Here is a 72,089-nt window from a genome sequence, read left to right as displayed (position 1 = left end):
ACTTACTAAGATTAGTAACAATATACGACATAATTCGTGAAGTACTAATTTAGGAAATCGACTTTTGTTTTACTTAAAACTTTGTTTAAGTTACGATAGTGACATCTTTCACAAATATCAAGCAAGATCGAGTAACTTTAACTTATCTTCGCGTTAAATTTTTTAGCATTTATAGTTGACGCCGTTAGATGTCGCGCTTTCATATTCATCATTTTCCAGCCTTTTTCTTTACGAATGATAGGCATAGTGTGTTCCGTAAAATGCGATGAATAGAAATCACGGGATTAATACACACAAAAGTAGAAATAGCTTAATCAGTCAATAAATCGACTATTTAGAACTGTAAGTTTACTATACATATAAAATCAGTGATTTTTAACGAAAATATTTACATATTACAGTATTAACACTTTTATAGTTTATCTTTTACTTAGACTATTTGACTATCACATGAAATCCAGATGTCCGTCTAAGCTATCACTATTCTAAGTCAATATATTGCAACGTATATTGTGCATGTTTGCAATGCTTATGACCGCGACAGTTTCCGCGTGGAAATAAAAAAGCATAGTAAGTAACTTTCGTGATCTTCCAGATAGTGTTCTATATACATCAAATTTCATCCAGATCCGTGCAGGAAAACTTTCACATTTATAATATTAGTGAGATTACAACTATACTTCTATGTATATGTTGTGTAAAGTTAAAGCATACTAATCTAAAACATATAAAAATCGCATATTTCGACATAGGAATGCGATCAATACATAAGCGATTTATTTATCTGAAAATAAATTAAAAGTCTGTGCAAATACCGATGTCAATTTCAGAACGTGATGAATGGCGGCGGCGATCGTTTGTATTGAAATAGACCGATCAAATCAACGGATTGCCGATGCCAGTCGGCTTCATTTTTACTAATATTATATGCTATAACAGATTAAAATTCTATCTAAATATTTGTTCATCTTTAAAATGAAATCTTACTTATATTACTTATATTTGGATGGATGGATGGATGTTTGTTAAAAGGTATTTCCAGAACGACTCAACGGATCTCAATAAAATTTTACATAGATGTAGAATATAGGCTACTATTTAAGTTATTTTTAATGCCTCGCGAACGGAGTCGCGGGGGTTAGCTAGTATATTATAATTTAACCTAAATGTAAATTATAATTCTAATGTTTAAAGTTTTTTCAGTCTTTTTTCTTTGAAACTGTGAGTACTGATAAGTTTTATTTCGTTTAAGCCAGCACCTACAGATAGCGTCCTATTTTAAGTAGTTTTCTTTTTACCCCCGAAAGCATCTATTTGGCACTTGCTGCTTAAGTCCAGGAAGCTTTTTAAACTTAATTTTTATTAAATGATCCTATATAAAGTAGTTAGGTGTAGGTATAGTTAAAACTTAGCTATAATCTATTTCGCAAACTTGTGTAAAGATGTCAAGGGTGACGTATCATCCACTTCATCTTCATTTAGAGAGACTTGAGCGTGACCTTCTAAAGTACCGATTCAAATAAAGTTCTAAAGTCGCAGTGTACAATGATAAATGTAAATTGCTGGATTTGTTTTACTCTGTGGTTTTGCTTTCTGAATTCAAATTCATAGCATCCGGTAGCGCGAGGTGTGACATAATCTACGTCTGAATTATTTAACCGTAACTCGTCCTTCACTAGACATTTAAATTATTCTACTCCTCTCCGACACCGCCGCGTATCTCCCACCTAATTTACTCTAACCATATTTATATTTTCAATTTAATATCTCGAAGGGTTCTATGTCACATTGTAACCAAATTGATGATTATTATTTTTTTTATTTTAAAAGCTTCTTAATCTTAGCAAGTTAACAACATGCACTAAACACAAAAATACATTTACCCCTAAAACGTGTTTCTTTACTTAAGTAAAATGGCCTTTGCGGCCTATTTTCCTATATGGTTGAAACTTTAAAAGCCTCTACAGAAAAGTTGTCAATTTGCACATTGGCCCTTATTCGTAAGAGCCATCGATCTAAACTGTTTATAAGCATAGCGATTTTTCAAGTTATATTACGTAAGAGTTTATGTAGGCATGTATTTTACAATCGAAGGTGGTAAACGAGCGGCCACCTGATATCGCTAAAAGAGCGAATTGACCGGTAATCATGGAAATCTGTTCTAAGTTAAATTCTTGCATCTGCAACAGTTTAATAGTATCTAACTTTAATGGACAGAGTATGGGAGGTGCAGAAGAATGATCCAAACATCGAATTTAACAGGCATTTGTTGTTTAATGTTCAATGTAATGAAAATCTAAAATTAAATATTAAAACAAAATTCGCAATACTGGTCGCATTGAAGACTTTTGTTCAATTTAATATGTAATTTGCCGCGCAGATTGCTCGCTGTGAAATATAAAGCACTCGCTTCTGTGGTTCACTGTTAATAGCATTGCGAAGTACTTTTGAAAAATGTTTTTATATTTGATGCTTGTTGTCAGGTCAGTGGTTTTGCGTATCGAAAGTTGTTTCAAAAAATCATTCTAGATTATTTTCCAACTAAAAATAGCAAAAAAGAATAATAAATAATGGCTACAAAATTCATAAAGTTTAAAGTCTAAGGTGAAAGCTTTTTAGAACCCGACACCGGAAGAGACAATATTAGATATACTATTTCTTTTTATTAATTTTAAAAAGAATACTTAACGTTCCTTAGTAATTGTATTTTATGGCATGTCTTCTACTATATTAGAATTGCCTTATAGTTAGAATATTCAAGTAACATTAGTGTGATTAACATTTGCCTCTTGAGACAATTCCAAAGTTTACATCGTCTTAGTTGCGACCGAACAAAGTACTATAGTTGCATAAAGTTAATTAAACATACCTAAAGTAATAAGAGGATCCAGTATACAAACACTATTTTTTTTTATATCACAAGGTGGCAAATGAACAAGCGGTCACCTGAGACCCCCTAAATAGCGAAGCGACCGCTGCCCATATATATATATTTAATCGAGAGAGGAGGGGACGCACAGAAAGAGGATATATCCGTTAAATCCACTTTTCTTTTCATTCCCACCCTTTCCTTATAAGAAAAGGGAGGGTTAGGTTAGGTGGGTGGGAATGGAATGTGGACTAAAATTAAGCCTCCGGCACCACACTCATCGTTTCCACTTCACGCCTGTCTTCTGTATGGTCGTGGTATTGCAACGGGCGAGTCCATTCGTACAACCGATGTTGTTGTTTCTGGCGTCTACCACTGTAAAATCTGTTAATAATAGTAAGGATATTTAGAAAACTAAATGAAAACAAAATGTTTTCAGTTGAATAAATCATTTAAAGCTTTTGTTTTACACTTCAATTCATTTTTGTATTTGATGGATGAATTGGACCGGCGAATGTCGGCGGTTATTTCTCTTTTGTTCCCTTTGTGATCTATCTTTTTTTATAAAATGTGCGTTAAATACTTTCCGTTGATTTATACATGCGATTTTATTACACGGAAAAGTTCAGAAAGGACGTGAAAATGCTTTTTCCTCGCTAAATTGAAATTTTCAATATTCCAGCGAAGGATATTCTTTTCTCTTTGTCAATGGTAATCTATTTAAGTTCCAGACCTATGATTTATAAAATATGGGAAATATATTTTACATTGGTTTAATATAAATTTGTAGTCAGTACTATTTTTAGTGAACATATTCTATTTAAACATTAATGTTTTCTCTCATTCTCCATGTATGAAATAAAGAAAGCAAAACGATTTGACTATATTAAAAGGTCAGTTTTTATCGGTCAAGTAACAAATAAGACAGTAGGCCTGTTGCTAAGCCATACATAATCACAAACTCAATGTATCGTTATAATGTACTCTGAGCACATTAAAGTTAAATAGTATTAACAAGAGACTAGTCATAAATAACACGGGTAGGTCTAGTTTCGTAACTTAACACTGCGGTACATCACTACAGAACGTGTTTAAACTCACAACTCTTCAGTTACAAAGTACGATATTAAATTGAGACTACTAAATAGTACAACAAAATTTGTCTGTGAGTTTCCACTGTTGCCAAGCATGTATAAAAACTCGATTGTTATTCCTGTGATTTTCTATGACAAAAAAGATAAATATATGTTTTTTGTAGGTTTTTCGACGATAGAAACTGATGGCATAGGTAAAAATAATCTTTGGTTGACAGTTTCATGTGACACAGAAATTCGATGTAACATTTCAATTTACGTAGCAAGTTTTGTTAATAAAATCGATGGAGGGTCTGGAACGGCTCAAGATGCGGGTTCTTAGACTCGTATATTTGCTACCCTTCAATCGACAGTAGAATTGGATCCCGAATTGTAACCTTTGAAGTAGAATTTCTGATCAAGATCGTCCGGAATATGTCAAATGAATATACTCAATAATACGTTAATTTGATCGGAACATTTTATAGCATTTAGTTCGTTAAATATAACGTTATTATCTTTGATCTTGTGGAAGATTCTATTTTATTCGTATTACGTTACTATTTTAAGTAGTAAAAATATTTAAAAACAATATTGCAACACGGACTGACAGAAAGAGTACCCGAGCCATTTGATTGTGGATTACAAATAGTCTTCTATTAGTGTGAAGTGCTTCTATTATTTATACCTCATAGTGAATTTCGTATTTCTTAAAGGAACGATAAATTCAAAAAGTTTTAAGAATAACTCCCCAGTGGATAATGTTAGCTTGGTGAATGTAAACGCTCGCATACGTTCTCGCAAAGTAAAATGCTACAGGGAGTGTTTCTTTTTGTAACATAAAGCTGTGACCTTAAAATATATCTAGGACAGGAACACTTTACATAAATGTAGAATATTTAAATTTATGATATTATTTTGTAAATGTATTTCATATCTTACTTATTTTAAAACATAATTAATTTTATTTTTAATGCCATGTAAATTTTCATTCATTGCGTAATTTTAATTACGAATGTTTGGATTGATGGATGGATGAATGGATGGATAGAAGGATGGGTGGGATGTGTTTGTTAAAAGGTATCTCCATAACGGCTGCATGGATCACGCTGAATTTTTGCATAGATGTACTCGTAGATCATAGTATAAAAGAACTTAACTTACTAATTAAGTTTTTTCTTTTCAATTCCGCGCGGGCGGAATCGCAGGTGACAGCTTTAAGCAAATAAATGGTAAAGGAAATATTTTCAAATAGATGTGACCATAAAACTATATTATTAGTGAATTCATTGTGAAGTATGGATAAATTCAATTTTTGACAGGAAATTTACGTTATCAAATCGAACGCCGGCTTCGCGTACAAATGTTTATTGAATTTATGTCAATTTGAATTACTTGTCATTTCGTTCGGCAAATATATGTCGGTGTGGAAAACATGCTTTCAGTGATGTGACATAGCTCTTAATTTTTATTTTAAATTTCGGCGCTTTACTATGTTTATATGTTCTAAACAGCCTCAGAAGTTCAAAGATTACGCCGATTTATTCGCTTTACTGTTTTAATAAAGTAATTAATTTAAATTTAAAGCTTTGTTTAGGCATTTCAGATTTCAGTTCAGTCGAGTAAGTTAATTTTCTATCCAAGATTAGTTGTATTTCAATGTTTTAATTTATATTCGCACAACTAGAAATACGTTTTTCCTTAACAACAAACAGAGAAAAGACTTGCACTAGATATTTGTACTTTTGTAATTAAACTTTATCTTAAAACTTAAAAATGTTACACAATAAATTAAACAAGTACGTCTTATTTCTTTAAACTAACCTGTACTCATCATACGTACACAATGTATGAATGTAGAGGAAGCGAGAAAAGTGTGTCAGGACCGCGCCAAATAGAAATGGTCTTTACTTACCCCTCTGAGTCACAGGCGTGAGTAATGTTGATTGTAATAATACTCAACGATCTAATCAAAGTTAAGAAAACAAACAAAAATTAAATAAGTATGGGAAATGAAAAAAATTAAGCAAAAAAAATGAAGGTTAGCATTTCACACAAATTTGATTGGATTTGTGAGGATTTGGGTTCGTCAACGTCAAATTCGTGCCACAAATGAGAGCAGAAAAGCCTCGGACCAAAAAAAAATAATATCACGTCTACGGGAAAATCATATTACTTTTTGGAATAAAACAAAGAATATATTTCTGTTAAATTCAACATTCTCTTGTGATAAGACACTTGCGTTATTATTACGAGTATTTATGAATGCTTGGAGGTGTAATAAAAAATGTGTACATTTAAAAGTTATTTTAATTAATAACTAAATATCGAAAGTAATTAAGTAATCGTTGAAACTGAAATGTATTTGAAAGTCATAATTACAATAATTAATTTAACAAAGACCAATTTACAAAAATCCATCTTTCTCCACCAGGATCGATGTCTCCACTAACTTTTCATTTGTAGCCAATAATGTCATTAACTTGTACCTACACATTGACATTGATAGATTGATGTTTGAAGAATCAATTGTAGTTAAAATTACTCATTTTAATTCTGTTTGTTACAGGAATTGTCATGTTCATTTTTGAACTTTTTGGTAGACGCCGGCATAACAACATCTGTTGCATGAATTGGTCAGTTGGCCGTTGCAATACCACGACCACACAGATGATAGGATAGGCTTGAAGTGGAAGCAATTCTGCGTTCCGTCTGATGAGTTTAGTGTCCGAGGCTTAATTTTAGTCTTCTTTCCCTTCCCTCCATTTTCTTATAAGGAAAGTATTGGAAGAGAAGTAGACGCATAGGAAGGGGAAACTTCTTTCTGTGCGTCTCCTCCTCCGTCAATTAAAGATAGGTCTGCAATTACGGATGTCTATGGGCGGCGGTCGCTTCGCTATTTCGGTGAACTCAGGTGGTCGCTTGGTCGTTTGCCATCTGATAATATAAAAAAAACTACGTCTCTGAAAATACGACTGAAATCACGTTTCGCTGCGTTGCAAAAAAATGACAGACGATTGAAATGAGAAAAAGACGTAGAGAAATATGTATGTGACAGGTGTGCGGTAGCCCCGTGTTCTATTGCGGACGCGTCATGCGAGTAATCGATTTGTCTGGACGTTGCTGAGCCGTGGCTTTCGTGACTCGGCGAACTTCAGCTCTACCACAATGTACGATAGTTAAACTTCTGCCCTCTACATCAGAACTGCAAATATTTGCCACGGATTAAAAGCAATTTTTTTACTACGATGTTTTAAAAAAATCTATATTTCAGCACTAGAAAGGAAACACATTATCCGGTGAAGAGTTGTTTACTAGAGCAAAAAAAGTTTCAATTTTTCTTGAGAATTATTCAAACACTTAAATTACCCGATGTTCGGGTTCTTCTTAACGAGTTGACATTCTCCTTCCAACAACAATTTAGTATTCAGCCCAATATTTCAAAAATACTTAAGAGTACGATTCGGAATAAAAAACTCCAGTTCTTTTCAAAAAAGTACGACCCGCAAAAGTTTCGTAGCCTGTCTGAATGTCAAGCAGTATTTGTGTCGTTAATAATGAAGACGTTTCAAGTAGCTCTTAAATAAGGTTTTTAGGTTTACTCGTAGCAAGCAATCTTAAGGACACAAACTTGACCTGGAAATTAAAAGTTCGACTGTTTGAACATCCATTTTCAATGATGTATGAATAAATTTATATATTTATCTTAAAACCATATTCCTTTCTTAATTAAGTTGCATTTTAATAGCAAGCTTTATTTCCTTGCTATTTCTACTAATTAACAGGGAATTTATTTATCTACGAGAGAACTTTTTCTCAAAGACGCAAAGTTCCTTTCAACGTACTTTCTTTAATTCCGATTTATCACGTTTAATTGACCGTAAACATTTTCTACCAGAGCTCGGAGGAAAGCAAAAAGTTTTCTTTTTTAACTTACTTTTGATATAACTTATTGCACGTTGCCAATAAATAATATATTTATTTTAGTTTATTCTCTATACAGAGTTTATTTTATTCCATTAACATAGACTTGTGAAAACATGTGCATAAAATTGTCAAAAAATGCTTCTTTACCTCATTATGAACTGGCAAGTTTTGGGGCACTTTGCTTAAAAAAGAAATGCTGAGTATCGTACCCAGTTTTAAACGGCTTTTTAGCGTAGGCAGGCAAACAAAATGCATCGAGGATTTGGTTAGCGTTAGAGAAATGAAGTAACTATTTAATGTTCTCAAGAGATTTTTGCAATAAAACAGTCAACTTAATCTTATACTAATGTTATAAATGATTATGTATGGAAGGATGGACGTTTGTTAGAAGGTATCTAAAGAACGGCTCAACAGATATCGATGAAATTTGGCATAGATATGAGACATATTGTGGAAGAACACATATGCTACTTTTTTTATTCCACATGGATGGAGTTTTAGGCGACTGCTAGTTAATATTTCAAACTTCTAATGGTCTTTATAATGAAGACCTAATCAGCTTAATGACGGTTTATTTTTAATGAATTGATAAGTACTTGAATAACAACATAAATCATTTGGCAGGAGACTATCGTGCTATTAGCATGTGCTATGCCATCTCCACTAGATTGCTTTTTGATTAATGGGCTACTTGATTAATCGCTTTCAACGTGAACTTCTAAAGTTTATTGAGTGTTTCGAAACCTATTGTTTATATGAAATGGAATATATAATAATCTTTACGTTATTTTGAAAATAGTTTTATTACATAACTAAATAAAGAGGGTAATTTACTTCGTCCGTTTGTATATATTTATCCTAGTGATTTAGAACTGAATATCTCAATTTCATTGTAATCTAGAGCCTCAAAGACAGAACCATTTTGACAAGTGCGCTGTCATTTGATTTTATTATTCCCCTGAGTGTAATACAGCCAGTCAGGGGTTTTATTAATTAACAAATATGACTATTATTTCTACAATATATATTAAATAATAAATATTCTATTTTTCAAATGTATTCTGACAAAGTTTTTGTGCATAGAAATATCATTTTACTGTACATTTATATGTTTAAGAGAAATGTAGCAAACTTTAGACGATACTTAAAGAGAATATGCAAGAAACTCTGTACACGGTTGAAGTAAAATTAAAATGCTCGCTTCAACTTTACGAGTAAGTCCTTCGTCATAAAACTGAGAACTTATACGATGTAATGTATATAATATTTACTTATAAAACATTATTTATAATATTTACGTTGTATCATGTTAAATGTATACCATATCATATGGTCATATGAATCAATTGCCACATTCGAGATTCGTTTAGTAATTATTGAAACAGGCTCATAATGTACATTGTATATACATACATTGTATTACATTTCTCATGTATATAACGTTAGTGAATATTGATAATAGGGCATTTCTGAGACCAAAATCTCCGTTTAAAATATATTGTTATCTCTGTTTTGTTAAAGATAATGACAGGGACGACGATATGTTTTATTCAGAGATTTAGGTCTCTGAAATCCAAGGTCAATGTCATAAGTGTAGATTGGTCTCTCGCTTATTAATAAAAAGAACACGAATAGCAATTGTCGATAATCGGTAAAATCTGAAACAATGAACTGCTCTGTTCTGTTCTTTATTCTGTTCTCTGTTCTGTTCTTTGTTCTTTTCTGTTCTATTCTTTATTCTGTTCTTTGTTCTGTTCTTTATTCTGTTCTCTGTGCTGTTCTGTTCTTTGTTCTGTTAAGTTTTGTTCTCTGTTCTGTTCTTTATTCTATTCTTTATATTGTTCTTTTTTCTGTTTTCTTTTCTGTTCTCTGTTCTGTTCCCTGTTCTCTGTTTTGTTGTTTATTTGAAGATATCTCCGGAACAGCTCAACAGATGATGACATTTTGCACAGATGTAGCACATAGTATGTAAGAATATACATATAAGCTGCTATTAAGTTTTTTTTTAATTCCGCGTGGAGGGAGTCGCGGGCAACAGCTAGTACTTATTATTTTTTCAAAATTAAAAAAAGAAAGCAATATTATACAACATTTTCTGGACTAGCTAGTATGAAATATAAACGATACGAGTTGTGAAATGATTGTGCAGAAAAGTTGTGGAGTTAAATCAGCAAACAAAATGTTGGAAATGCTGTGTTGACTTTCTAAATAGCGCGCAGCGTACAAACAAATACATGGCCTATTTTACGCTTTTTCAACATATATTTTTAACATATTGAGATTATCGGGTGAGATCGTGGTCAAGCGCTAACTTTTCCAATATAAAAAAAAAAAAATATTTTTAACATATTAACAAATCCTCTAGTCAATGTAACAAAGGTAAATAGAAATAAATATAAGTAATCAAGGCTGTTCTTTGTTAGAATATTGTCCAGTGACGTACCTAAATGTTTTCGTAATCCTCGATTTGCAGTAAATGTTTCAGCTGTAAACAAGTTAAATTTGTTTTTGGAACACAGAGTTCGTGTCTGCGGCATGTTGGCTTTTATGCTTTTATTGGACATTGTAAATAAATAACAAACTTCAAAGGCTGTTTCTAAAACTACAATGTAGTTTTTAAATAAATAAATTCTCGCTTTGATTCACTTTTAATAGTAATCAAAATATAATTTAATATACTTGCTGTAGAATACAAAGATAATGAATTGAATAAAAATTATTAATTAAGTAAAAGATTTTAAAAGTTTCAATCTTCAATATAATTAGGTAACAGAAGATGATCTCTCAATTCGATTGCCAACTATTTTATTAAAGCGTCTATATTTTTATTAAACAGATTTCGTAGATGCATTCAGCCAGATAAATCCAACGAGGGCGCTATTCAAAAGGTTCTGAGCTAATTCTACGGAAGCGTTGAGTACCGGTCTGAAGAGGCCGCTATCTAATATCAATACAGATCTAGTTAATTTTAAAATAAACCTACAAGTATTTTATAAATTTATAAAATAATGAATAAGTTAGCCATCACAAACAATATATCACGGAGATAAGGAGTTTAGAACGAAATATAAGTAAAGCGAAATAATATTTTTTTTCGTTTAAAAATAATTTCACATACACTAAGCTCGATGTTGGTTTGAATATAAATTTTACAGTGTTAAGTTGGAATATAGTTTGAAAACAAACAGAACTCGTGTTTGTGGTGACTACGCTTTGGAAATTGTGAATTAAAATTTGGATGATCTACATTAATGTTGAATCTGTTACGTTGATGTTCGTTGGTGTGAAGTTAATGTTACGGCCGGTGTCCATTGCCAATACTTGTACAAAAATTTTTTGTTATACTTGTATTCAAAGAGTGAGAATTAGAGTAATAACAATATGTTTCTGTAGTTATATTTCAACAGTGGACACCGACGCTTACAGTCAAGTTCAATATCGTATTATTAGATATTTGATCCAAAAGTATTTTAAAAGAAATAAACTAACAGCGAAATAATTAATTTAACTCTACTTCTAAATACTCCTCGCAATAGTATAAACTCAAACCAAACGTTAATTAACAAAAATGTCAGACGTTCCGCAATGACGGATGGAAAGAGACTGGCTCGAGCAGCAGCGCATGCTTCCTTATAAAACCTTTTATGAGACTACCCTCAACAGTCCTAACAGTATAATTACTTTATCGTATTAGGAATTAATATTTTTATTTTTATTGCGGACAACTGCAATATGTATTTAATATAACTTTAAAGATGCTATATATAAAGTCTGTATGAACATTTAATATTCACTAAGTTACAGTTTGTTGCAACAGTTTAGTTTCCAGTTTGTTGTAATTTATTAACAATAAACTGGAAACTAAATTATCACGAACAGCAGGATGCTTTGAAGTAGCCGTATTCACTGAAACTTCTCACAAGATATATGTTTTTGCAAGTTTAATATTAAATTCTGTGATACTCCTACAATACTATTTTAATGTTACAGTTGTATGAAATGTTAGTGTAGGAATAAATCCTATGGTTTGGTGTGTACCGTATACTAACAGTAAATTTCCATTGCCGGAAAACATGTATAAAAACTTCATATTGCCTTTGTATTTTTAAAGATATATAATAACAGGGATTACAATATATTATTGTGTTGTGTTTAAACTGTGATGTGAATTTAATCATTCAAGATTCAATGAAGGTTAACATTTTCATTATAAATTAAATTGTTATTTAAATTAAATTTGACTACAAATTCACAATTAAAAACTTAAATGCTATATTTTCAATAATTTGATACTTTTACGTACAATAATTACTTCTGTGAAATTCTTTTAATCAAAACCGAAATACAGATGAACGTAAACATGTACATATAGGCATACAAGTGGTGTGGTATAAATCCACGTTAAAATGCAAATACAAAAAATTTTAACTCGCTATCAATGTTTATTTTATAAAAAAACATGTTTTTAAAATGCATGCACTTTAAACTTCGCAGTTTATTTACCAATGTCCGATAAAATTGAAAAGAACGAAGGACAGCTTGCCTGGGGCTATGATGTTGCTGTCAAACACTTAAATCCTGTTTTCTTCTATAAAAAAATAATTAAAAATATTCAATATTAAATCATATCCCGAAAACCGACCTACAAATGGTAAGTTTTGTATCCCTATCGAAGTGAGAGAAAAAATTCGAGAAAAAAGAAGACTACGACGTGTGTGGCACCAAAGTCGGTGTAGCAATGACAAAAGAGCACTTAACAAAGCTATAGTAGACTTAAAGGAAGCTCTCAAAACCGCAAATAATTCTGTTATGCAGACGTATCTGGAATCTCTTTCTCCAAGTAAGGCTACAAATTACTCTCTATGGAAGGCTCTTAGAGGAATGAACAAGCCACAAAATAGAAAGCCTCCAATAAGGAGTGGCCAAAACACTTGGGCGAGAACAAGTCTCGAGAAGGCTAAAGTCTTCGCAGATCACCTGGCAAAAGTATTTGTGCCGAATATGCCTGAAGTGGGGATGGATGAAACAGACATTGAAACTATATTAAATCAAGATTACCAACTAGACTTACCCATTAAACACATAACACCTAAAGAAATCCGGCGTGAAATACAAAACCTAAAGAATAAAAAAGCCCCAGGGTTCGACTTAATAACAAAAGAAGTTCTAATACAGCTACCGAAGAAAGCTATAATGTACATAACCGCACTCTTTAATTCCATTCTAAGAGTCAAATACTATCCTAAACTCTGGAAAATATCGCAGGTAGTGATGATTCATAAAGAAGGTAAACCTGAAAATGAGGTCTCTTCCTATAGGCCTATTAGTATGCTCACAGTGCTTTCAAAAGTATTTGAAAAACTTCTCCTCCGAAGATTAATGCCCATACTACACGAAAAACATGTAATACCAGACCATCAGTTTGGTTTCCGACAAGAACATGGAACCATTGAACAAGTACATAGAGTATGCAACAAGATAAGAAAGTCACTAGAAGATAAAGAATACTGCTCATGCGCATTCCTAGATATACAGCAGGCATTCGATAGGGTTTGGCACAGGGGACTGCTATGTAAAATAAAACAATTTTTACCCCATACTTTTTATGAAATCTTAAAATCATATCTTTCCGATAGAATATTTCAAGTCAGAGAAAATGACAGTACGTCCTCATTCCACGATATCCAAGCAGGTGTACCTCAAGGGTCGGTCTTGGGTCCAGTCTTATACACTTTGTACACTGCAGATTTCCCTGAAAGTAATAATTTAACCACAGCAACATATGCGGATGACACAGCTGTCTTGGCCAGTCACAAGGACCCAAAGACTGCTACTGTAATGCTCCAGAATGGACTCGATGAAGTAGACAAATGGTTAAAAAAATGGAGAATAAGAGCCAGTGCTTCAAAATCGGTCCAAGTGACATTTACGCTGCGCCATGAAAACTGCCCAGCAGTTAAACTAGGAGATCAAGAACTTCCACACAGTGACGTCGTCAAATACTTAGGTATTAGACTGGATAAAAAACTCACATGGAGAGCACACATTATAGCAAAAAGAGATCAACTTAACATACAATATCGAAACCTTCAGTGGCTCCTAGGAAGAAGGTCTGTTCTAAGCTTGGATAATAAGCTTCTACTTTATAATGCTGTTCTCAAACCAATATGGACATATGGGATACAAGTTTGGGGTTCTGCAAGTGCTTCAAATTTAAACATCATACAAAGGGTGCAAAACCGTATACTTAAGAACATCTCGAATGCCCCCTGGTTTATTAAAAACTCAGAGGTGCATGACGTACTAAAAGTGAACACCGTCCAGCAGGAGCTCAAAGTGATTGCTGAGCGCTATAAAGCAAGAATTGCAAACCACTATAATCCCCTGGTTGCAACCTTACCTAAATGTGACCACAGAAGGAGGCTTAAAAGGGCCACTATTATGTAACAAACAAGACCCACTAAGGTCTGTTTAAAAGAAGAAGTTTCTTGATGGAGAAATAATTCTGAAAAATAACTCGTTCCTCATATCTGCTTAAAGTTTTAAAGACTGATTGCAGATGCAGCTTAGAAAAAAAAAATCATATAATTGTAATCAGAATTACTTATTTGTATAAATATTCACCTTATCTAAAATTTTCATACTAAATATATGTATATAAATATATGGGGCTTCTTCAGACATCACAATGTTTCTGAGTACGGCAGTATGTCTTCAATTAAGTCGTAATGAGATCCTAACTCAAGCTTGTCATTGCATCGGATATTATAATTAGAGGATTAATGTCATTTGCACAAAGAGAATTGAATATATCCGTATATTGTTCAGCTGAGATAGCAGATTAATTAATATCGAAACGTATTTAATTAGGTACAAAATGTTCAATTAGCTATGGTATTATGATGAAATATCCTAATATAATTCTCTTCTCCTCTTTTTCTCTTTTTCGTCGATAGAGTCTAGACTCATCGTGTCACGTATCAGAGACCTGCTTCACAAATCACTGCTAATCCACCCTTATCGCTGCCTTTTTTGCAGATTGGTGTAAGAGAACGATCACAGCCGTTCTAATCTGGTCAGCCCATCTTATAGGCGACCTTTTCCATGGCACCATTATAATACTCACATAATATATCGTTAAAGTATACGAATTTAAAAGCTCCAAAACTTTTGGCTTTTGAACTGTTTTTATTACCTTTTGTTTTCACTTTTTACTACCAAAACATATTATGAGACGGAAGACTACCATCAGGCTCATTATCTATTAAAAAAGGACTGCATGTTTTATACAGGTGCATCGGTAGTGATAATTAACATTAAGTCGTAATGTTTATCAATAATTTTAACTTATAATATAAAACTTTACTTCTAGAATATTATTGGATAAGGATAATTTGCCTTATTACTTTGAATGCCATTTAGTAGTCATTTCTCTACCTTCGAAGTAAGCGATTATGCGATGCCCTTCCTTTATTAAAACAAAGAACGTTTCTGCAAGATTTTTTGGTTTCTCATCCGTAAAGCGATAAGAAAATTCATAACATTCACCAAATTTTCCAGACCATTCCATTTGTCGGTTTTATTATAATAAAAAATAAGTAAATTCAACATAGCATCACCGGGATGTTTCCGGGAATATTTTCGACGTGAAACCAGGAATTTTTTATATTAACATTTTGTTTTGAGATTAATGTAAAGTAAAAAATTCTCCGCCCCAACATGGAAAAGGGAGAATACCGAGCCGAAAATACAAGCTGTTTGTGTAAAATGACAAATAATATAAAATACTAGCTGTCGCCCGCGTCTCCGTCCGCGCGCAGTAAAAAAAACTTAATAGCGGTATAAAAATTGATGTTGCCCGATTCTCAGACCTACCCCCAATATGCACACAAAATTTCAAGAGAATCGGGAAAGCCGTTTCGGAGGAGTTTAACCACAAATACCGCGACACGAGAATTTTATATATTAGATAGGTTATACATGTGTAACGTTACAAGAAGTGATTTAAAGTGGTTGCGGGAAACTTTTATTGCGTAAACTTATACTTATAGCTTAAACTTATAGCTTTGCTGTAATACTCGTATATATAATTTTAAAAAAATATAAACAATACAATCGAATTCCAGCACACGTAGCTAAGGAAGGTTCTAAATAAAATCAAAGCCGTACAGTATAGTCGAACAAAAGAAAGCTCGCCGGAGCTTTCATCTGCGACGTATTGACGCAACAAATTCTTGAAAAGCTTCCACAAAGAAAATCGTTTATATTACTGCCGACTTCCTACGCTTTTATTTACAACGTGTAACAAATGAATGGAAACAAAATGTCTCAGAAAACTAAGAGTACTCTTAAAAAATATTAAGATTCCTATGTGTAAGATACATTTTAAATGCTAACAACTTATTCTTTGTTAATATTTTTAGAGATTTTCTTTTTAAAGAAAATATTTAATAAAATCGTATTTATTTTAGAATATTTATAAATGCACTTCGGCTCGGTTTTAACTTTATTCATAGCATTTTTGAAATGTATAAAAAAGTAAAGTTCAAAGTAGATTTAGTTAAAGATGTACAAAATATTTACTTAAAATTGATATTCAACCCGGCTACAGATAGCCGGGTTGAATTTTCAAAACTTCCGTCGGCCTTCGTATTTTTAAGTAGAACTGAAGTTTTCGCTATAGAACCTTCCACTTAAGTATTTTTTGAACATCACACTGAATACTAAATCGGGAAAAGCGATCTCTGTCACTAACATATAATAGACAAATGTCTGAAATAAGTAGAAATATTTACACAGATACTTCTCCTCAATTAAAGGGTAAAACTTTACTGAAAATATTTGTTTTTTGGTTTATTTGCTGGTTGTGGAACAAATAAAAAAAAATTATTTGTTCCACAACACACAACTCGAACTCCGAATTAAAAAAATATCAACCGAATGATTGCTATTTTTATCTTACTAATATTATAATAAATGAGAATGTTTGGATGTATGGATGTTTGTTAGAAGATATCTTAATTACGCGCAGACGGAGTCGCGGGCGACAGCTAGTTATTTATAATTTCCGACTATCATAATAAACGGCTATTAAAATGAGAACAAACAAGTTCACATCTGCTATTAGAAGTGCGACACTTTATCATTTCAACCATTAATCTAAACGTAAATTACTGAGGTGGCACAAAATGTTTCGCTGAACATTCATTTTGTTACAACAAAGTAAAGGCTTTAAAAGACTACAAATTACTAAATATAAATTTTATTTTTTACTCTTTATACAGTGGAAATCTACATAAATAAATACGTGCCTTCCAAAATTAACGTATAAAAATAATATGAAGTTTCGTCTGCCACCTTGTATTGAAGATGCCAATGATATGCTTGCAATTTGTCTCCTTAACGCAGAAAAATGAGCTGACGATAAACGGCTATAGATTGTTTGATAAGATTTTATTTATTCCAGGTAGATGTTAGGTATGATTAGGTATTGACAACGTGCTGTTACATGTTGTTACATTTAAATTTGGAAGAGGATTTTGATTCTTATGGTATTTGTACTAATACATACTGTAGCTTTTGTTTCCTCAAAGGGTTCTGAAACGATAATATTTAAAAATACAGTTGTCAAGGTTACAATTATAATAAAAGACATTATAATTATAACTATAGACTTGAATACACATTTACGTAACTATATAGTTACATATATATTCACAAGAACACGTTATGTTGAGGTTTGAGCTAATTGATTCCAATTCAAACACGCTTCCAAGATACGAGTTTCTCGCAATTTGGTTAGTACTAAGTCTATTAATGACTCTTAGTAATATGTACTTACTAAGTTTTAATAGGAAAGTTACCTGGTCTGCTATTTCCTTATTATAATCCTCATTTGTCAAATAATCTTTTGGTCAAAAACCTAACAACTTAAATATTTTTTCTTAAGAAATATGTTAACATTACCTTCTGTAGACATTCCTACAGAAAATTAAAATTAAATATTTTGCACTTATGTGTTTCTTGGCAAAAATCTTAGAGTGAATGTAACAAAGCAGAAAAGAAAACAATGTCCAAAAAAAAACAAGTGAAGTATTATTTCCGAAAGAAATAACTGTGAAATATTACGGCTGTCAAATGTTAGATTCGTAGGGATTTGCTCCTCGGTGTATACTGCTGTGACTTGAGTGACGGCCAAGTAATAAGATTAATGTTCATTTTTGAGTTTGCTTAACACAAACATAATTGTTACGACTTGTTTACTCTACTTAGCGATAAAATAATTGCAAAGCGACATTTAAAAAAAAATCTATTGTATACATAGCGATTCAATCAAAAGGAAAAAATATTTTTTGTTTATAGATATAGACTTTTTTTAGTCAATCATCACAGATATTCTCAAAACACGCTGTTAATTAAAGGTATATTATAAGATATAATTCATAATTTACGTAATGGTTAGATTAGATACGTGTAAAAGACATAATTTCGAACTTAGTTATTTATTATATAGACAAAGAAATAATTTACTATACTTATTTTTATTTTTTCACTGGAGTCCAAATGTTAATAAGTTTTTTTTCTGTTTTAATGTATCTATTTTTTCCTTTCTGAAGTTTTCTTTTCATATTAATAAAAAGCAACTTCTTATAACATATTTGGTCAATATTACAGCTGCTCATTAAAACCGAAATGTAATTTGTTAAGTTTACTACTTGACAATATAATATTGTCTACGCCATATTTAAAAAGTGGCAACATTGCCACAGAGCAGCGACAGTGCACTGTCATCGCTGCTCTCGCGCCGACGGCCGACCGGCCGGCGGCCGTCGGCGCCATCTTTTACTTCACTTCAATTTCAACATTCAACCTTACAACAAGCACGCGATCAAGTAAGATCTTTCAATGATTCTTCACGAACCTGCACCGACATAGTTTCGAGCCGGATTCGAATAATTTCTATTGGAACTCAACAATCAAAAGGGGCCAAGAAGAAAAATTTCGAAGCGGTGCGGTCGAAAAAAAGAAGATTGATCGACATGGACGCGTGCTGAATATCAAATCTTCAATTCATCAAGCCAATATATACCTAGAGAGGTTTGCGGAGATGAGTGAGTTCGTTCCAATTATTTTCCAACTATTTACGTAACTCTCACTATTGCAATTTTCAATCTATTTGTTCAATCATACCAACTATCTAAAGGTGTGTTATTCAATTTCTTTGTTATTAATCATTTCAAAAATCATTATTCCAAATTCAAAAAACTATAATTTATTTCGTTTCAACAAATTAAAAATTGTCGCGTCATCCCACTTACCTTCACTAACTTTAAAAAAAAAAAATTCAACTATTGTACATTTCTAAAGGGTCTAGAACGGTGTATTGCCTCTATTTGTACTAATGCAGCATAATTTTAACCATTTGCTAACTTAAGTTTCGAACATTACAGAAATCCATGTGGGGTCATTGTTCCCGCTTAAGCCGGTTGGTAGCCGAGTGAACCCTCATGAGCCTTCGGTTGTTCTGCCATCTGCTTGCTTGAATATAACCTAACGTTCTGCCTGCTTTTTTCAAGTTTTTTTTTTACAAAATTTAAGTATTTTTTTTTATTTTTTTACTTACCCTCAATTTAATTTTTTTATTTGCATATGTAACTTTGTTTAATTTTCTTTACAACAGCAGGTATTTATAATTTATTTCATTTTCATTAACATTTAATTAACTTTGCATCATTAATTTACTTTCAATTAACAATCAAAATGGACATCCAAACTTTGAAAAAATCTAGAGCAAGCTTCAAATCGAAATTAACAGTGTTTAAAAAATTTCTAGATACATTATTACCTAGCAAAACTATAAATAGTGTACAGGCCCATGAATTAACCATAAGAAATGGGAAAATGCAAGAAATGTACAATGATTTTGACTCGGTACAGAATGATATAGAAGGATTAACCGACATTCCAGATGATGAGTATGCAGAACGAGCTGCCTTCGAGAACAGCTACTTCAGCGCCATGGCTGTTGCGCAGGATTTGCTCAGCAGGCATGCCGCTGTTAATGCTGCTACTGCTGCGGGCAATGACAATGCATCGGTGTCGGGCTCAGGTGTTATTGGATATTCAGGTGGGCCGAGCATCAAATTACCAACAATACATTTACCCACCTTTTCTGGTCGCTATCAAGATTGGTTAGAATATCATGACACCTACAAATCATTAATACACGACAATCACACAATTCCAAAAATACATAAATTTCACTATTTAAGAAATTCATTAAAGGATACAGCGGCTTTAATTATCAAATCTATAGAATTTTCAACGGAGAACTATGATGTTGCCTGGGACTTACTTTGTGACAGATTCAATAACAATCGAATTTTAATTAACAACCATATTCACGCTCTATTTAACATACAGCCTGTCACGCAAGAGTCTTCCAAGGCTCTGCGGAACTTAATAGATTGGGTAAATAAAAACCTACGGGCTCTAAATACATTAAAACTTCCAACAGAACATTGGGATGTGTTAATTATTCACATGATGTCAAGCAAACTTGATTTAGTTTCAATACGCGATTGGGAAACTGAGCGTAATCGGATTCAGCATGTACCATCTTTGCAAGAGTTCATGCAATTTTTAAAAAACCGTGCAGATCTTTTAGAAACCATCGAAGAAGCTCAGGGACAACCTAAGTCACGACGTTATAGTGATGTAACTCACAACCGTCCCAAGACATTTATTGTTAATGAAACATCTAAACAAAAACAATTTAAGTGCCCTGTTTGCAAACATTTTCATTCCATCTATCAATGTCCTAAGTTCAAGGCAATGTCTATAGAATCTCGGCTAACAAAAATAAAAGACCTGAATCTTTGTACAAATTGCTTGCGGTCTGGGCACAATGAACAACATTGTAGACTCAGTTCCTGCCGCTTATGCTCAAAGCGACACAATACTATGTTGCATCCATCTAAACAATTTAATGAACCTCCGGTTAATCAATCTTCTAAAAGTGACTGTGTTGTTCTACCAAATATACAGGAACTATCTAAACCTGTTACACTATCATCAATACACAATAGCCAGGTTTTATTATCAACAGCAATGATCACCATAGAAGATCATGCTGGGCAATTACACAAAGTACGTGCTCTATTGGACAATGGTAGCACTAGCAGTTTCATAACACAATCTTTGCAAAAGCAATTAGGGATACCCAGTTATTCCACATGTGTATCAGTCCAAGGACTAAATCAACAATCGTCCAACATCTCACAAAGATGTGACGTCACAATTTCATCTCTATATCAAAATCATTATAAAACAGAAGTCAACTGTTTTATCGTTCCCAATATCACTCAGCTGATACCCACGGTTCCCATTAATACCAATTCATTTGAGATTCCTTCCCAAGTTCAACTTGCTGACCCAACATTTGCTGTGCCGTCAGAGGTGCACATGTTGCTTGGTGCTGATCTATTCTGGAATGTTCTTTCTTCAAATCAAATATCTCTGGGTAAACACAAACCAATCCTCGTTGAAACAAAACTTGGTTGGCTAGTTTCTGGGTCAATTCAATTACCATACAAAAGAAAATCAAAACAATTTTATTCACATACAGTCCATTGCCATTTCACAGACGATATCGAGCTTGATGAAAAATTAAACTATTTTTTTGAATCTGAAGCCGCTCCAGTCACTCAACAATTGCACGATCTTAAAGCTGAGAGTGAGTGCGAACGGATCTTCACTACCACAACAAAACGCCACCCAGATGGCAAGTTTATTGTTACAATTCCATTTAAAGAGTCCCCGGACTGTCTGGGTGACTCGAGCCAACAAGCTTTGGTTAGATTTAATTCTTTAGAACGCAAATTTAAAAGAAATCCTAGTTTCAAAAACGAATATATCAATTTCATGAATGAATACATAGAGTTAGGACATATGTCTGAAAAAACAAACACACAATTTACTACAAATTCATATTTTTTACCACATCACGGCGTCTTGCGCGAGGGCAGCATCAGCACACGCTTGCGTGCAGTGTTTGATGGATCCGCAATGACCAGTACAGGTGTCTCACTAAATGATATTCAACACATTGGCCCTGTAGTGCAAGACGACCTATTAAGCATACTTATTAGATTTCGACAGCATAAATATATTGTTACTTCCGATATAGAAAAAATGTACAGACAAATCTATGTAACAGAAGGTCAACGCTCTTTACAACAAATTTATTGGCGTTCAGATCCTTCACAACCTATCAAACAATATACACTCAACACAGTAACATATGGTACAGCCTCAGCACCATTCTTGGCTACCAGATGCTTAAAACAATTAGGTGAAGAGTGTTCCAATCAATTAGTAAGTCAATCTATCTTACACGATTTTTATGTAGATGATTTTATAACTGGAAATGATGACAAAAATACACTAGTTGAAACCTGTAAGGGTGTTATTAGTGAACTTAAAAGTGCTCATTTCCATTTACGAAAGTGGCGTTCAAATAAAACGTCCATTTTAAATGAAATTGTTGATGAAACCAACAATAATGACACATTGAACTTAAATAAAGATGATTGTGCACGGACCTTAGGCGTAGCCTGGGCCAGCAAAACTGACACATTGTTGTTTCCATCAATACCTATAGATGATACCTCAATAACAAAACGCACTATTTTGTCCACAATAGCACACATCTTTGACCCCATGGGTTTAGTAAACCCATGCATGCTACAAGCAAAGCTTATCCTTCAGGCTCTATGGGCTCACAATATACCTTGGGACGGACCAGTACCAACTGATATTGAGTCGCAATGGAAACAATTCATAGAATACTTTCCATACATTTCTCAAATAACAATACCTCGAAAAGTGTTATGTGAAAAGTATATAACAGTCCAAATTCATGCCTTCAGCGATGCTTCAATTAAGGCATTTTCAGGTTGTGTTTATATTCGCACAATATCGAGCAGTGGTCAAGTAACTATACGCTTACTAGTTGCAAAGAGTAAGGTGGCACCTTTAAAAAATAAATTAACAATGCCAAGGCTCGAACTCTGTGGTGCTTTACTTGTAACACAACTGACAAAAAAGGTAGTAAGTGCGTTGCCATTAAACATTGACTCAATACAGTTGTGGTGTGACTCAACTATAGTGCTGGGCTGGATAAAAACTTGCAAATAACAATTAAAACAATTTGTATACAATAGAGTAACAGAAATTACTAATACATTTGATCCAGCAGCATGGAATTATGTCCCAACCAATCTCAATCCGTCTGATATAGGTTCCAGAGGTTTGAATCCTTTACAACTCAAAAATTCAAATTTGTGGTGGGAAGGTCCGCACTTCTTGCGGCATCAAAACATAGATTGGCCATCCCAACCTCAAAACTTAGATATTTCAAATTTACCAGAAATAAAATCTAACTTTCATATTTCTGCGACTGCAGTCTTGCAAGATATTGATGAACATTTCACAACTAAATATTCAAATTTTAACAAAATGCAACATATCGTAGCTTATTTATTAAGATTCAAACACAATTGTCAAAATAAAAATAATAAACATATTGGTCCACTTAGACTTTCAGAATTAAAACTAGCATTATTAGTGTTGTGCAAAAGAGTGCAACTAGATATGTTTAATAAACAATATTTTTTACTCATGAAAGGTGAACTTTCACCAAAAGATAAACTGATTAAATTGAACCCTTTTATTGATAATGACCATCTTATTAGAGTTGGAGGTCGATTGTCAAACTCCAACTACGACTATGACACAAAACATCCAATACTGTTACATGCATCACATCACATAACAAAAACATTAGTACAACATTACCACACAATATTATTACATGCAGGACCACAATTACTTTTATCTACACTACGGCACAAATTTTGGATCGTTGGAGGACGCAACCTCTGCCGAAAAATAACACATCAATGTACAACTTGTCTCAGATTTGCAGGCAAAACTTACCAACCAATCATGAGTACACTTCCTGCGGAGAGGTTGCAGTCTGAATTCGCATTCTTAAACACAGCTACAGACTATGCCGGTCCAATCATGATATTGAACAGAAAGGGTCGTGGTGCACAACTTATCAAATCCTATATAGTTGTGTTTGTATGTTTGGCAGTAAAGGCAATACACCTTGAGCTCGTCACCGATCTCACTTCGCAAGGTTTTATTGACGCGTTAAACAGATTTATTGCCCGCAGAGGTAAGCCAGCAACTCTTTATTCTGACAATGGAACTCAGTATAAAGGGGCGTGTAATGAATTGTCAAAATTTTTAAAGGATAACTGCAACAATATAGTTTCATATTCGGCTGAAAATGATATAAATTTTAAATTTTGTCCTGCTTATAGTCCCAATTTTAACGGTTTGGCAGAGGGTTCAGTAAAATCGGTAAAGCACCATCTAAAACGAGTCCTATCTATGACTCATTTAGACTACGAACATATGAATTCTCTTTTAGTACAAATAGAGGGGATACTAAATTCTAGACCTCTCACTCCTCTTTCGTCCGATCCTACGGATCTCATTCCCTTAACACCGGCCCATTTTCTAATTGGACGAACAATAACTATGTCGCCTGCACCTCAGGTGGAAAATCACCAATTATCAACTTTAAGCAAATTCAAGAGAATTCAACAATTAAAATGTCATTTCTGGACCAGATATTATAAGGAATATCTTTCAGAACTCCAGTCCCGCAGCAAGTGGCGCACGCGAGGAACGCAACCGCAATTAGGAGAAATGGTCGTCGTGAAGGATGATCGCCTTCCACCAAACCGATGGCTGATTGGAAGGATCACTGGCGTCCACCCTGGCAGCGACGGTGTCAACCGCGTCGCTGACGTCCTCACCACAACCGGGACGCTGCGCAGAGCCTACAACCGCCTCTGCCCACTACCTGCTGCGTTGGACCAGGATGCTCCTGACCCAAGGGGGGCAGCCTGTCTACGCCATATTTAAAAAGTGGCAACATTGCCACAGAGCAGCGACAGTGCACTGTCATCGCTGCTCTCGCGCCGACGGCCGACCGGCCGGCGGCCGTCGGCGCCATCTTTTACTTCACTTCAATTTCAACATTCAACCTTACAACAAGCACGCGATCAAGTAAGATCTTTCAATGATTCTTCACGAACCTGCACCGACAATATTGTTTTAAAATACGGTCCACTATTTATTTCTATGAAAAAGTTTTTTATCTTTTATAAGAAACGTCCAACGATAAATCAGAGTATCATTAAAATCTGATAAGAAAAAATTAAACAACAAAAACTTATTCTTATCCCGAATAATAAGACAAATTCGGTATAAAAGGTAATATTAAACTTCTCATATGTAACTGTAGAATAACTTTATTACTAACTTGAATTTTAATTAACAACTTACCAAAGTGGTGCAGGTGCTTTAAATTATAACAAGCTAACCTGACACGTTAAAGTTACGATTCAACTTGATATTTATACGAATCATTTGTTTCTTTGGTTATTAAAGTTTAATTTATTTATTTACTAGCTGTAGCCCGCGACTCCGTCCGCGCCGCATTAAAAACAACGTAATATGTATGTGTTCTATGTGTTTGTTCTTCCAGACTATGTTCTACATCTCTGACAAATTTCACCAAGATCCGTTGAGCCGTTCCGGAGATAACTTCAAAGAAACGTCCATTCATCCAACAATTTAAACATTCGCATTTATAATATAAGTAAGATAGAGGGTTTTAAGTTGTGTTGTTTTCTAGTTTATGTTTAAAGAATATTAGAAAACAAACTGTTTATTACAAGTCTTCGACACTGCACTCACGCACACGTTACCGTTGTAAAACCGAAACGGTTTGGAAAAATGTTATGATAAAATTAAAAGTATTAAGTATATCATAATATAAAACAGTATTTCCACGTAAGCAAGTCGTAATAGTTTCTACTTCGGCTTCAACAAAGTTGTATGTTAAATCTAAATTCGATCAAAGTTTGATAGTTTGGAGGCTTCGGAGCACAAATTAGTTTGGCAGTCAACATCGATGAAGGCAGACTTAACATTATGAAAAGTTTTCAAGCTTCAACATATGCTACCGGACTCTTATACATCAGATCAATATACATATTAATTTTATAGGTGTAGATAGTGAAGCCACTATTATCCCGTCTTATGGTTAGTTGTGATGTCGATATAGTAATATATATTTATGTATTACAATACACATTTTAAAAGAATCCATTTTATTTCAAGATATTCCCAAGTAGGGTTAGTGATAGGCAGGCGGCCGTAAAAAATTAAGCCAAATCTTTAAGATTTATAAAACTTGTGCGCGGACCCCACGTTAGTGGGATAAGGCCAGGGAGATGATGATAAATACACATTTACTTATCTATTAGTCTTTCTCGAAGGAGCCAATATATTTTGGCACTGAGATTAGAAATGTTTGCTCTTAACATTAGGAATTTAAATGAACACAATTGTATCACAAAGAACATAATGATAATACATCTTTGAGGTTAATGTATTTTATAATAAACATAGTTAAAACACGTAGAAAAACTATACAAAGGAGTTTTATAAAAACATTAACAGAAGCCCGCTTTCAGCTAAAGCAATTTAGAATTACAAAAGCAAAATTTTCATAAGCAATATGAAAGTTAAAAGTTAAGAGTCGAGCTTAATTATAAATATAGTAAGCCGCTAAAGAGCTTTCAGTTAATTTCGTACAATGAGAAGAAATGTGATAAAATTATCTCTCCTCTTCTAGAATAATATTGTAGTATTTACTTTTAAATTACGTTTCAAAAATTACATACTATATGAAGTTGATACCTCCCTAAGCCCCTAATAGGAAGGATGCCGCAAGCAATTTCCATGGCTCGTGCTGTACAACTTTTATGCAGTAAACCCAGTTAGCGAACCTATACTTTGTACTTTATTATGATGCGGAGCTTACGTGACTATTTGCTTTGCATTTTGGCATCATGAAACTGTAGTTATTTGGCCAAGGGGCTTTTGATAACAGTTTTGTTAACCAAAACAGAAAAATAAATATCCATTTTTATTCAATAGTTTTTTTTTTTTATTTCATCTTTAACAAAAACACAAAACATAATTTCGTTTAATGACAATTATGAAGCAATCATCTTTAATGTAAACCGTGAAATCTTATGAGAGCGGGGCCTCCTTATGTGAACTGATTATCTGCTCATATTACTTCGGCGTAGTAGCGACTTTCATGTTAAGTACATCACTATTACAGTGAAAAGAAGTGTAAAAATAATGACCTAGCATTTCTACCTTGAAAACGATATCTTGTTCTTTATCAAGTGGTAGGTATTCTAAGCAATAAAAACAAAGTTACTCAACTAAAAAAATAATCTATAGAAATAGCATCACCATTGTCTTCTTGTGTAAAGACCCCAAGCAATTTAATGTGAGGTGTATACTAGACTATTGGCTATTATTTTTCACTAGGCGTTTACGTGTTAATAGAATAATTCATGATCAAGAGTAAAATATTAAATTACATGTTATTAAATGTGGTGTTTTCTCTTTATTGTAAAATCATAAAAAAGAAATTTTAGTAATAGTTCATAATTACATAAATTATGAACTATTATTAAAATTTCTTTTCATCTCAATCTCAATCAATAACAAATTCAATCTCAATATTTTTATATCTCATTTAGTATTAGTCTTTTATTAAAGTAATAAAACATAGACTTAATATTACATAGGAACGTGACTCAGGAAGTAATAACTTTAATACATCCGTGACAAGAGTAAGTAAGCAATAATATGAGTCTTGTGATAAAGTAAGGTAATAAAATTGTTTCTCGGCTTGAGTGTAGGCTTAATAACGACGCGGCGCACGTTCGATCCTATGTATATCCAAGTCGCATTTCATCTTAAGAAAATAATGGACATGTCTCCAACATGTCGCGAATTAAACGTCTCTATATCATCGAGAAGAGCAAAGAGGAAATATAGATCGATGTGAAAATTTCAACGTGAGTTAGCATAAATATTTTTCATCTTCAGTTTGAAATAAAAGCAGAGAACTAAAATAAGAAATACGTCATCTTCTCCATTTTAATAAAACTTTGAAACCATACATAATTTTTATATTATAATGTCACAAGCCGCGTTTTTCCCGGAAAATATTAATTAGGAAAAATGCACTTTAAGTCATGCACTAGGATATTTAGCGACGATTTAACAAGGGTTTTATTAGTGCGGTAATATTAAGTGAACAATGTAACTTGAAGGAACGTAAATGTTGTAATAACGCGATAGTTCGCTCAGACACGTAAGCCGCGGCTCGGTCCGACCAGACAAATCGATTGCTCGCACGAAACATCAGGTGTGCGAATAAATCGACTAAATTCAAGATAAAGTATTCTATGTTTTAAAATAAATGAGTTTAAACAGGGGAAAATGAGATACTTTAAATTCATATTAACTGGAACGATAACCCAAATTCTCTATAACGTTCTATACTTTAAAAATAAATTCATTACGGCACAGGTTTTAATCTCATGTCTTTAGGATATTTTAAGGATTCAAGAAAAGATTTATGCCCGAAAATATTTAAGAAATTAAAACAAATGTCTAAAACAATATTTTAATAACAATAAATATCTACGATTTATCGGTAGATCGATCGGACCAACGGGAAACAACCACTCCAAAAATGCACCGAATGCAAGGGTCAGGTATCTATACAATATTTAAACGAGTTACGAATGTTGTCTATGAACGATGTCGACAGATTAAACAATATCTGTACCGTTGTAAGCTTTTGTAATTAAAGGCATATATATATGTGAAACTGGAATTATCTTCAAAGCTTTCCTAAAACTAACTGTTTCGCTAAATCCTAATATAACAAAGCCGGGCCAAACCACATAGCAGTGACGTGGCGTACTGAAATGAGAATAGTTTTGGTTCATACCGCGTTATGTTTGACTTAGACCTCAGCGTTCAACAATTTATGTTATCGTAAACTAATAACTTTGAAAATTATAACAATTTTTTTTTGAGAAAAGGACTTTAATCACCAGAGAAACTAAGTACATATAAATATTCATTACTTTATTTCGATAAATTGCTCGAACGTATTAACGTGAAATTTGACAGTTAAAGCGTTTTTTTCTTAATACGCCAAAATAGCGCAGTGACCGCTGCCCATAGACATCTGCAGTTGTAGATGCCTACCTTTAATCGACAGGGATGCACAAAAAAAGGATCTATCCTCTTATTATCCATCCCATTCAAAATCCTTCCTCTATCAAATACACTTCCCCTTCCATCCCTTTCTTATAAGAAAAGGGTGCGAAGGGAAAGACGACTAACATTAGGTCTCCAGCACGCGCACTAATCACGCTAATCTTCTCTGTGGTCGTGGTACTGCATCTTGTGAGACGGCCCCTTCGTGCAACAGATGTTGTTTTTGCTGGCGTCTGCCACTTATAAAATCTATACAAGACCTCGTGAGGACCGGGGACGGCGTAGTACTGCATACTGTGGAAGATGCTAGGTTTGCTATGTGTAGCAGTGAACATATACAAATACTGTTACGGATATATTGATAATGATACATAGTCATATTCATTCCTTTATTGCATGTTACAGTACTTATATTGATTTTTACAATTATATTGTTAAGAACTTACATGTAACAACCTGTAAGGGCATAGCAACATTTGTGTCAGAGTCGTGTACAATAATAATTAAATTCCCTTAAACATTTTCCAGTTTACATAAATAATAATAATAATAATAATAATAATAATAGCCTTTATTCCAACAATCTTGCAAATACAAATGTAACATAAATAGTAATAATAATTGATACCAGATTAGAGATTGTGTTGCGTTTCCGCAAAGGCCTCCCCTAAAGCTTGCCACTCTCTTCTATTGTAGGTCATCCTCCTCCACGTCACACCAGCTGTTTTTCTTATTTCATCTTCCCATCTTAGACGCTGTCTCCCTTTACTTCTTTTGTTTTCTCTTGGACACCACTCTATCACATCTTTGGCCCATTTTCCATTTTTACTTCTCATTATATGTCCTGCCCATTTCCATTTTTGTTTACGTATGAAGCGGGTAACTTCCTTAATTTTAGTTTGGTCGCGTAGTATTTTAAGTGATATTTTATCTTTAAGTTTAACATTGAGCATGCTTCGCTCCATGCTATGTTGGCAGGTCGCAAGTCTACGCATATTTAATTTCGTCAATGACCATGTTTGACAGCCATAAGTCATGATTGGTAATATGCATGTATCGAATATTCTCCTCTTTGCACTAAGTGGTATTTGATTGTTTTTAAATATTTCTCTCAGTGACCAGTACCTTTTCCACGCTTGCTGTATTCTACTGTTTGTTTCCTTAGTTGCCAGGTCTCTTGGCGATATTATTTGTCCGAGATAAGTATATTCGTCAACATAATGTATTGTGGTGCCCTTGACTATAATAGGGACTTTATCTTGATTCGTCATTACTTTTGTCTTTTTTGCATTCATAGAAAGTCCGACTCTTTCACTTTCGTCAACTAGCTCTTCAAGCATCTTTCGCATGGTTTGTGGGTCTTCGGATATTAGCACTAGATCGTCGGCGAATCTTAGGTGGTTTAGTTTCATGCCGTTAACAGTCAATCCATAATTTCGCCAATCGAGACGTCTAAATATGGATTCAAGAACTGCCGAAAACAGTTTTGGCGAAAGTGGATCTCCTTGCCTGACACCTCTTTTTATGGGAAAATGATCTCCTACCCTTTCGGTTCGAATATTTGCTGCCATGTTCTTGTATACGTTGCTTATAAGTCGTATATATTTAGTTTCGACGCCTTGTGCTGCTAACGCTTCCCATATGCATGTGTGTTGAAGAGAGTCGAATGCTTTATTGTAATCCACAAATGCTAAATAGTATTTGATCCCATATTCATTACATTTTTCTATGACTAGCTTTATGGTATGAATGTGATCGATCGTAGAGAAATCGCTGCGAAATCCTGCTTGCTCTCTGGGTTGATTTTCATCCAATGTCTTTGTTAAGCGATTCAGCAGTACTTTAGAAAATATTTTGTATATGTTGGACATCAAACTAATTGGTCTATAATTGGCTATATCATCTTTATTACCTTTTTTATGTAGCAGTATTATTGTTGACTTCTTCCATTGGATTGGTATATATTCAGTGTACATAATTTCGTTAAATAGGTGGGTTAGAACATTTAATATTGTATCAGAAGTTCCTATTAGCAGTTCGTTTGATATGTAGTCTGCACCCGGTGCTTTACCCATTTTTTGTGTTTTTATAGCCTTATCCACTTCTTCTTTTAGTATGTTAGGGACTTCATCATTATTATAAATTTGTCTTTCCGTATTATGGCAAAATTCATCCGGTATTTTTCCGTCGCTGTATAACTGACGATAATATTCTGTCGCAACCTCTAGTATTTCATTCCTGTTTGTTTTGCTTTTCTTGTCTTTATGGTGTGTCAATCTGTCTATCCAGTGTTTACTTTCCCTTAACTGATCCAACGCTTTATTAACTCCACCTGTTTTTTCTATGTAGTAATTTATTGTACTGTTTCTGCTGTTATGTCTATGTTTTCTAATTTGTCGGTTAATTTCTTTACTTAATTTTGTTATCTTTTCTTGGTTGCTTTTTCGGTCTACGTAAAGGCACTTCCTTTGAGCTATTAGGTTTCTCGCTTCTGGACCGATTTTATCTTTTTGAACATTGTTTATTGTACATTTATTATTGACTTCCTTTAGTTCCTTTTCGAGTATGTCGTATTTCTGTTGAACATCGGTAATATTCTTTACTGTTTCTAAATTTAATTCTAACTGTTTTAAAATATCTTCTTTAATTGGCAAGGTTATTGGTCTTCTGTTGTTATAATGGATGTTTCTGCGTGTTTTTGGTTTTAATAAGGAAACTTGCCCTCGAAGCATTCTGTGATCTGTATTATAGTTCAGTTGGTTTATAACGTCAATGTTGGTAAATATTTTTGGTTTGTTCGTGAGAATGTAATCTATTTCGTTTCTTGTTCTACCATCCGGCGATGTCCACGTCCACTTTCTGCTGTGTTTTCTTTTGAAATAAGTATTCATAATATGGAGGTTGTTTTCTAATGCGAAATTTATTAGTCTTTGTCCGTTGTCATTCCTCTTCCCATTTGAATGTGGTCCTAGGACGTTATCTTCGTCCTTACTCCTCTTTCCTACTTGACTATTAAAGTCTCCCATTATAATGACGGTTTTGTTTACGGTGGACATAATTTGATTAAGATCTTTGTAAAATTCATCCTTTACGTTTTTCTGGCTAACCTCGGTTGGGGCATATATTTGTACTATTGAAGCCGGGTGTTTATAACCAGGAAGCTTTAAATTTAAAATGGCAATTCTATCTGATATGCCTTGGAACTCAATTATATTGTTTTTTAAGTATTTCTTAACTAAAAACCCTACTCCATAGATGCCAGTCTTTTTGTTAATATGATATAATATATACTTATCCCGTTCTTCAGTTTTTTCATTCTGTCTTCTCACATCACATAAACCTATTATGTCCCAATTTATTGTTTCTAATGCTAGTTCTAATTCTAATAAGGATTCTTGCGATTTCATCGATCTTGTGTTAAGAGTAGCTATGTTGAATTTCTGTCTAAGTTTTTGTTTTGTATTTTCTTGATGTCCGTTTTTTAGTACATTGGTAGGATTTCTTGATTTAAGCTTTTGGGGGTATTGGTCTATCTCCCCTCGGTGACCAGCCGTATTGGGGATTTGTTTAGGATTAGTTATAGTTGCACATATTTTGGTTGCTGTTCTCTCCTGTCCGGTATCATATAATAGCTATGCTTTAGGTTGTTGCGCACTTTTCTCTGTCAAAGAATGTGATCTGGATCGCATGTAAGCAAATGCATCTACTTTATGTAACTTAGGTGGAGCTATAATGTTTTTCGCCACGTCGGTGGGACGCGTTGGCGTTAAAATATTCGCAGGCGATAACGATGAATCTCTTTTTCTCTTTCCTACATCTCTCGTCTCTTTTACTATGACTTTATTATTCTTAATGTAGGCTCAGTTTACATAAATAATACATTAAAAATCCATAGAGAATGTTAACATGAAGCTAATTATACAGTACTATAGTCCGGTCGCGGAGCACGAAGAATTTCGTACATTGAACTCGCATTACCTGTCTCTGTCACTCCCGCGTAAATACAATGAGTCTCGCTTGCACAGAAAGAAAGGCCGCCGTCCTCAGGGATTGTAAACCTTTAGTTTGTTTGTTTGCATAATAAAAATTTTATGGGCTCCGTTAGAAGGATTACCGAAAAGGTTAATTATTGGATAGTTCGAAATGAACAATCGAAACGAATATTTGAAAGACGAAAGTGTAGGCAACATCATCTATTTTATTGCCGGCTTTCCGATAGTTACTTTTTGGTTTTAAAATATTATGCAAATGAATTCTTCACTTCTCGAAATTGAACAATAGAGCAAAGTAACAGTTACTCCGAAACAGAGGAATCGGATTCTGATTTTTGATTTTTTATTATTAGATACTTGTCTAGATTTTTGTTACTTGTATTATTAAATCTAAATAAATGATTTATATAATAATAATAACTATATTTTATAAGTAGGTAATTTTTCTTTCTCCTTCAAATAATTCATGTAAACCGCACTAAATACAAAAAAGTTTGTAACCTCTGTCAGTAGGTAAAGAGGTCATTGTACGAAATTCTTCCTGCTCCGCGACCGGACTATACAACAAAATATGATGTATATGATGATGAACGCGAATCAAGTATAAACAACGAGTTGTTAGCTCAATAATATTATTGACAATCAAGTATGTTATTCATTCCAAAACGTTGTTGGTTGTAATTTTAATGTTATCTGATCCAGTTTGTTGTTTGCATTAATTCCAAATATTATGTAGTCGCATCTCAAACAAGCGTGAAATTAAATTTTAGTATGCAAATATAACCGACGTCGTAACAAACATATGCACATTATGTAACAAGTAAATTGCATCGTTTCGACCTAGATTTTGTTGTAATGAATTCAAATATATTTGCGTAAGATTTAATTTGATGATCTGTTGATTTTAATGAGATTAATATCGACAAACTGACATCGCTTTATGATTGAAAAAGATCGTATAGAATGAAATATATTATTTAGTAATAACAAGTTACAAGTTAAGTAAATACAAGTTTCTTATTATTTATGTTTAACTTAGTTTTAAGTTTGTTTTGTAGCAAATAACACTCAGAGTTTATTAAGTTAGCGGGTGAGTATTGTTAAGCTTGGCTTGGTGCTCCTGTTGTTTCTTTATTTAATTACAAAACCGTTCTGCTGTAAATTTGTAGGCGGTATCCTGGGAACCCATTGATAGGTTTTAATTAAATGCTTCTTACATTAAAAGTTCTACAATGTAATTGTACAATGTAATTAATTTGTTTCACAAGATGTTATTTTTTTGCTTATTTCTCTTTACTTAAAAATTCAAAACTAATTATTGTTATTGGTTAATAAATAGCAGCAAGTTTGTTATTTATAGTTTGTGAAGATGTAGTATATATGTATTAAATTCAATAGCAATACAGTATTTTTGGAGATTCAGTAGTTTTGAAGCATCTTATATCCAAATAAACAAACTAATTTCTCCACTTTATTGATTTTGCCTCGTATTGCTAGCGTAATGTACCAATGGGTAACAAATAATAAAATGAAAACTAGAAGTTAGCAAGCTAAATAAATCAGATACTCTAAACTGTTCAACATATAGTTTTCATGTGTTGAATTTATATTCGTATTTATCCATATACAGATTTGTACAATGTTATTGTAGGAATCTATGAGCATATACATATTGCGAACGGTGACGAAGCTGTTTTCACTGGGGTTGACCTACGAGGGACAGTATCGCACGATCAATGTTGCATTTTTGGTAATAGTCTTTCAATATAAGGGATAAGCGAAAGCGGAACAGAAAAAGAAAAGAAATAATTAAAAAAAATATCTTTCAAGTTATATTTACTACATAAGTAAGTTATTTACTAACATTAATCTTATTTTAATTGAAACTTTAAATTTAAATTATTCATAAACTTAGCGATAACAATAAGAATTTCAAAATGTGTCTTTGATTTATTCATTTTAATATAAAAAAATAACGTACAATTTATAATTAATACATTTTACGATATAATTAATAAAATATATTTTTAATTTGTTGTAATGGTATTTTAAATAAATAAAATACAATACGCTGCGTTTTTATGACTTAAGTTGCAGTGTATTGCCCCCTTTCGCAGGGCAGTAGATCGAGGGCCCAGTGACAACCCCAAAGAAAGGGCTCTCAGAGAAAACTTCGCGCACCGTCCCTTTCTTTTGTTACGAGCATCATAGAATACCGCTTAGGTACGGTGGGACACTTTTATACAATATATTGGCTTTTAAAACAGAGCTCTTTAATACAATTTTATGCGTTAACTTTTAGTGCATGTATGTACACTTTTACCAGAAACTAATGGAATATTTATAGGCATTACACGTTTATATACAACGTACTGCTTCTTTCAAGTAAGCGATGGTATAGAACATGTATTTTTATTCAATTTACCCTCGCTTATTCTTAATGTAAAACGAAATTGGACTAGACCCATACTCTGTCAAGCAATACTATTATAAAATTATATTTTAAAAGGTTTCATTGTGTTCGCAAATTGAACTATCGACCATAGAGTAGTAAATCGATTTTATAAAGACTAGAATAATATTGAAATGAGAGCTAGTCATAACAATTACGTTGTACGACTATAGGAAATGAGTTAACTATGTTTTGAAAATTTAATATTGATTGTTGAGCCCTAGTTACAGATTTATTAATCGGCAGTAGTCGTTTGTAGCTTTACAAATTTTCGCATGTAAAAATATATTAAAATTATTTTAGACGTCATCGATGGTGATTTACATGGGGTTGTTTAATAAATTCCATCCCCTATGATTTATGTGGAATATCAGCGGCTAGCGGAGACGACTAGCGTGTAACGGGTGGGCGCTCGGGGAGAGCGGCGCGGGGCGTGGGGCTGACGTCACACGCGCATGCGCACCAGACAGTTCCTTTATGCACAGAACAAAGCAAAAAAACAGAGGTATCACGAAAATTTTAATATGTTTTTGGTGTTTTTAAATTTTTTTTTTAAATTGTTTGTTAAAAATTCGTGAACAAGTCTTGAAGTTATTTTGGTATAAAAATCTTAAAAATGTAAAAATAGAAGTGTTTATAAAAGCATCGAAATTTGCGTGCACATTAAGTAAGACATTCCATAGTATGAACTAAGTTACGAGTGTCATTGAAATAACTGTATTCAATATACATAAGCCAAGTCTTTACCTGAGAGAAACAAATATACAATTTTGGTCTTATTTTCTAATAATAAATTATAAAATTAAAACATGTTTCGTATCTTTAAACATAACGACGAAACCAAAATAAGAAATGGTATGATATTAGAATGAAATTAATTAATGTGAACTGTTTGGTTGTACTGTGCGATGTGATCCGTGTCCGCGTCGACAGCGAGCTTCCAGTCTAGTCGGCCGCGCGCGTTGCTACGTCGTACGCTACGAGACGCTACGTTACGTAGCTACTTGCTAACTACGCACTCCTTGCCGTAATAAGTCCGTGATCAAGTAATTTATCAGTGAACGTGCGAGGATAATAAATTACCCGGATACATTGTGAGAACATATGTTAGTGCTGCCGTAACTCAAATGTAATTGGTGATTAACATTGTTGTAGTGTATAAAGGTGGGTTGATATTGAATAACGAGATATGAATAGCTGTTAAGAGCTTGAATACGAGTAGCTCCTAATGTCAAGGACAAAGACATCGATTAAACTGACCAAAAAAAAATTAGGTTTTTTTTTCAATTATAATTTTGGTGTGCATTGTATGATTTTTTAAGCAACTCACAAATCGAAATGGGAATTTTGAGAAATGAATTATCTTTTTAATTTTAATAAACTTTTAATTACCCATAGTTTTATAGCTATTTATAAAGCTATTTACACAGAGACTGGTATTCGAAGTGGGTATCAAATATTTTATAAGAAAAGGTGGCACCTTGCGTTCGAGGGTTATGAATATAAAATGATACCCGCTCGAGTTTTACCTAAAATTATTACGGCAATGATGCGTCCATTGAGTTAATTCTGCTCTTATATACTTTTATAATCGAAATAATGTATTATTTCCGCTTCCTATAGCAAAGGTAAACTGTTTTTCGAGTATATTATCTAATATCTATTGCCCGAGACTCCGTCCGCGCGGAATCAGAAAAAACTTAATTTTTAACCTATGTATTCTTCCAGACTATGTTCTAAATCTATGCCAAATATTTTCGAGATCCGTTGAGCTGTTCTGGAGATACCTTTAAACAAACATCCATATATCTAAACAATAGCATTTATAATATTAGTTTGATTGAACGCTTAAATTATTAAAAGTGCGAAAGAATACTGTATTTCTTTGTACTTTATAGCACACAAAATTGAATATCAACGATCATGTTCTTGTAAATATTGTTTTGTATTTTCAAATAAACTTTTAATCTATTGTTATTTGACAAGTTTATGATGAAATGATTGAATGATGAATTAAATGACGGCTGATAGAGATGTATGGAGGAGTAGTACATACTGTGCCGACCCTCCATTGGGATAAGGGCAGGTTGTTGATGATGATGGTGATGATGAAATGATTGAACAAAAATTCAGTATATTCACTAAATATTAATACATTCCATCAACTATACTTTATGTGTTTAAAAGTGTTCTGATTTATCCTTTAATTTCATACCTATTATTATAAAATTTTACAAAAATGTTTCAATGCCATGTCCAAGTTTTTCTTAACTCTATTTTTCTTTATTCATGTTGGTATGGTTGTGTCACAAAGGACGTTAAGGAACTAAAGAAGTACAAGTTGAAAATATCTGGTATTGTGTTTTGATATTGTAGCCGCCTTACAAAATGAATTGAATAGTCAGAGCATATCGGGAAGAATGCATTATTATGTAAGGTCGAATTCAATAGAAATAAGAAATTAAATTTACGCATTTTACTAGCTGAAGGTATTATTTAATGTCTATGAATTTGTTTTAGAAAGTTTCTATGTTTGAATTGATGATACAAACATGTCTGTTTTTAATAAGTCTATGATTACAGACTTTTGAAGGTAAAATCGTCTAGACAGGTTTGTTATGATTAATAATTTCCATGATATTCTAATATAAATTCCTAGATAATCTTACATTTATATAGAATATGCTTATGCTATTTAAGATTAAGATTTACTCAAAGAACAGAGGAGTTAGCAGAAGTTTCGCTGTTTTGGCGAATATAGATGGTCGCTTACTCGTTTGCCACAGTGTAATAAAAAAAAAAATTCTCTACGAGTAACTAAATTACAAGCACACCATTCTAGAGTCAAAAAGTATTGTAGTATTTAAAATACGAATTATTATTTTTTTGTATGGATTAACAATAATATTTATCAATTCAATTCAAATACTAATATTTAAAGTACTAATTATAGTTATAAAAAATATTTATATATAACTAACTACTTATTGACAAAACTGTAACAAAATTAAAACATAATTATACATATAGGTATATTGCATTATTTATTAATTAAAGCTTCGTACATAGCCAACTATGTTGATTAAATTATAAGCCAAACAACAATTTTAGCTAAATAATGCATATAGTTAATTGGTTTTAATTAATTTAATTGGTTAGTTTTGTTGTGTTTATTAGATTATGTATCTAAAGTTATATTAATTAAATTCGTCATTTATGAAGGTTGAACTACTTGTGTAACAAGTTTAATTTTCTTCCATATTTTGGAATAAGATTTTATGTGATATGTCGTTCGCTAGCTAGTTTGTTTCTTCAATGAGTAAGACATTAAAAAATGTATTAAAATAATTGGAATAGTGTTTCCCTTGTGAATAGAGGATTACAAAAAAGAGATTATAAATATTATAATTGCCCTGAGAATTATAGTACATCGAAAAAAACAAGCTTTGAAATGTAAATCATCACCTTGAATAAGATGTTAAAGCATTTGTATATTTCCAAGCATTATCTTTTAAATTATGTGCATAAATTTAATTTCAAAAATGGCACATGGTGAATAATGTTGACGTACAAATTATAAACAATAACAAAGGGTTTGCCCCAGCGGTGCGGTTGAATGCGAGGTGTCAGCCAACGCTCCCTAACCTCGCTCCACTGCCCCCGAGTATAATGTTACAACTGACAATATTTTTACTTAGAGTAGTTTAACACGAAGGCAGAATAGTTACACAATCGTAAGATACTACTATTCTAGTCAAAGTAACATTTGATCACTCAATAACTTAAAAAGATACGGGGAACAAGGTTGGATATGTCACATGCTTGTCACGTAACCTTAATACTTATAAAAGCGAATGTTTAGATAGATGGATGGATGGAAGGATCTATGTTTGTTTGAAAGTATCTCCGGAACGGCTCAACGAATTTTGATGAAATTTTTCACATATTATGTAGAACATAGTCTGGAAGAACACATCATAGGTTACTACTTACGTTTTTTTTTTAATTCTGCGCAGACGGAGTCGCGGGCGACAGCTAATTACCATATATTCTGACACATTTTGGTGATTAAGATAATTGAAAGCGTTATTGCTAACGATCATATGGGAATTTTTTTTATCGGACTTTGGAGGTTGGATATCTCTCGACGGTACAACATCTATCCGTCGAGAGATAAATCCAACTGTTCTGTCGACAGTCTTACCTTACTGTCCCACCCTGGTGTGAAACTTGTGTAGTAGTTACCAAATGTACTTCTATATATTTGGTAACTACTACACTAGTTTATCCATAGGCTTTTTTAATTTCACGAGATGACACCGTAAAATTTCGTTTCCGAGTACAAAATTCATATGTATATTTCATGGACTACGCGCTTGCAGTACCTGTTTAAGAGATTATCTGACAACTTTCATATGTTTTAAACTACTTTTTTTACTACATTTTTTAAAACTATTGCACATCAAACTATATTCGAGTACTTGTTTATATTAAAAAAGATAATTTTACTTGGTAACCTCAAATTTAATAGAGAGAAGTAAAGACAAACTGCTATAACTATTTGTAGTTAAAACATGACATGTTCATAAAAAGACAGAAATAAAAATCTATACCTCAATAGCTGAGTACTAATGAATTGGTGATGATTTTGCTGATTCACAAGTCGCAATAAAACGTTCCAATGAATCGATAACGAAGAACCTTGTCCCTTTCGCTAATGAAAAGTATTTTATATGGAATATTTGAGCAAAGATTTCTGTGTAGTACCACTACACCATTCTTTGTTCCTCTTTCGAGTTAGTATAAATTTTATTTTATTCGTTCATAAGTAAGTGAATCCTAAGGTTCTGAATAACGATTTTAGTTATTAAGTATCAAAAGACTTGCTCTTATATCAGTTTCAAATCTGTAACCTATTAACTATCTTAATAAACATTAAGCCAAATTTTATTCTATACAACATACTCCAATAGAATAATATAATCTTTACCTCAGACAAAGACCTTTTTTATCAAGTAATAACTTTTATGTCCCATTATTTACCCTTTCTTACGATCTAGTTTGTCTAGACATTCAAGGACAAAAAATAATAGACTTTCTCTTTGTCCATGCCTTTCTAATAAAAACATGTGCGCATTTATGATGCTATTAACGGACATTATATTTGGTTGCGGCATCATCCAGTAAAAGAAAAATATCCAATTTAATAATAAATCGCGTATAATTGAATACTATATTTTGTAAAGAATTCAGTAAAAGAAAATCAAGAAGAAATATGAGTCATCATTCTTCATATTTTGGAAGCTTTTTTGGCAAGAGCACGCAACCGAATAGGTTCTTTTGATATATGTACAGTATTACTCTAACTAACCTATAAAGATATGAAAGATTATAAATGTCTAGGTCATGTTCAAGAATTACATAAAAATACGTTTTTATTACTAAAACATACTTCGAACCATTAATTAATGTGCCCATTTTATACTTAATCAATTTTATTGACGCTGTACAGCGTGAGGGCGTGTAGCGGGGCCGGGGGTAGGTTTTGCGTAGCTTTCGTACACCCTCGAAGCACTCAAACCAACACTTCAGGCTTACAACAGGTACAATCGATATTTCCGGACGCCCCTTGAGGGGTTAGGTCATGCAAACAGACTGACAAATGTACAGGAATGTCGCGTCTCTTTGTAATTATTTGGCAAATGTAGTATCACTTCTAATTTAGATAGTAGACATACTAACATAGAATACTACTTAAATAAAAGTCATAAGAAGTATACAAGCGTTTTTAATTTACGTACAATAAAAGGTACAAATAGAAGGAAAAAAATCTTTTTTAACTCATGACTTGTCCTTATACATCAATTTCTTATTGGTAATTTATATTTCTTTTATTTTGTGTTAATTTATGTTTTATTATTAAGTCGATGTCTTATATTTTGAACTCAATTAAGTTACATTTTAACTTATTTTAAGGCGGTTTTCTAATTGCTCCTGATAGTTTATTAATTTAATCGCTCCTCTCTAAACTTTCAATAGTCTATGGCAACCATTCTCCTGGAATCATAATTTGCAGGGACAAGGGTAACATTTACTTATCGACGTGGAAAAGGTTCTATAAAACATTCCGTCGACTCTCGCTCGCTCTGTTCTCGTAAAAAAGAACAACTTTTATTTGCTTCACAGATGCGCAGCCGGTAATATGGAACTTGCGGATATTTAAATTTTGTGAAACATTTTTTTTGTTAGAGTTTTATTTGTTTTAATTAAGCCGGATAAACGCAAAATTAATCCAACAAACTAGAATAATTTCTATAGAATAAAAATATGTTACATAAAAAATTAGCTTTGCCAAAATTAACTCTCTATCTATACAAATTATAAAATTGAAGTGTAGAAAGTGACATTTGAAAAAAAAAATTGTTTTTAACATTTTCGTCTGTCTGTCTATCTGTCCGTCCGCAAATCCACGTTCATTGCGGATAATATTCGAAAACGCTGGGCCGATTTTATCTGGAAGGTAGCTTCTGTGGGCGACGGTAATTTAGGCTTTTTTTTAAATTCCGCGTTGATGAAGTTACGCGCAACAGCTAGTTGGTAGTACTTTTATTCCTTAACATATTTATATTTAACTTAAGACTCAATCTAGACATAATTTATATGAAAAAAAAATGTTTAGATGGATGAATATTGAATATACATATGTTAGAAGGTTGCAGACACCTTAACGGCTCAACGGATCTCGATAAAATTTAGCACAGATGTAGAACATAGTCTGGAAGAAGGTTACTAATTAGGGTTTTTTCATTCCGCGCGGACGGAGTCGCGGACGATTTTTTTTCAGTTAGTTAGTTTTCAAATAATTACAATATTTTATCAAGGATAGAGTTTTATTTCCTTAGTGCAAATTATTAAAAATCGCCTTATTACTTAATGGAAACGATGCTAAAATCAAATTAACATAGTAAATAAGCATTAAAATACATAGATATATATATGTATACATAAGCAATTATAATGTTGGAAAATTCAATACGAACTTAATTTGTAAGGAGCATGCCTGAATTCGATTGATTTGATTCGATAATTAGAGGAAGTGGTCCTTTGCCTTAGCTAACGTTCTTTTTTCTTTACAACATTCGTTTCTGCTTGATATGACATTAAAGTGATTTGAGAATACGTCATATAAACCAACTTCAAAAGATTTGGATCAAAGAAGATCTTAAGATTCCATTGGGAGTTTCAAGAATGTCTTTTTCATCAAATTCAAGGTAAAACACATTTAACCTCGAATTTTTCTTTTGATAAATAAATTTCTTTATCAACTTTTTCTATTTCTCTTTTTTGATGAGCGGTTGTTTGAACTTTCATATTAATTTGCAAATAATTATGTATTACTTGAAATTTGACTCCGCCTGTGTCCATGTTATAAAAATCCCTCTGAAAATATATAATAAATACTTACTATATTTGCAAATGTTTTAGATGTCCTTTGGGTCGTAGAGTCGGATATATTGTTGTAGATAATTTATTGCGGAACAAAACACTTCTCTCCAATTGAAAGTCACGGCTCAATAGCTTGCCCTCGGCCTCGCTGCCCGCATCGTTTCAAGAATGAGCAAATCAGAACAACTAATTTATTTATCTTTCATTCCTATTCATTACTTATGCCTCTTTTTAGTTCTGCTATATAAAAAAATAGCGACAGCATGATGGTTCATCAAAATATTGGAAATGAAATCTCGACAAAAAGATCTAAGAAATAAACAATATACGACAGAAAGTAATCGTTATGATGAATGTAAACTAATTAATGAGTTATGTAGTTATAAATATTTTACTAAAATAAAATAGAAAACTAATAACGCATTATAATAAAGAACTAAAACGACATGAGTCTAATTATTTGATAAATGTATGCACTCAACTATTTTAATAAACATTGTTTACGGAAGAGACAATTAAGTATTTTCATTTATATAAAATATCTATATGAAGCTTGGAGAATATCTAAAACAATGATCTCTCGACGACAAGTAAATGTTGCAACTGTAATGAAAGGGTGGGTTCGGGAGTGCACAGAGTAATATTGTGTAGTACCCGGGGGTGCGAGGGCGATGCCAATCGATACTCTCCCCTGCCACGCGGCCTAATGCACCCCTAACACGACTCTACAGCCCAAAGGAAGCCAACTGCAAAACTAAGACCCTAAATTGGGTCGTTTTTTTATTAATTTCATCAAATTATTGATTTCATAACGTTTATGACTTAAAGTTAAGATAGTTTCTGTTATGTTGAAGTGAGGTTAGGTTAGTGTTCTTTTGGCGATGGAAGTGAAATTTCTGATGCAACAAAATGCACATACTGACCGAGTTTTACACGTCGTAAAGATCGTTTTGTTTTGTAAATTGCAAGTCATTTATAAAACTAAAGTAAAATATAAATTAATCTATAACTAAAACACATTTGCAATTAATTAGTTAAGTCTTTATCTGTCGCTGCTTCTGCGTTTGAAATGTTCTCGACCACTTTAATATGCACGATACAAAGGCTTGGCTAGAAATCTAGTCTCTATAGAACAGGCCATGCGTTATTTGTGAAACAATAAACCAGTAGTTAAATTCTATAGGGCGTATATGTTGTTTGTTTTTCAATTATTTAAAATAAGCTCTAACTCTCTTCGATTAAAACTTAATAGCTGAACTGATTTTGTTGAATATTTTGTGTTTAAGTGGGGTAAGAGATTTACACTTAGATCCGGCAGGTGGCGCTGCTGCAAGATTCTAAGAAGTTTATTAAGAAAATTCTTTAATAAACAAGATAAATATCTTTTGTCAGCCTGTTTTGAAAGTTAGCTAGTTCCTAAATAATAATTAAGACCAAATATAAATTTTACCTGACTTTTAAAATAAAGTCGTCAATATTTAAAGTTTCATGTAAATTATGTTTCGTGCAAGATTTTCGGGCTGGGAGGCCAATGCGTCAAGGACTAGCTTCAGTATCAGTAAACATGACTGCATTGGAAATTCAAATTGCATTTAAGGCGCATAGCATCGCGTATTCAAGTTTATACAAAGTGTGAGTATATTTAACATCTTATATAAATAACTTAGAGAGAGAAATTACAAATTTATGTTACAGTACAAAAACCTAATTAATAAAACAAAAATCTTAATAATATTTTAATAAAATATTAGTTCATTACAAATAGTAGCTTAAAACTGATTTAGATTTTGTGTCATTACTACTTTTGTGAACGATCGACTTTACATATTTGAAAGTTTTTTGAGATAAACCAATTTATGACCTTTATACACCAAGAAAGTTATTAACTCGTATGTTTTCAATAGAAGAAGTTTCATTCATTTTTTATTACGTTTCTTTTAGTATTAGCGACCGGTATTGTATTGTAAAGACGAATAATACGGCTCGTATTCTGTGTAATAACACCGTGAATCGACCTCGCCGATACCAAATTGTGTGCTCCATTTAAGACGTTATTAAATCCGATATTGCCGAGTGAGCTTTACATTTCCCGAGTTTAGATTAACTCGATATTAGTTTTCTATTAAATAAAGATTAAGTTCCTTCATCTGGGAATACAAAAAGTGGAAGATAAAGATCAGAGCATAATTTCGTATTACGAAAGATAGTATTTAGTAGATCATTTTTATTTTAGAGTCGGCTTTTTTATGAGACAAGAAACATAACAGATTATTTTATGCTTTATCGATAGTAAAGTAATATCAAATGATTTTTGCAAAAAGATTCTTTCGTTCAAAATGTGTTAAAGTGTTGATAGGCCGGTGTAGACATCAACGCTCACACCCACGGCTGCGGAAAACTGATTTCCCGAATGTCTAGACTGCTTTCCGCCATTTCGGAATTGCATTACCTTGCGCAGACTTACTAAAAATAATTCCAATTTTAAAATTGAAGTAGGTGTAGAAGATTTATACTAAGTTAGATAAATGTGAACAAAAACTCAAAGGTTAATGCGCACTGTTTGTATTGAAGAAACGTTCAATATCAAAAATCTAGTTTAGGAAATGTGCTATTGGTCACTGCTTTTCTACTTTACTTTATCAAACTCCATTCAAGTCAAATTATAAATTAATAGTTTTTTAAATCGATATGCTATCGAATCAACTGTTTAATTTGCAAATAACAATCTAATGATGATTAAAAACGGAAATAAATCTTTATAACATTACTTCATCGCAAATATTGTAGAATTCATAACCGTCGCATAACCTTTCAACAGTGTGCATATTGTTCAGATTAGATCTGCTTTCAAGAGCTATTCCTCTCCGGACAAAGAGACGTTGAATGCATAAAACTGTCCGCACGACGCACACACGGACAGTCGTACTGCAGAGGACGGTCATTGAGTGACATTACAAAAGGTATTGTGCTCAGGGACTCGTTTATCTCGTATTCGCCGGCACGACGCTTGTTCCGTCCTGATAACGCTCAAAACACCACTCGCTAGTGACGTCACATGTCATGTTTCTGATAAAACACATTGACTACAGATAGTTGTCAAATGAAAGAAGAATTATTGACATTCAATTTTTCACTCTTTGGTTTGTACAACATACAATAACCGCGTTTTTTAAATGTCAAAATATGTTTAGTAAAACAGATTGTCATTCCACTTTTAAGAAAAAGAGATAACAACATATTTTTGTAGAGGTGTAGAAAAATACAAAGAAGGTAATGGACATCTGATGTTACGTGAATATTACAAATCAATGTTCACAACGACCACTTAAGATAAAGAAGTGTTGCTTTTTATTTTTTATTGTATCGTGACCTCTTTTGTAAAGTTCAGCGTACCGGCTGATACATACGGCGGAAAGACTTATAGTAAGTATTTGTGAACAAAACTTTATTGATCTTAAAATTTATCAGAGTAAACTATTCTTTACATTGATTTCATATCTCTATTTATTATCTTACAATCAATTGTCAAGATAAGAACATGAATGTGGGCCAGTTAGCAGATCATCTTATCCATGTAGTGGATACTATCTGTGAGGATTGCTCGTGTTCCATATTAGAAATGCGTACAAGAAAAATATCTCGGCCGCATTCTGACCTTATAGATATAATAAATAAAGTGGCTGAAATATCCAACCTCAGTAATATTAAATACGTTATTGAAATGGGCCACGATAATGTTGACGGATTTGTCGGTGGAGCTCATAAGGTCAAGATAAAAGGAACTAGAGATAAATTAAAAATAACAAAAAGTGTTATTATAAAATGGCATCCGAATCCAGTTGATCGAGCATGTTTTCGTGAAGCTTGTCTCAGAGAAATCTCGTATTACAAATATATTGTACCGAATTTATTGGATATTCAAAGGAAATACAATATAATAGAAGGCTTAAGAATGAAATTTTCAAATTGCATATTCACATCAACTGAATACAACAAGGAGAGCATCACAATACAGATTGATATGAGGTATTTTTGTTACATAGACAGATTCTATAAAATTGATTTCAGTCATGCGACGCTTGTTATAAAAAATCTTGCGAAATTGCATGCACTGTCTTTTGTTCTGGCTAAATTGTGTCCGAAAAATGTTGAAAAAATTCAAAACATTTGCAACAAAGATGTGCAGTATGGAGACGTGAAAAGTATACCAAGTTCGTTAAAATCATATTTTATGGCATCGGTAGCAGTTGTATCAGATTTATCAGCAAAAGAAAAATTAATGGAAATAGAACAGAACATTTTGATACTATTAAATAAAACTACTTCTCCAATTCCAAATTACAGTACAATTTGTCACGGAGATTGTTGGAGTAATAATTTGATATTTAAATATCATGTAAGTTTACTTTAAATAATATAGCAAATTGTATCTAGTTATTATCGACAAAATACGTTAATCATAAACTCGTTAATGCGAATGTTTAGATGGATGCATGGATGGATGTTTGTTTGAAAGTATCTCCAGAACGGATCAACAGATCTTCATGAAATATTGCACGGTTGTAAAACATAGTCTGAAAGAACACATAGGCTACTTACATTTTTTAATACCACGCGGACAAAGTCGCATTGACAGTACTTTATAATATATAAAAAATATATAAGTACGTACTTGAAATATCTTCGTTTCTCGCAATATGGAGTTTAAATTTTAGTTTTTATTTTTTTTTTCATTTAATTTACAATGCAATATTTTTATATTTCAGAAAAACAAACCAGTGGATTCATTACTCGTAGACTTTCAGTTAGTTCGTTACGCGTCACCAGTTACTGATTTATCCTATTTCTTCTACATGTCCGCTGACAGACATTTTCTTCACCAATATTACGATCAACTGATTAATATTTATTACGGAACTCTATCTGCAGTGATAAGACAATGCGATTTGAACATAGAAGAAATTTATCCGAAAGATATATTTTATAAACATTTAAGAGAATATTCCGTTTATGGTTTGATAGAAGCATTAATATCAATGAAAATAATAACAGCACAACCCGAGGAAGCGGCCAAAATGGTGGATATGAAATACAATCATCCTAATATTCTGTGCCAGTACGAGTCGAAGAATAGAACTCTCTACATAGATAGAGTTAACAGTGTGGTTGATCATTTCTTCCAAAAAAAATATTCTTTAAACAATGTACTTAATCAATAAACAATCAGTATCAATTTTAACGTTATATTTTAACCAACATTCCAGACAAAATGTTCACACCTATATTACTTACAGATTTCTTGAGCTAGCACCGCTAACAATTGTGAATCTAAAATATTTTGGAACGCAAACACAAATAAGAATTAAAAAAAAGACAGTCAAGGGATCGATCCATGGTTAAGAATGAATTCAGACAGACTAGGGAAAAAGACGTAAAGATATTCAAAGCATAATTTTTTTGTATGATGCTAAGTCTACCATAAGCGTTTTAGAAAAGCGTTTAATATAATCAACACGAACACGATTCACCCTAAGTTTGTAGGGCAGTCTTTTGTTTTGTTAATAAAAGGGGTTAAGGTAAAACGTCAAAGTTAGGGTGCGGTTGCACCGGCTGTAATGAGGTACGGAATGAAAGCCTGTGTTCAGTTGACATGAAAAGAACCGAAGTCATAAAGCACAGAGTAAGCAAACTTTATGAAAGCTTTTTTTATTTAATTTTCAGTTTCATTGAATGAAATACGTACTTGAAAAAGATTTGAGAATTTTGAAGAATTTGAGTCTGGTAGTGTAATCTGTAGGGAACGCGTAACATGTGTTTTTCGAAGGAAATATAAAATGATAACCAAGTATTATAATTTTATACATTTGGGGCTCTAAACTCATACAAATTTTTCTTTGTGTATCTTTTTTCAAGACAAAAATTGCACATAATTAAGTTCAATTTTAATATATAAAGTGATGTAATTAAATTAAAAAGAAATTCTTAATTACACATATTGTACAAAAGAATGTAAACAGTAAAAGGAAGTGTAAAAGTCAAGTTGAAACCTTGCAAGTGCAGTGTTACGTAGCTTATCACTTTGTGCGACAACAATGAGGGGATTACTCACTCATTTCATTTCACGCTTCAAACAACTAAACCTTTGTAAGCAGTTCAAATGCACCGCTTAGGTTCACTTTGAATTGGCTGGACAAGGAAATTAATGTATCGGGTTATAGTTCTAGTTTATTATTGTAAATTTCTTTTTAAGATTTAAACATGTAATAGTCATTCTTGGACACATTTATTAACATAGATTTCGACTGTCGAAAGACTTGTATCTCTTTAAACAATGTCAAAAAATATTTTGTTTAAAACAATGTGTGCGCCAGAGGATTTTCTTCTTCAGGATCTTTCTTCAATATGAAGGTATAAAGTTATCATTGTTTTAAAAATTCACACAAAATGACATAACAATTACAAGAACGAGTAAAAAAAACCATCAACATTTTAAACACTGACTGGCAATAAAAAAGTTTTTATGCACGTTATACGTAGTAACTCAAAATATCTACTTCCAAAACAGCATTTTCCCTTTAACGAATAGAAAATTTACATACGTTGAATAAACGGGTATCCATTTTATCATGATTGATAATGGCCATAATATATTAACTTTAGTCTTCGCTACCGCCAGACAATTTTATGGCGTTACAAATGGCAATATAAGCCACACCCGTGTCAATATCGCTGTGAAGGTAGGACCGAAGCGTGGCGCAGGTATACCCGACCTATATTCAAAACTAAGTATAGGAATTAACAGCAACTTTTTTTTAATATAGTAAAAATGAATTTACAAAAAGAGGTTATTTCTCATATCAATACTTCAAATTATTATCGTTTTAATATTGAACCAATTCTATATAACACGTATTTAATACTAGCATTTGACGCGACTTCGTCCGCGCGGAATATTATTCGAGTAATAAATATAGCCTACATATCTATAGTGGTAGCTTTCCAACAGTGAAAGAATTTTACAAGTCAATTCAATAGTTTTGAAGCCTATTTAATGCAAACAAGCAATGAGTTCTTTCTAGATAGAACCTGAGACATTAATTTAATAGAATTCATTTAAACGACAACATTAATCTCCGAGGCGGAGGAGGAACATTTTAAAGGTACTACGACGAAAACAACATTATAAAACTCTCCAAAATGGCGTTGGCATTGAATCTAATTTCGCCCCCGCTGGTGTCTAACTGTATTACACCATTTAATGTTCTGTTGACATTAAATCTTTTAAGTTGAAATTTTCAAGTGACGGGGACATGGCACTTAGTTGTTATAAAATATATACAAAGGGCAAGTAACAGAATAATTAAGTGACGTTTTTATAATTTTTTACTGATTAATATCGTTCTTGGCCAATATGTCTAATAGAAGAGTAACATTAATTGACAATTTTGTCTGCCTGTCTCTTCACAAATCCGTATTTCTCCTAAAAGGGTGGACTGATTTAGATGGGACTTTTACTGGAAGGTATCGGACAGATATTATTGGCTACTTTTTATTTCTTCACTGACCAAGTCGCGGGTAACTACTAGTGTATAAGTATTTAAAATATTTTACAAAGTAAACATTTAAAATAAGATAAAATATGTATAATTCATTCAGACAATAACGTAAAAAGCAAACTTCCATTAACGTAAAAAACCTCGCTTATTAAAATAACGGAGATTTAAGGCTCCTAAGAAATTAATTTTCAATCCTTCGTTTCTCTCCGTTTCTCCTCTGGTTATAATTTAATGTGCAAGCAGCCATGAGAGAAATCCATAAAATCTAATGGGGAAAATTCCTGAGCAAAGAGGCTTTCCAAATTTAAATTAGAGGGTATATTAAAAAGCATTCGATATTAAATCATTATATTATTACATGTTTGGGTTACATAATTTTCTTTTTATTACCTTTGCTCATCGCTTTAAAATAAACAAATAAAGGTTACTGATTTCTCAATTACATTACAATTGTCGTTTTAGTCACCTTTTACTTAGGTATTACGTACGTACAAATCGTTACTTTCATTTCAGTTAGTTCCGAATTTATTATTTTACATTCCGAATTTTATAGTTGTCTGTAATTCTATCTATAAAAGTATCTTCAATTAAATATTTAAATAAATTTATTTTTACGAGGAAATCCGAAGTTATATTTGTTCATACAAGGTACTTAGTAGACGTAGGTATAATTCACGAGTGCGGTAAATTATAATGACAATCGATTGAACGAGTGAATGGTGATTGAATGATGAGTGAATGGTGTGCGCCCTGATTGCTTCGTTAGCTCAGCGTGTAGCCGCTGCCCGTTACATTCACCCCTTGTGTGTATATGAGTTCAATAAACTTATGTGTTAATAGTTAGACAGTTTTAATACTTTCCATCCACAAATGTGTGGACATACTAGATGTAACAAATAGATAATTTCTGCTTACCGTCTTGTGGAATTGAACACTTCTTAAATTTACCATAGCTACAAGTTCAAAATTTAATTTCAATAACATTAAAAACTACACGTTGACATAATAAAATAGGTTGTAACAAAAAAAAGGATGTAAGATAATTAGTTAGGAAAACATATGTACTCTAAGTTTGATAATATTGTACTTGTATATGTTGTTGAAGTAACAGTACATTATATTGAATAATTTGGCAAGAAGTTGTCGAATAGTATTCATGAGGCAAGTTATGTGCGACTTCCAATACTGTAGACGAGATGAGAAGGACTCACGTAACTGTGAAACGTGATATGAATACAGATCGTACCAAACGTATATTGAAAATACTTTTCATAAAATCGACTCCTTATTTATATACTTGAAACGGATTCAACTCTTATTAAAAGCTTTGCGTTCTTTTATGGTACCAAATTTGACCAAAATTCTAGCTGACAGAAAATTTCGATGTGGTACATACGAGTACAGAGCATTTAACCAATTTGTAATATACTATCTATGTATGGATTGATAGCATGGATGTAGAGCATAGCCGGGAAGAACGCGTTGGTTACTCTTTTTTTTAGTTCGTCGCGAACGGAGTTGGGGTGACGGCTAGTACTATATGAAAATGCATAATATGTGCATCGTATGCCTTTAAATATGTAGTTGTAATGTAAAAGAGGCGACGATCGATGCTTTTAATGCACATTCATTGTTTATATAAATCTGGTGTTCTTAGTTTGTATTATCATCACGTAAAGTCTAGTTGCGACGTCTTAATAAAGTTAATGTGGCAGCCTGGGGCCGAGGCGCTTCATTAGCTGTGTGTATGCTTCATTATTTACCCTTCGCGCATCAGGCGTCCTGACTTTAATAAAGCGTCCTCTTTTGTTGTACGTTCTAGCGCTGTTTCAGGTAAGCAAAAAATTAGCTTATAATTTTCATATTGTGTTAGGATAATAGGTGAATATACAATTTAGATGTACGTCTTGTTAGGGACATGACCGGGTATTCTGAGCACACAGGAGTAAAATATTTTTTCATATTATTATCGTTTTAGTTATATAGATGGCCATTACGATTGGTAACGGAAATTATATTAATTAATTATTTGTTGCTACTAGAATATATATTTTTTTAAACGAAACAAAGTGCATGTACGTATAAAATATTAACATGTATTTATGTAACTTTTGTTACATTTTTTTTCACAATCATTCAACACAATTCTACAAAGGCAATCCGAAATTCCGAATGCATCGTCGATTGATTACTTCTTTTCAATATTTTTATACAAGCTCTTCCAAATCAACAGTAGTGAATATGTAAAATCTAAATATATGTTTTACGTTCTATTCGCTTTAAAATTATTGCACAAATTACTTCTGCGAGAAATTATTCGTAATAAAACTATGAGCTGGCTCTAGAATACAACAGATGCGAAGGCGGGTATTTCACAAAACATCATTTTCTATAGTTGGGAATGATCATTTTATGCGTAATTTCTTCGAGATTGGAGCTATGCTATTATTTTACACTTTGATTATTATCATTTCTATTTTCAACAGATCATTTCTACGGACAGACACACATCTAAAATGTGTTATAGTGGACATAATTGGGTACTTTAAGTCGTAGGGTATATTTTAGACACTTTCAAAATTTTATTTTATTAATAGTTTTTGGTTATTTAAAATCAACTGGTTTTGAATCCCACCACCTGCGGACAAAAACCGCAGTAATCGTTGAAATTAAATGTATGCTGGGACAAGTGGCTTATTCGTGGCTTTTTAATCGACTCATGTAGTACTCGTCGATTAAAATAAGTATGTAAAATCGTAACTTAAAAATTTCTACAATTGGATATACATAATTAAAATGTAAGCTCTCAGCCTAATTGCAAAACCAGAGTTGAAATTAAGTCGCTGTGGAGGAAATTGTCTGTAATAAAAGTTTTCCGTTAGACCTCAAAAACGACTGATGAGGGTCTTTGTTGGAAGAAAATAATGATTGCGAAAAGACTGTAAGCAATATTCTAGACAACTCGTTATTCATCGTGAAACTTTTTATTTATTTCGTCTGAAATTCTGTTTACCTCGTTATATATGTTCGTTGTATTGTATTTGTAATAATTAAAAGTAAAAAACAAGGTAAAACTAGATTCTGAGAAATAATATTTTGAATCTTATTTCTAATAACTTCAAGTTACACAGACTTGAAGCTTAATAAGTATATTTTTTTAAGAGATAATTTATATCATCTTACTTACAACATAAATTGGACAATCCCACGTATTTTTGTTTTAAAGTATTCGGATGCATAAAAACTAGCCAAAGTAATCCGTCACCTATTAGTCTTAAAACCCAAATTGTTTTCAGAACAGCAAGTTTTCGTTTACGTAGTACATTTTAGCTATAATAGCTGAATAGAATCCATAGTACGATGAAAGGTTGTTTGAATTTAAATTTTTCACAGATTTTGTCGCCGTTATTTCCTTCCGGCCCCTGACTGAAGTGACTACTAGATGAATTCAATTTTTCAGCTTCCTGAGAACTTCTATTAAGGCAAATCGTTCTCTACTTTTATATGGAACTTTGAAAATTGATTCTGATTTATCCCATCAGTTGTAGTACTGAACATTATCAACATTTCTAAATCTTGAATATGCCTTACATTTGATCTTATTTTACCCTTGTCTAAAAATGATTCGTTCATTTAGCTAATGATCGCCAATTGTTTTACTTAATGAATAAGGCTCTCTTTACAAGTCTAATTAATAACAACCAATTACCTATCTTCTATTAGACTGATTTTAGTAAGCAACAACACAGAAAGATGACACCTTAAATTAATTACCACATCTCAGTAATATTTATGATAAACAATAATAATTTAATGATAAATAATAAAAGTGAATGGATTTTGAAATAACTCATTTTACAGAACAATGAACATATTAATAAAATCACGTCTTTTCTATTATATTTGTTCTAACTAAACTCATTATACTGAACCTATTATCAAGGTAAAAGCCGATTGCTTCCATTAAGGTAAAAGAATAGATAATAAAAAGAGTTTGTCGGCTTTTTTTTTCATTTAATGGGCGCACCTCTCTTGGGAAGCTCTCTGATGCATAAAGTTATGAGCCGGGCTATGTAGAGAAAGTATTAAAGCGTTAGCAACGTACAAGACTTTATTCATAATATAATATAATTGAATGAATGTTTTAGTATCAAATAATGCTTAACCTTAACTCACTTCATGTAGGTTTGAAAATATAAATATTTGTCCTCCAAATCGATAATTCTACATTTTAGTAATCACACCATTTTTAAACTTGTCACCATTCACTCAATGCTTTAAATTTGAGTGTGGATAGATCACATTTGAATTAAAATTTCTTCTTATGTAATTTTTCCCACATCATGACCCTCCTATACTAATTTTATGCTCTTACTGGTGCTATATTAGTCTGAAATTACAAAATGGCAACAAATCTTTATTACCGACCTTCTAGTCCGTTACTAATAAATACTGTAAAAGTTTCGTTTACTGAACCGTAAAATTATATGAGTTAGTTAATCCTCTTTGTAGACGTGCGATGTGTAGAGCGCTGTTTTAGCAAAGCCATTTCACGTTTATACACAAGGTACTTTTGTAATCCCATCACAGACTGCACTTATAGTTGGAATACATCCAATTTTAATACTTACTTTAAATTGATGTGTTTATGAAAAGACTTAGTTGAAAAGGTAAACGTAGAATATCAAATCAATCAGATCTGGTTATCCTAAAATAGGAGCCATATTTTTTATCCTTCTTTACTCAGTCGGTCATCTTTAGTTTCAAAAATTACTAAACAAAAACAGAAGTTAATTGTGGTGATTAATCTTCGTGATTGGCCAACCAAAGTACTAATAGATAAAGCGTTTAATGAATTTATAGCTCTGTCTAAAAGTATAAGATTAAAACCTCAGGGAACGGTGTATTTTTTCATTAGAAAGAATCGTGAATCTGTAAGAGTTTACATATCAATCTTAATACACGTCAAAGTTTATTGTATTTAAGTCACTTTTGTTTTGTTTGGACTTTTTTAATCTTTGACGGCTTCCTTTTTATCAAGGGCAATAAATTCTATGAATTCAAAAGTGAGTAATATGCAAACGTTCCCTTACTTTCAAAACCCAGCAGCATCATTATGTAAATCTGAGGATATGTGCTCAGAATTTTAATAAAACTGCCCAATTATTTAAAGGAATAATGCATGAACCGTTTACCTAAATTAAAAGAAATGACTTAATTTAAAACATTAAGACTAAGGTAAAGTAATATAAAAAGAAAGATACGAGATTTCTATCTGTTGACGTTATTGTAAGCCGCGCAAATGCTTTCTTAGTTCCTTAAATAGAGTATTCTTTGTTAAATAACTAAAATCGAAAGACATTAATTTAAATGCTAAAACTTTTTTCTTTTTGTTACAGATAATAAAGCAACTCGCGTGTGTAAGCATCAAATAAGCGAACAATATAAAACACACATCTAATCTTTAGGGAACTTTATCTAAATTAATTTTTCTAGATTATTTAAAGTTTTGTAACACAGGTGAAAATAAAATAAGAAACATGAGGCTAAGGACCGACGGTGGATAGCATGACAAAGTCCGCTACAACGGCCTAATGGCACTAGTTCGCCGCATTCTAGGTGACGCTCAGGTAATATTAAATAAAGTTGAATGATACAAAATGTTTGCAACTCATGTATTCTAAAGAAAGGTACATGTTCCATAAATAGCTTAAGTTTTACTGTTTGCAGAAGTTTATTCATTCAATAGAATAACTAAAATACTGAGCACCAAATCAAAAAGTTAGCATCAGCCAATATGGCATAGATAATATTCATAAGCGGTACAGCCAGTCTATCGAGCTTTAATGGCAATAATAATAATAATAAAACTAAACTTATTAATTGAACGTGACGTTCAAAATACAGAATTACATTTTATATTTGATCTGAATCTATTTATAAAAATGCAAATATTTTAGGCGAAACTTCGCAAAATGGTGGACGAACAAGTATCAGTGGGCACAAGAGTGGAGGCAGAGGCAGAACCCGAGCCTGCCGACCCTCTCATCACACCGGCAAGCTCTGCCCTGGAGAGATCTGACTTAGATCCCAGACCCATACCGCCGGAACGACGTCTCCTCATTGGCACATTAGATAAGCCAAGGAATGGCTCCTTGAACGGAGATAAACAGGGTACATTAAACAGAACATCGAGAATAACCGTAAGAAATAGCAGGGATAATCCTTTTATTGGTTCGTATTCTTCAAAACTATTCTATTAGAACTTTACATTCTTCATACTGCAATATTATTGAGAACAGCCATAGTAAACTTTGAAGTTTCCATCAAATCATGAGATTTAAATCTGTGACTATTTTTAGATGATGACAATAAAGAAAATCAAGCAAACGGTAAACTGGAGTCACCAGTTAAATGGCCGACTCAAAACGGCAGCGACAGTGGCACTTACGCTGAAATAGGCAATGGAGGTACTAGCAATACTAGCGAGAGGAATATTCTTGATCCTGGTGATAGTTCAGAAGAAGAGGTGCCGTTACCTGAAGCAACATCTCCCGGAAGAAGTAGTGATGGTCCTGAACCGAGAGCTGATATCACCGCAAGTCTTGATGGAGGTTTCATATTTTAAAATATTTAACTATTCACCATTAATCAATAAATGTATTTTTAATTGCTATTAATTTCCAAGAAGAAGGGTATCTATTATTAAATAATTAAATACTGTAACCCTCTTACTTTGTTCTCAGTGACCAAATATTTTTATTTTACTTTGCATAAGAGTTATTAATATCTGTATAGACTTTGATATAAAATATATTATCAGGATCGGCATCGCCCGGAGGCCGGTCCGACCGATCCCGACAAGAAGAGGTACCCGCCTCTCCTGGAATGTTATCAGCCACACAAATCACTCGTAGATTGAGACAAGAAAACGAGCGCCTACAGGTAAACAAATATTACTAAATAAGAACAAATTATCTGTCTTTATTTAACATCACCACGTTTAACTATATTTGTAGCCTAACATGGTGATGTTACCTTATTGCAAAAGATCTTTAAATTTTTAATGTTACCATTGAGGTAATTAGTTTTGTTTGCTACTTGGTGATAGGCGGAGCTTACTCGCGTGCGACGGTTGCTAGTATCAGCGGCGGAGCGTGGCGAGGCTGGCAGCTCCCTGATGGAAAGGAGTAAAGGCGAGGGAACCGACGATGCGCCGACATTTGACCCACAACAACTAGAGAAGGAACTGCTTCTTGCCAGAGAAGCAGTTACCTGTAAGATCTTATTCCTTTACATTTTAGTCCAACGAATTGCTATCACAATTAGTGCGGGGTACATTGAACGCTTTTCATTATTTTTGAGTATATTTTTTAAGATACCTGTGTTACAATAAGTTACCTAAGATCGGGCTACCCAAAAGTCCGCAAATGAAAATAATGCTGAAAATAAATTGAAGTTATTAAGTTAATACATTTTATGTTAAGTTAAACGAAAAATTATAACTTTTCAATTTAAGCCTTGAAAGCGGATAAGAAGAGGTTGAAGGCCGAGAAATTTGATTTGCTAAACCAGATGAAACAGCTTTACGCTACGCTCGAAGATAAAGAAAAGGAGTTGCGAGACTTTATCAGGAATTATGAACAGGTGAATTATTTAGCTTATTCATTTATTTGGGGAAGCGATGTTTTTGTAATTTTTGGTCCATGTTTATCTTATATTATAGTACAGTAAATTTATTTAATCTATCATAAGATTTTTTATAAATATCTAGAATAAGATTTAAAAATGGTACGTTGCTTGATTTGATAGTTTTTTACCTTTTTTGTGGTATGTAAAATGTATACAATATATGCATTTCTTAGATGCGATCACGTGGCGGAGCATCATCTGCACTAGGAGCAGAACGTGCAGAGCGGGAGAGAGAGCGCGCGGCCCTACTTCGTCACGCTAGGGACGAGGCAGAGAGATCTCTCCAGCTTGCGGCAGCTCTCAATGCTAGGGATACGCAACTGCGTCATGCAAGGGAACAACTATTTGAGGTATGATACAGAGAACTACTGAGTTTCGGCTCAATCAAAAGGACACTTCATGTAAACTGAGGTAGGCTAATAACATAATTTTATTTACTCTAGGCTCGCAGGCAGTTACAAGCTGCTGGATGCTTGTCTGAGGGGGAGAGTGTGGCTTCCCTCGGGCTTGGTCCACCGATGATGCTCGGCGGTCCCTCGGGACTGCTGGGTGATAGAGGTAGCTGCAGCGCCGATTCTGGTGTCAGAGGTACATAAGTGATGTCTTGGAGAAACGAGTACAATGGCTTTAATGAGCATCTTTTAACTTAAAAAAATATTATTCACTTCAAAGTCAGTTTGTTAATAAATTTTATCATTGTTATTGATTGAGGACAGTTCACATAAGTAGCAATCATAGAGCTTTTGTTAGTGACAGGGAGCAGTGATGGCGGCGCGACGTCAGTCTGTGGCGGCAACTTATCAGACTCGACGGCGGAGGGCGTCCCGCCTTCTATTGACCCGTATGATACTGATGCAACATCGCTCGTCTCATCTGCTCATCATTATCAACGTATGTGATTTGTATTAAATTCTCTATTGTTCTTATACATATACTGACATCGTGTTAAATACATAAAGTGTAACAATTATAATTAGGAATGTTACTTCCATAGTGAGCACGCCTCGAGACTGCAGCCCAACGCTATCTCCGCATAACAGCGCCTCACCTTTCACTCGCTCCATTGACGCTGGCTCGCTTTCCAGGTTACTTTTACTACTTTTTTATTTGTAGTAGTTTTTATCTACGACGATAAATGAACAAACTCCCGTTAGAAGCCTGTGAATAAAATAATACGTGTTTATTGCAATTAGCTTCATTAATGTAATTAGGTCAGTAGAGCAGCTATCCAGTCCAGGTGACAGTGAGTCAGCTCTAGTAGGATTGCGCCCTCGCTCAGGCAAGACAAGCCGAGGTCGAGGCTCCGCTTGGGGGTCCATATCGCGTGTGTTCGCACGCAGCAGACATCGCACTAAATCAGGCAGCGCCGCTGTCAGTGGACACGAAAGCGGTGAGGGTCACTTTATGTTCAATAGCATTTGTTATTTATAGGCAAATTATTTTTACAATGGAAATAGAGAAATGTAGGTATCAGTGATTAGACAAATTGAAAGGACAAATAACTAATAATGATGTTGATGCATTCCAAATAGATTATACATACATCTATGTTTAATGAATGTAAAGGAAAAAAGAGAAATGTGCTTTGAGCGTGCTCTAAAGGAATTTGTACTCTCTTATCTCGGTGGCAGAAACTAATGAGTGATCGTTTTACTTTTATGGAATATAAAGAGCCAGTGTACGCCGGCACGGGCGGCAGTCGCGCATGGTCACCACTGGGCAGCGAGGCGGCGCTGCGTGAGGCGGCAGCATTGCCGCTAGCGCGGTGGCGGGCACCTGCCATCATCGCCTGGCTAGAGCTAGCGCTTGGCATGCCGCAGTACGCTGCCACCATCGCTGATAATGTCAAAAGTGGCAAGGTTAGTATTAATAGGACTTAATTACAAAAACATTCCAGGTACACAAAATAAAAACCCGCTTTTGGAAAAAATGACGCGATAAAGCGTCAAATAGTGTGTTCTGGTTGTTTCTAGATTCGTGCTTTGAATGGGCAGGTTTTGCTTGAGCTGACAGACACGGATCTGGAAGTGGGACTGGGCATTACGCAGCCGATGCACCGCAAGAAGCTGCGCCTGGCCATCGAGGAGCGCCGCCGACCAGACCTTGTCAGGAACCCCACCATTGGTCATCTCACTCACGCTTGGGTGGCCGCAGAATGGTTGCCGGATTTGGGTCTATCACAGGTTAGTCAGATGGTTTTAATTTTCCACCGAAAATTACTTTCTTGACAATTTTGTTTGGTTTGGATACGAAATTCATTTTAAATATGTATTAATATAGAACATTCTATTGACAGTACGCAGAATCTTTCCTGGCAAATCTCGTCGATGCCCGTATGTTGGATACGATCAGTAAAAAAGAGCTGGAAAAATATTTAGGAGTGACCAGAAAGTTCCATCAAGCATCCATCGTTCATGGCATTCATCTTTTACGAATAATGAAATATGATCGACAAGTAAGCTCGTCATAATTTGTGCCAAATCAATATACATAGTATAAAACAAAGTCGCTTTCGCTGTATGTCCGTATGTATGCTTAGATCTTTAAAACTACGCAACGGATTTTGACGCGGTTTTTTTTAATAGATAGAGTGATTCTTAAGGAAGGTTTGTATGTATAATAAATGCATAATATAGTAGAGAAACACTGATAAATTTAAAGTTTTCTAATGTGATGTCGTAAATAAGCACGTTTTTTTGCGCTTATATTGCAAACGCTGGCTGAACCCTACGAGATAGACCAAAATAATGTACTACAGTATTGTTCACCTTAAAAAGTTCAACAAAAAAGTCCGCGATGGTATATGTCTATCTCTTAGGGATAACCATTTTTATTCTTTTACGAAGTGATTTTAAACAATACAGCATTAATCCTTATCCATTTAAGTACCTTAAATAAATTGTGCATTTATTCTGTAGTAGGTATATTTTGCATTGCACCCGTGCGAAGCCGGGGCGGGTCGCTAGTTAAATATAAATAAATCTTGAAGTACATAAATTATTTTATTTTTAGGCTTTGGTTGTGAGGCGACATCAATGTGAGAATGTTGATGCCGATCCTTTAGTTTGGACCAACCAAAGATTTATACGTTGGGCTCATAATATTGATTTAGGAGAATTCGCTGATAATCTAAAAGGTAAACTTTAATACCATAATTGATACAACTTTAACAAAATTAAGAACCGATGCTAATATGAATTCTAAATAAAATGTAGATAGCGGTGTGCATGGCGGCTTAGTGGTTTTAGAGCCATCCTTTACTGGAGAAACAATGGCTACTGCATTGGGCATACCGCCGTCGAAGAGCATTATAAGAAGACATTTGGTGGCGGAGTTTGACGCCCTGATCATCCCAGCAAGGTATTTCTTTTCGCTCATTAGTACGCTAATTAATTCAATGGTCTTGAAAATAAAGCACTGCTTTTAAATTTTAATAATTTAATAACAGATTCCACAGCAATGCTCTATTTTCTTAATATAAAATTATTACCCATCCCAAAAAAGAAAAATTGTTAACTGAAACTAGAACATTTGCAGAAAATGATATTATTTGTTGCGTAATCGTTCTATTCCAACTTAATAATACAATTCTGGTCTCCTTATCGTTCAATTGAAAAGGAAAAATGTGCATTGCATGATAAAATGTAGTTGTCACAAAGTCACAGTCCCCTAGGTGAGCAACCTGTAGTTGATTATAATGTAAGGTGCAATCCTGCAGGTATACGATATTTTGCCAGGTGGAAGAACTGCAAGTGGAGGCTGCCCGAGCATCCATGTTGTCCACAAAACAAAGATAAATCTACGAAAATCAAAAAGCTTTCCTTCAGAAAATAAATTTCGCTTCGATGTCCAATTTCGAAAATTTGTACCTATATGTAAAAAATCCTATGTAACAAATTTTTGTAAAATTGCTATTTTTCCACACGAGAATATTTTTTTGCCAATATTTCGTAGGAACCTTCCACAAAGTATTTCGAAAGTCGAAATTTTTGATCGAATTCTATACGAGCGATGAAGACTGATAAAACCTAGGATTTGTGATTTGTAAGAAAAATGCCACGAAAATTTAACGTATCATCAAAAAGATACAGTTCATTTGTTTCTTCTGCATTTAATTACTTATCTAAAGCATCGCTGTCTTCTGTAACCCCCTATTCTCTTGCCGTAGTAAATATAAATATAGTTGTCAGAATTGATGTTATTCGAAACTTCGAATATTTAGTGCATATTAATTAACAAACAACTTAGCTGGTATTAACGTAAAAGCATTGAACGCTTCGTGTAAATGTTTTAGGGGTACTTCATACATAAATAATTCGGAAGGTTTAATTTTTATGAATAGTTGAAATTAAATTTAATTGATATTTATTATTATCAACTTAAACGACTTTCCTTTGTATATTCGAATAGAATTTAAATCGAAACCATTCATCGTAGTTACTTTATTTATTAGTACTAAACAATGTAACATAACTGTGTTTTGACATGTATACATTAGTGTTTAAAATTAAAAACGAAGTAATTTAGGTTCACTTGTAACACTACGCATTGACATTTAAATGTGAATAAAACCTCATAAAATATAAATATAACGGATGTCGAGCCAGTTTCTTTTGTAAATCATCACCTTTGTACTTGGCGGTCCTTGCATCGAGACAGAACGGTAACGATCATTTTATCGATACGTCATGAATGCCTCTGTCATCATCATTAGATCGCACTTTTTCGGGCTTTCTCCACTTTATCTCCATGAAACAGACTTTATTTCTTGTATTAAACATCGAGCATTTTATGTTCCTATTTATTTCTTATTTTCGAATACACTGACATGCTTGTCTACTTACTTTATACATTATACTTGTCCTAATTTTTATTCGTAATCACAGGGATTAGTACTGCATACATTGCTTTAAAATGTATTCAATGGAATCAGTACTTCTCTTTGGTTCTAGGATTTTTTGGTGTTCTATGTTTCTCTTAGATTATTATTTTTATCATCGTATTTGATCACAGTAAGCATGACTGGTATTATGTTCAAGCGCATCATGCTTTTGGTGTCTATGCCAAATATTTAAATGCCATCTAATGAAGTAATTTACTACTAAAAATATGGCGTTTAAGAAAACTCTCTTTGCAACGATAGTAACATGTGATAACTAAATGTTTAAAAATATGAGAAATAATGCATGTAATGCTTTCTGTGTTAGCAGATTCCTTAACTAGAGCCATATGATGACATAATATTATGAAACGTGTCTCTGCCTGGCTTTCGTTGAATGTCAATGTGACTGTTTTTTTCAATACCAATAATATTTCATACAAATTTTTATTCACAGGAACATGTTCGGACATCAAATCAGAATGTTAGGAAGACCCTTTTCTAGGTCTGTGGCTACAGGATTACCAGGCATTGATTTCACGGCAGACTCCAGAAGGCATAGTTTAAGAGTACGTAGTAGTTTTCATTATAAATTTTAAACAGATCCAGGTTGTTTATATGGAAAAAATTATTTCACAGGGATCAATATCTCGAGCATTGGGAGTGTTAAAGCCGAAACTAGATCGCACCTCGCCGTCGAGTTCTAGTGAAAGCTCAAGCGTTCTAAGCCTTAGTGGACAATCCTATCAGATGTCATATTCGCCACCTATAGGCGTAAGGACTTTGTCACAACTAAGCATGACTTACGCCCCGCCGCCAACGCTGCAGGAATATGAGCCGATTTACACGCCGCTCAGTTTGTATTCCCAGTCTAGCGTCTCTACTCGGGATAGTTCACAGAGATTGAATGACATCAAAGAAGGCGTTGGTATCACACACAGGTAAGATTTAATTAAGTATTATTTAAATTTATTACTTTCATCATACCGGTGAAATTACCCTTGTTTGATTATTGTAGATATGGTCAAAGAGCAGACCATGCTCATAGAGTAAGCTCTCCGCTGCCAGCGAAATCAATGGACGATACGGCGATCAAGCAAAAAAGACATCGGCGGGTAAAGAGCATTGGAGATATAAATGCGAGTAGTAAATCATCTGTTTAGATAATTCCTGTCAATTATACACTACATAATCAAGAATATTTAACATATTTTCATTTACCTTAAGCCTCATATTTATAGCAATATTCTGATTCACAAACTTGCATATCACATATTACGGAGCGCATCTTCGTAAACAGATAGACTGAGTTGAACATATTTATGTAACCAGTATTTACTCGAATTATGATACTCATTTTAATACGTCATGAAATAACAAACCCATTTTGAAAGCATACTATTAACAAATGAAAAAGTTTTTATTCAACTTACATGTTACGTCAAGAAAAAAGTTATAATCTTTTTAATTTGTCCCTCCTTTGATCTCATGAAAAATAACTATTTGATCTCATTAGGTGTTAAATGATGTGGGCGAAAAATAACACACATTGATATATCATTATAGATGCAATGAGCAATGTTATATTTTAGTCTGTTTACGAATATTTTAAATGTTTCCCTGGCATTGAGTGGCATGAAACGCACAATAAAATGGGAATCCTAATCAATAAAACGCTAAGGCTATCAATAATATCGGTTTGAAAGTATTCTTTGTTTATCGTAGCTACCAAAATGGGTTTGTTATATTCTGATTTATCTGATATTTGTAATTTACTTTAAAGCTCACTAAAATAATGAATTAAAACTTATGTACCTATTTTACTATATTACTTTACAATATTACACTGTATTTGATTGTCGAACACTGTGATATAATTGATTATTTCTACCTATGGTTTTTTTTTTTCGGCAAAAACTAGTAAAACATTTTAGAACTATATAAATCGAGCTTACTGGAATAAGATGTGTCTAGTTAAATTAATTCATTGTTTTTTTTTCTACTGAAAATGTGATGTTTTGTTTAAATTATTTTTAAGGTTATTTTGTCTCCCTTATTTATTTATTTATTTTTTGTGATAAGAAAGGTTACCATTAAATACATGATTTGCTTAAATTTCAAATAAACAGCATTTTATCTACGACATTTGTTTCATTTTTATCTTTTGCCTTTATTATAGAAAATAATATCTTTCGGATATTACAGGATACGATAAAATCTGACTAAGAGGATCTTTAGTAGTAGATAAGTAGATAATATAAATGGATAAAAAAGTAATCGATCGCAACACGACGCTGCTCTACGGAGCACAACACCCCGTCAGGAACGTAAATCGTCTAAAAAATAATACGAGCTCCGACATAGGAAAGATATTAATTTGAACCTAGGATGAAGTGGCGGATAGTAAACTAAATCTGCTGGACTACTTGAATATATTGCGTAAGTAAACATAAGAATTTATTATAAAATAGAGTATTCAAAAGACTACAAAAAGAATTCACTTACGTTAAGTATCTAGATTACCTAATTGATTTATTTTAAATGTAATGAGTTGTAAATTTTAATTAATTGGGTGACCTCAAAATACATATTCAATGGTTGTACGGTTTACCGGTTGTACATGAAGCCGGAGTGCGGTTTTTGTAGGTCACGAGCACTTCACCCACAGCCACTGACTCCCCACACTTGCATATGCAATTCGCTTTTCAACTACACGTTTTACCACCTTTCAATGTTGCATATAAATATCTGGTATATTAATAATTTGTAACTTAATATGACACCACACTATTCGGAAATAGTTTAAAAGTGGAATGCTCAGCACTTGGAACAAATAACATGATATAGAGAACAAATAAGGATGGCATATATGGATTTTTAAGTGACGACAAAGCTGTCAGGAAGTTCATAACTTCTTGATAAGTGTATATTCGACATTGCGTTTTAACTGTATTTCAACAAGTGGAAATTCCAAAAAGGTTTTATTTAACTAATATTTTAAATATATCTAAAACAATTGCATATGTAAACGTCATTATATGTAAATTTCAATTGGATTTAACGTAAATTTCAACTGGTTTTAATGTTTGGTTTGGTGGTTTTATGTAACAGGACATATTATATTATTTTTATATGAAAGAAATTATTGTGTATAAAATATTTCTACGCATATTATAAATTACGGTACATAGAACTCGTGTCGTCATCGCAGCTTGGGGAAAACCAACATTAAGCGTTGACACAAGAGCACGTTATTCATGTACAGTATAGATATTACTTTCAGTTTAAAACTCTTCCACACGATATTACGTGGTAATGAATTATGACATAGAGACACATGTATGTTGAAAAAAGTCTATTATCAAAGGGAAGTGCCTTTTGTGTAAAAGGAGTTTTCATTCGTCCTGGTTGTTTTTAAAAAAAAAAAAAAACTTGAGAGGTGTCAAGGGACACCCGGATGGAACGAAGTTCCTTTCGATTAATTAGTGAAGGAACCAATGTTTATTCTATGAATAAAAAACGTAAGTCTTCACAAGAAGTACATTTTATTTCTATGAATTTTCGTTATATATTGTCACGTCGATGCCATGGTGAAGTAGCGCTCATTCGTCGTTAACATACTTACTATAGCAAAAAGAGTCGTGACAACTTTTCGTAAGAATTTTTTCCGTCTAGCCCCATTTCACAACGCGCGATAAGGAACTTCGTTCCAAAAAGGATGATTCATGCTTCCAGCTTTTAAACTGTGGTGTCACTTCTGTGCTGATTCTTAAAACGTTGTAATGGTGTAGTTGAATACGAACAGAGTTTGTAATCTCTATTATTTCATTATGAAGACACATTAAAATACGATTTTTACTGGCCAGTTTTCGGAAATAGAAAGTGACTGTAAGTGGTATAAAATAATCAATACATTCTCGTTACCCTTTGAATGTTCTACAAGACCCATTAATACGCAGTTAACAATATATTGCTTTGAGGTAAACGTTATTATTAGAAAATTTAAAAGCATTTTGACGTTTAAAAGAGTGTTTAAACTTCACTGAAATAAAGTCTGTTTTGTTTCCGCCCTAAACCTTTAACGCTTCGGGGTAACTCGCGTTCTTTCATCTGAAGGGCACGTAGTGTTATGATTCACCGTTTCTAGGTACTTTTAAACGTCGAGCTTTTTAATTAAACAGCTAGGGGAGAAGCTGTGTTTGGCGTATAACAGGTGAGATTATGTTGGCAATTCATTGCCCCGGGGGTTGGTTTCAAGATATTAACGATGTAATCATTGAATTATGGACATCTGAATAGAAGAAGACATTAATTTAATTAAGTTTTTAATAGGGTATTAATATTAAATATTTAATAATGTATAGATAATAAAGTATTATGATACTACCACTAACTTTAAATGCGGTGAAAGTAAACAAGGGATCTTGTAAAGATCATAAAAGAAGAAGATAAAGAAACATTTAATTTCAATATTTTACGAGCAATAAAAAACTACAGTTTGGTTTTTTAGTCCCTCGTCAACGTCTAATGAACTTGTAACTAAGAAATCAGTTATGTAACAAACTAGATTTTGCCCATTACAAAGAAATAATTTTACAGTATAGGTGAAAACACCCAGTTAAATAAGATATCAACTAAAATGTAACAATATTTCACTGAGAAATACATTAAACTGTGAATAAAAAAATAATTTAGATTATTAGTTAAGACAAATTTCAGTTATGCAAAACATTTTCTCAGATCAGATTCCACAAATCATTAATTTATGAAATCTTCGCTAAGGAATTATTTGGAATCATTCCAGCCAATGAGTTTTACTATCGTTCAATGCGATCATAATATAAATTCCATCCGAGAGAAAGATTTTCTTGTTATTTTCTCCATCTGACGACAAACCTAGGAATTAACATTTTTGACTATTTAAAGTTTTGAGATTAAAGTAGTATAACAGTGACGCAATGTGCTTATGTGAGTTCTCCTTTATTAAACATAACTAAATTTAATAGGCTCTTTTATAAAATGTTTCCAAAAAAAAAGTGAGAAGAAAACAAAAGAAAACAAGTCTATTTATCAAAATTTTAATGTCACTTAATCTTAATTTCTTTGTTTTATTTTTCATCGTTCCTTACATTTTATATTCAACTCGTTTATTAAATACAAGAAACTTTAGTAAACTTTTATATAAATTTTAAGTAAACTAAGATGTTTAAAGCGACGTGCGCAAAACTGCTTTAAACTTCAACATTGCTATAAAGCGCTGAAAACTGCAGTAACTAGGGTTCTGTGTTGAGCTCCACGTAACTTATAACAAGTTATGAAATGTAAAGAACATTTGAACGTTACCTAACTAAGAGAAAGATACGAACAGCTTGAAGGGTCCGACTAGGAAAACTTTACAGTGTACACAGTTTTTGCTTGCACAGAAGCTGCTGGGATAATCCACAACAATCAGTATTTCATACAAATATTTTTTTTTAATTAGGAGAAAGAACCTAATTAAATAGTAGGAACCTAATTTAAGCGGCAATGAGGTTAAAAGATACACGCTTATTTTTCATACCTTTATTCTCCCTTAATCGCAAAAGTTCACGATTAAAAAGTCTATTTTGAGCTTCGCCCTTTGTACATTTTTGGCTGTAAATAAATCTTTTGACTAACCTAATAAAAAAGAACCTTATTCAATTATTTGGTCCGTTACATGCTATATTTAATACCTGTTTAATTATGTAAAATATCCGATAAATTCAAAGTTGTATTAAAATTTTTTGATGCTAAAATCAAAAGCGTCTAATAAAATGGAGTATTAAAATATAATGTTATTAACTTTATCTTAAAAATGTTAGTTTCATTGAATTTAAAAAAAAAATCATTCAAAAAAAAACTTAATTACATACTAAACTATAGCAATATAATAAATAAATAGTTACTAACCGACACCACTCCACTGCCGATACACATTATAGAAGCCTTTTATCTTAATTGACTTAAGAGAGTTGTGGTTTAAGCTAATATGTCATAGCTCTTCGTAATCCGTACTCTACAAAAGTTTGATTGTATCCTGTATGACCTTATACTGGCAAATTGTTAAGGCAACTGCTGTGCTTTAATCTTCCTTTGCTAGCACTCTCATTATCGAACCGTTGAGACTTAGTTTCTAATGTAATTAGTCGACTTACAATTGAAGTTAGAAATAAAATTATTCGTTAAAACTGTGAACGGCTTATCAGTTACTGAGTAAGTATTACATTATTTTATTCCAAACTTTTTACGCTCATCGTTTTCATATGGATTTTCAGTGTTAATTATAGTCAAAATAAATTATTTACTAAGACATCTTAAAATAAAGCATACGAATGAAATGGATACAGGGAAACAAATTACTGGAAAAAATTGCTCCGTGCTCTTATATGATGTATGTTCCTCTCACGTAGTTGAGAATTTACTGTCTAACGAAGTAAGTTACCTTCCAATACAAGTCATGAATGAAGCAAACATAAGTCTCTCAAGCTTAACTCATTTTTCAAGGTAAGACTAACGAGTCGAGGAATTTCATTTCTCTCCCGTCCTCGTGTTGGCGGAGATACAGTTTTTTTCGGAATAATATTTTTTTAATTTACTTATCTTACTTGTTACTAATCTTACTAATATTATAAATGCGAATGTTTAGATGGATGGATGGATGTTTGTTTAAAGGTATATTCAGCTCAACGGATCTCTATAAAATTTGGCACAGATATAGACCATAGTCTGGAAGATCACATAGATTACTTATTAGGTTTTTTAATTCCGCGCGGACGGAGTCGCGAGCGACAGCTAGTATAGTACAAAGAGAAATAGTTGTATTGAAACTTTATAACTATAATGTTTTTAGTTGATATTAATTTTATGGAGAAGAAATAAATTGATAAAAGATAAGTATTATACCATTGATATTAAACAAACTCTGTGGTACTTATATATCGAAACCAACACATTAAGTACCACAGACTAGACTTTCATATGAAAAAATGTAGTGGCAGTGAAGGTGTTAACTATGTTTACCCGTAGTGAATATTGAGGTCATAGTACTATGAATGTGTCGATACTGACGAGGGTGCGACGGTAAACTCGTTACCGCTGCGCCTTGAAATTGTTTGAACTGAATTATTGCTATTTGTCTATACAAGGAATACAAATTATTGCGTTTATTAAAAGTACACATTTAGTGCCTTGGGTTAGAAATATACAAAATAGCAAATATTTTTATGTTTTATTTTTATAGAACATAAATGGACTCCTTCAAGTTGTAATCAACGCCTATAAATAATGAGTCGGTAATATTCGCCATAAATAAAAACCTATTGTTGAATCAGTTTATGTGTGGCGACCCCTTGGACTTAAACTTGGTCACTTTTTTTTCACAGCCATGAAAGCTAGCCGGCTAATTTAAAAAAAATACGTGTAATAAAACTGAGATTTGAATTTATTTCTAATGATTTATCATGTCGCCAGTAATTGAGTGTTCCAAACGTATTTCTCCTCGGAGTGCAGTAATGGCAGAAACACCGCTCCTACATCAATAAGGACTTTGAGTAACTGCTGGTATAGGAGCCACTGACCACTCTGCACACTACTCCTACGTTTAATGTCACCTATACAGAAACAAATAATTTACTATTATCCATTTCTAAAGCGAAATAAATCTGTAAAGAACACAGTATTTAACATGTAAAAAAAAAATATCCAAAATCTATTGAAATAGTTATTTTATTCGTTTATTTGTTGAGCGTCTTTTGTTTTAAGCAAAAGTATTATTATACACGATTATTACTTTTTTTTAAATTTTAGATCATTAAACTCTGGTATCCTAAAAATAGCCTACAAAAATTTCATCAAAATCTGTCCAGAGATTTAATAAGGTAGGGTATAATCGTAGGTAAGATATTAGAATTTTATTTACTTAAGAGATGAATTAATTGAGTGAAGCATTTCTTAGATTTTTCAATATTCGAATATGTATAAAACATCAATATGAAATAAATCTTCCAAAACGGTAAAATTCTCGAGTTTTAAAACCTTACGCATACGGTCAATTCAAAAATGTTTAAAGCAAAAATATATATGCTTCCACTGAAAACACTTTTCAAGCTTTATTTTACTGCACTGTAGTAAAAGTTTTCATGGAGGTCAAAAATAGAGCAGTACCTTTGTTGAAAGTAAAAACAACGCTTATCATTTTTGATGTTACAACTCACCATACAACTCGAAAGCACTTAACATCTCAAAGTAAATATTACATTCTGTTTCTATAACTTGGTGACTTATTTACCTAAAATTAATAATTAGATTCAACGTAAAATGTATATTTTTTCAAACGTTTTTTATTCAAAAATTAATGTAATATTAATGTAAAAAACACACAACAGCAATAACAAAAACATGTAACTCTTTTTGCTCAAAGTATTATAAACATTATAATGCTACAATTATTAACAATTAAACAATTATTAAATATTACAATTCCTAATTTATAACTACAAAGAAACTTAATTTATATTTGTAGCCTGAAACCATATAAATAGTAAATATAATAATGTCCCTGTTTATGTAAAAGCTAACAAATAACCCCCTTCAGGGCTTTTATACCCCTGCTCTCAGAAGTTTAGAGCTTTTTTGCTTTCTTATCCCAACATTCAATTATAAACTGAAAAAATAATGCATTATTAATTATGTCCAGTTTTTTCGACTATCCAAATAACAAAGTTTCTTGAAAAGTTCTTTTTTCGTGACCGAATCGTGTCTAATTTTATATCAGACATATTGAAACCTTCTCCGCTTTGAAAGAACAAAACCAATAATTGTTATACTTTGTAATCGGAAGATACTAACTAAAATACGTTTTCATAAATTACGTTGATAAAAACTGAACTAGGTTTCTTTTTCATTTGTTTCTTTGTTGTGTAAATTTTGCAACAACA

At 32.9% G+C, this 72,089-nt stretch overlaps 3 protein-coding genes across 9 annotated transcripts; all 3 read left to right on the top strand.

The window, feature by feature from the left end:
• Positions 1–19,563: 19,563 nt before the first annotated feature.
• Positions 19,564–25,049, top strand: LOC123721568. The gene is made up of 2 exons (XM_045680413.1): positions 19,564–19,996; positions 24,596–25,049. The coding sequence occupies exons 1-2, from the start codon at positions 19,630–19,632 to the stop codon at positions 24,868–24,870; spliced, it is 642 nt and encodes a 213-aa protein (XP_045536369.1). The 5' UTR covers positions 19,564–19,629; the 3' UTR covers positions 24,871–25,049.
• An 11,448-nt stretch (positions 25,050–36,497) lies between these two features.
• Positions 36,498–64,585, top strand: LOC106717953 (kazrin). 7 transcript variants are annotated; one of them, XM_014511932.2, is made up of 20 exons: positions 36,498–36,723; positions 55,961–56,191; positions 56,522–56,795; positions 56,924–57,175; positions 57,385–57,506; positions 57,673–57,838; positions 58,081–58,208; positions 58,427–58,603; positions 58,697–58,841; positions 59,010–59,144; positions 59,248–59,338; positions 59,465–59,643; positions 59,925–60,112; positions 60,227–60,436; positions 60,550–60,708; positions 61,266–61,389; positions 61,469–61,613; positions 63,590–63,701; positions 63,772–64,073; positions 64,151–64,585. In XM_014511932.2, exons 2-20 carry the CDS (start codon positions 56,156–56,158, stop codon positions 64,293–64,295), a joined length of 3,090 nt encoding a protein of 1,029 aa, XP_014367418.1. In that variant the 5' UTR covers positions 36,498–36,723; positions 55,961–56,155; the 3' UTR covers positions 64,296–64,585. The 7 variants fall into 7 exon arrangements, with proteins under 7 accessions (XP_014367418.1, XP_014367417.1, XP_014367419.1 ...); XM_014511931.2 differs by having other exon boundaries at positions 59,004–59,144; XM_014511933.2 differs by having other exon boundaries at positions 58,992–59,144; positions 60,248–60,436.
• On the top strand, positions 46,596–48,208 carry LOC106717718. Its single transcript, XM_045680626.1, has 2 exons — positions 46,596–47,031; positions 47,772–48,208. Exons 1-2 carry the CDS (start codon positions 46,625–46,627, stop codon positions 47,800–47,802), a joined length of 438 nt encoding a protein of 145 aa, XP_045536582.1. The 5' UTR covers positions 46,596–46,624; the 3' UTR covers positions 47,803–48,208.
• Positions 64,586–72,089: the final 7,504 nt, after the last annotated feature.

This window comes from Papilio machaon, chromosome 13 (assembly GCF_912999745.1).
Source record: "Papilio machaon chromosome 13, ilPapMach1.1, whole genome shotgun sequence".
Lineage (NCBI taxonomy): Eukaryota > Metazoa > Arthropoda > Insecta > Lepidoptera > Papilionidae > Papilio > Papilio machaon.
The sequence above is the reverse complement of the archived record's forward strand: the minus strand, read 5'-3'. Positions and strand labels throughout refer to the sequence as shown.

Bases quoted from the DNA above. Each gene is read 5' to 3' on its own strand.
- LOC123721568 (XM_045680413.1), top strand. From the start codon at position 19,630: ATGGACATCCAAACTTTGAAAAAATCTAGAGCAAGCTTCAAATCGAAA. The intron at 19,997-24,595 runs GTGGGCCGAGCA...AATATCTTTCAG, and splicing joins AGGTGTTATTGGATATTCAG to AACTCCAGTCCCGCAGCAAG.
- LOC106717953 (XM_014511930.2), top strand. From the start codon at position 56,156: ATGGCACTAGTTCGCCGCATTCTAGGTGACGCTCAG. The intron at 57,176-57,384 runs GTTTCATATTTT...ATATATTATCAG, and splicing joins CACCGCAAGTCTTGATGGAG to GATCGGCATCGCCCGGAGGC. The intron at 60,113-60,226 runs GTTAGTATTAAT...GGTTGTTTCTAG, and splicing joins ATAATGTCAAAAGTGGCAAG to ATTCGTGCTTTGAATGGGCA.
- LOC106717718 (XM_045680626.1), top strand. From the start codon at position 46,625: ATGCGTACAAGAAAAATATCTCGGCCGCATTCTGACCTTATAGATATA. The intron at 47,032-47,771 runs GTATTTTTGTTA...TTTATATTTCAG, and splicing joins ACAATACAGATTGATATGAG to AAAAACAAACCAGTGGATTC.